This window comes from Papaver somniferum, chromosome 1 (genome assembly GCF_003573695.1).
Source record: "Papaver somniferum cultivar HN1 chromosome 1, ASM357369v1, whole genome shotgun sequence".
NCBI classification, from domain to species: Eukaryota; Viridiplantae; Streptophyta; class Magnoliopsida; order Ranunculales; family Papaveraceae; genus Papaver; species Papaver somniferum.
Window position 1 is genome coordinate 160,738,456 of NC_039358.1, and position 72,089 is coordinate 160,810,544.

At 36.6% G+C, this 72,089-nt stretch overlaps 3 protein-coding genes across 3 annotated transcripts; all 3 read right to left on the reverse strand.

Annotated features, from left to right (window-relative positions):
- Positions 1-14,183: 14,183 nt before the first annotated feature.
- Positions 14,184-15,890, reverse strand: LOC113352971. Its single transcript, XM_026596712.1, has 2 exons — positions 15,663-15,890; positions 14,184-15,218 (listed from the first exon to the last, which is right to left on the reverse strand). The coding sequence occupies exons 1-2, from the start codon at positions 15,888-15,890 to the stop codon at positions 14,184-14,186; spliced, it is 1,263 nt and encodes a 420-aa protein (XP_026452497.1).
- An 18,685-nt stretch (positions 15,891-34,575) lies between these two features.
- Positions 34,576-37,373, reverse strand: LOC113305878 (quinone oxidoreductase PIG3-like). Its single transcript, XM_026554871.1, has 6 exons — positions 36,931-37,373; positions 36,144-36,323; positions 35,666-35,747; positions 35,458-35,565; positions 35,148-35,306; positions 34,576-34,947 (listed from the first exon to the last, which is right to left on the reverse strand). The coding sequence occupies exons 1-6, from the start codon at positions 37,180-37,182 to the stop codon at positions 34,751-34,753; spliced, it is 978 nt and encodes a 325-aa protein (XP_026410656.1). The 5' UTR covers positions 37,183-37,373; the 3' UTR covers positions 34,576-34,750.
- Positions 37,374-55,287: 17,914 nt separating this feature from the next.
- LOC113352983 lies at positions 55,288-55,920 on the reverse strand. The gene has a single exon (XM_026596719.1). It carries the CDS (start codon positions 55,918-55,920, stop codon positions 55,288-55,290), a length of 633 nt encoding a protein of 210 aa, XP_026452504.1.
- Positions 55,921-72,089: the final 16,169 nt, after the last annotated feature.

Genomic DNA, 72,089 nt, shown 5'->3' on the forward strand with positions numbered 1-72,089 from the left:
TTGTCGAGGAATCACAAACAGTGAGACGAATATTTTTGTGACTTCTTTATCTTGCTTATCGGAGAACTCTCACGATATCAAGCCAATCAATCGATTGTACTCGTACGATAGAAGATGCAAGATCAGATCACACAACTACGATAAAGTAGTATCGGTCTGGCTTCACAATCCCAATGAAGTCTTTAAGTCGTTAACCTGATTTTAGAGAAGAAAATCAAAGGTTAATAGAGATCGACTCTAGCGGGCGCACTAGTAGCACACAAACGTGTGGGGATTAGTTTTGCACAATGCTAGATGTCTCCTTTATATAGCCTTCAAATCAGGGTTTTGCATTAGTTACAAAGCAATCCATATTCACCGTTAGATGAAAACCTGATTTAGATTCAAGCTAATATTTCTCAACCGTTAGATCGAAAACTTAGCTTATCACACACACTTGGGTAGACGTTTACTGGGTTCGTGAAAACCATGCCCAAACGTGTACGTGTATGTTGGTTTAACATAGTAACCCAAAAGGTTAACCATATGAGCATTTCATATTAACCTTGTTCATCTTCACCATGACTAGTTCAATTGACTCAAATGAACTAGTTACAGAGTTGTTCAATTGCTATGAGATCTTATGTAACTACACAAGACATAATTGAAGCAAAGATGATTCGATTCGATTGAATCGGCTCATGAACATTATAGCCACTATTTTCATAAAGCATTCCTTAGTAATTTAATGTTTCATGTTTAGAGAACATCTTTAGATCATAACCTCTTAAGTTCACAAACAAGTTCGCGGACTTAAGTTAATCGGTTGAGTTTTCCAAACTCAGCAGAAATTCTCGGAAAGAGAACTTCCGCCAGTTCACGGACTGGGTTCGCAGAATGAGTTCGCGGACTAAGCACACAAACGAGTATTTGGAAAATCCCAGCAGAAATCCTCGGTCGAGAACTTCCGACAGTTCGCGGACTTGGCAGGCCAATTCCACAATCCTCCCGATTTCTCTTGATCAACAAAGTTCGAAAACTTCGGTTCAAGGAATACTTGGCAGGCCAATTCCACAATCATTGAGATATTCTCAGAGGACGCTTTGTATCCGTTATTCACAGACCGATCACGTCAGAGCAATTCTCAAAGTGATTGAAACTTTTCATGACTTTCGTCACTAGGTGAAGATAAACTTAATCAAAGCGAAACGCCTTACCAATACACGATTTCGAGATAAAAGATAAGCAATAAATGCTCAGCTCGAAATTTCAAATTTGTATGATCTAGTCTATATAGCATGCGACTTTTGTCTCATAAGAAGTAGGAGATAGAAGAGATAGACTTTTGAGTGATAGATAAGTTCAAGTCTCGACATACCTTTTTGTTGATGAAGTTCCACGGTTCCTTGTATAGATCTTCGTCATTGTATGATGAATCGCCATGAAGTCCTTGAGCTAAACTACACTTTTATATCCTAGTCCGGGACTTAGCTGTGTAGGCTAGAAATCAAGACTTATAGTTTTGATCACTAACATTGACAAACATGCTTGAGATAGCAACGCATGCGAGGTTCACCGAGCTATGCTCTAACACTCTTATGTGAGGATTTCCGATTAAATTAATCATAGGTTCTCTCATGGTTAATTTAATTGAGTTTTTTGGATACAAATTCATGTTTCATGTGATTTTTTTTAATATATCCAAATAAATCCTTCTTTTCTTGTGAAAGTAAGGTCGCTCTTGTTTTTCTTTCGGGAATGACATTTTATGGGGGAGAGTTCATAATTGAACTTGTGCTTAATTGTCAAATCTTTGTGGGGAGTGCGGCTGTGGAATATTATAGGGGTTATCTTGTATCTTCATAAACTCCTTGATGAATGCATTTAGTTTCGGCTACATGATTGCATCTAAAAAGTTGATATGTGCTTTCTTTTTTTCATGAAGTGTCTCTATGAAATTTCATTAGGATCCCACTAGTTTTCGTACCTTTGCCAATTTTATTGAAAAAGGAGGGGGGGGGGGGGGGGGAATTAATGTTGTGTAGTTCACACTACAAATACATATGGTTTTCGATCATTATGTAAGGGGGAGTGGTTTTCATGTGAGAAGAAGTATTGACTAAGGGGGAGTGATACATATCACCATAGTATTGTTGTCGAAGTTGTGGTACAATTGAACTTTGATGATGTGTAATAATACTATGGTACTGTGTAACAATGATTGAGAGCTATTGTTTTCTCATTGTTATGACTACGGATCTTCAACAACGATGATACTTAATTGAATATCTTTGGAATCATTGGAGTACTTGGAAGTGACGAAGATTCCGAGTAATGTTGAAGAACCAAGCAGATTAAGCATGTGGATGAGAAGCTGCAAAGTCTATTTATTTTGTATTCCATATGTATTGATAGTTTTGTCACTAAAATTGACAAAGGGGGAGATTGTTAGAGCACTGCTCGTTCGAACTCGCAAACGTTGCTATCTCAAGCTTGTTTATCAAGTTTAGTTGTCAAAACTATAAGTCTTTATTTATTGTTTACTTATAGCTAAGTCTCGGAATAGGATAGTAAGTGTAGTTGAGTTCTAGACTCCACGACGTTCATCATGCAAAGACGAAGAACTACTCAAGCAACTGGTGGAACTTCATCGACAAAAAGGTATGTGGAGACTTGAACTTATCTATCATTCAAAATTTATCTATTCTATCTCCTATCTTGAGACAAAAGTCGTATTGATATATAGACTTCGATTATACACATTTTCTATTTTGAGACGAGTTTATCTCGCTTATCTATTTCTCGAAATATGTGTTGGTAAGCTTTCGCTTTGGCCAAGTTCATCTTTACTCGTGACGAAAGTCATCCTGAATATTTCAATAACTTGAAAATCGCTTTGATGAAAAATAGTTTGTGAATAACAAATATATAACACCCTCTAAGAAAGTTTCAGTGATTGAAATGAGAGTTTAGAACATGTAACCATCTTTGGATATAAGCATAGTGTGTTTTCACATTTGTGTAAAAGTCCAAAACCGGGAACCCAAAGAATGCGTACCCTTACGCGTACTGGCGGTTGTTGGAAATCCTGAAAAGTATGCGTACCCGTATGCGTACTGGCGGAAAGTTCAATTCCGTGAATTTCTTCTAGAGTTTGGAAGTGAAAACAAACTCAATCCGGTTACTTAAGTACGTGTACCTGTTCGCATACTTAGGTAGGTTACTTTCTAAAATCGGTTTGTTCATGAACTAAAACATTTATATATATTAAGGAATGCAATCTTTGCAAACCGTGGCTATAATGTTCATGATTCGATTCGAGTGAATCAAAACCGGTTTTGATTCGATTGTGTCATGTATACTTCTATGAGATCTAAGCAATTGAAAAACTCTCTAACTAGTTCATTTGAGTCATTTGAACTAGTTATGGAGAAGATGAATAAGGTTGATATGAAAGTGCTCATATGACTAACCATTGGTTAACTATTGTTGAACCAACTAGGTGTACACGTTTAGGTACGGTTACTCAAACCTAAACGAAGTTACATTTCGTTTGTGTATAACAAGCAAAGTTCGATCTAATGGTTGAAAGATATTAGCTTGAATCTAATCATGTATAAATGAAAAAGTATGGGTCTAACAACCTCACCCAATATTTCTGTTAGCAATCTGTATGGACTAACTCCAATATACTTTTAAGAGAATCAACTAGACAGTCAGACTCAATATTAAAAAGTATATCAAAGAGTTATATCTCAATTTCTCGATTCAATCCTTACTCAAGCAAATAGAAACCAACGATCCTAATTGAATACAAGAGAAAATAACTTGAACGGTACTAAAGACCAATGTTCGAGGATCAATCAATTTCAATCAACAACCAAAGGTTGGATTTACCAATTGATCGATACAATGCACAACATGTGATATTTCAATTATATAACAAAATATAATGCGGAAAAAAAATAACACAGACACCAGAATTTTTGTTAACGAGGAAACCGCAAATGCAGAGGAATCCTGGGACCTAGTCCAGATTGAACACACAATGTATTAAGCCGCTACAGACACTAGCCTATTACAAACTAACTTCGGCCTGGACTGTAGTTGAACCCAAATCAATCTCACACTGATCCAAGGTACATTTGCGCTCATTACGTCTCTGATCCCAACAGAATACTACGCACTTGATTCCCTTAGCTGATCTCACCCACAACTAAGAGTTTCTACGACCCAAATTCGAAGACTTTAATAAACAAATCTGTATCACACAGAAAAGTCTACAGGAATAGATAAATCTGTCACTCACAGAAATACCTACGAGTTTTGTTCCGTTTTTTGATAAATCAAGGTGAACAAGAACCAATTGATATATCGGACTTATATTCCCGAAGAACAACCTAGAAATATCAATCACCTCACAATAATCTTAATCGACTAGTGAAAGAAGATATTGTGGAATCAAAAACGGTAAGACGAAGATGTTTGTGACTACTTTTCTATCTTGCCTATCGGAGAAATCAATCTCAAGCCAATCTTTCGATTGTACTAAAATACGATAGAAACAGCAAGATCAGGTCACACAACTACAGAGAAAATAACTGGGTCTGGCTTCACAATCCCAATGAAGTCTTCAAGTCGTTAACCTATAGGGTCTCGGTAGAAACCTAAGGTTAAAGGAGAATAGACTCTATCTTATACAACTAGTATCACACATGAGGTGTGGGGATTAGATTTCTCAGTTGCTAGAGTTCTCCTTTATATAGTCTCCAAATCAGGGTTTGCAATCTAAGTTACCTTGGTAACAAAGCATTCGATATTCACCGTTAGATGAAAACCTGATTAGATTCAAGCTAATATCTTTCAACCGTTAGATATAACTTAGCTTATTATACACAAATGAAATGTAACTTCATTTAGGTTTGAGTAACCGTACCTAAACGTGTAAACTTAGTTGGTTCAACAACAGTTAACCAATGGTTAGCCATATAACCACTTTCATATCAACCTTATTCATCTTCACCATAAGTAGGTCAAATGACTCAAAAGAACTAGTTAGAGAGTTGTTAAATTGCTTAGTCTCATAGAAGTATATAAGACACAATTGAAGCAAAAATGATTTTGATTCACTCGAATCGCTTCATGAACATTATAGCCACGGTTTGCATAGATTGCATTCCTTAATTCATAAATGTTTTAGTTCACGAATAAACCGTTTTTAGAAAATAACCCACTCAAGTATGCATACTGGTACGCATACTTAAGTACCCGGACTGAGCTTGTTTTCAGTTCACAAACTCCAGCAGAAATTCACGGGATGTGAACTTCCGGCACTACGCGTACGGGTATGCGGACTTAGCTTCCGGACATCCTAAACCAGTAAAGTACGCATACTTTGGATCAAGGATTTTGGACTTACACAAGTATGAGTTCACATACAATGTTTATACCCATTCAAGATTATATATTCTAAATGATGTAGTTTTTACAGTGGAAGTAAGGATTCGATTCTCGGACTCTCTTTTTTTAGGATTCGGTTTTAAGACTAATTAAAAAAAATTACTAGACAAAAATTGCTAAAAATGATTCTTATTTTCAATTAAAAGAGTTTAGGATATCAAGATTCCATCACTACTACACATACTAAATGTTTGTAACTATTTCCTATAACACTCTCCCAAAATTACACGAGACGATTTAGGACAAATAATACGTCTCGAAATATAAATCTTTTCAAACAATTGTTTTTCTCAAAGAGTTAACAATATCTTCACTATATAATGATAGCCTCTAACAAAGAATATATAAGACACTATTTAAGCATTATAGGACACATGAAAAAAATCATTATCGTGACAAATCAAGAAATAAGGACCAAGAAGAATAGTTATAGAAAATAGTCACACCATATATTAGCATGCACAGTAAGACTTCCTCTCTAATCCTAGATAAAAATTTAGCTACTCATAACCAAAAGAAAAGACACACAAAAAATCATGAAATTCATTTTTATTCAACTCAAAAGGACTTACAGAGTTTGCGGATTTGTTCACAATTTCTTGTTTCTTCCCTTTCGATTACACCAAACAATAAACTGAAGAGCCAAAATTAATAAAACGGAATGCAAAGTTCTCTGGACCAATAATAAAAATCCAAGCTCCCCCAAATTAATATCGGCTCCCCCATTTATATCCAACTGCCTCCAATACTTTCCATGCATAAAAAATATGCATTAATCCTCGAAATATCGCATGCAAGGTAAGTATCTGCCAAGTTAGTTAATGATTTCCTTCCAAACGGGGACAACATGCACTAGACACACGAAGAAGGAGATTACCGATCACTATCTTCATTCTCACCATGCAAGCACGTTTCTTCCACTCTCTTGACTATGGTGTTGACACCCACCAACTCCATTTCCCACTTAACTTTTCATTTCTACTCCAAGATGCCATAATAACTAGGTATGCCCACGTTGCTTGCTGCAAAACAAGGAAATAAATATTCCTTCCATTTAGATTTATTTATTTATTTATTTACTAGAAAGTAACCCGTGCTACACACCGGGTTCCACACTATGTGGTATGCTCTGCTTTTTAGTAATATGTAATTTCTTTAATGAATGTGTATCCATGTTTTTCATTCCGTGAGTGTCTAATGTTGCCTTCCTCTTTGCTACAAATCAGAGAAAATTGATGCAAAACTATTACAACAACATATTGACCGTTGAAAAAGAAATTAGTTTAAGAATAACGGAGCAAGAGTAATGGATTAGAAATATTTTGGTATTAATATACTCATTTCCACCCTTTGTTGCACCATTTAATCAACTTACATTGGAAGAAAAATCTAAAAAATTGAGGGTCATACTGGGAGAGATAAACCCAGCTGAAATGAACTGATTTATTCACATAAGCGGCATTGTACCTCCCTTTCAGCAACAGTATTAAAACTCTTTTAACCCTTCAAAGTCCTTTGCAGGTTTAGCATCGGCGATCTTTTTGTTGGCCAATATTTAAGTTGTAAGCATAGTCATGCTAAATCAAACAACAACAGTCAAATCATAGTATCTTAATTTGGAGCAAATTATAACAGCCTAATCAATACCGAGAAAAGTACATTAGCTCAGCACAATGATCAATGTCACTGGCTTGTTTGAGTTTAGCTGCAGTATCCTTCTCCACCCGTGCAATATTTAATGTCTTGTGTCTATGAAAGCGTTAATTATGAAAACAATCCCGCACATAATGGAATGTTATCAAACCACTAACTTCAAGTCTTCACAACATCAGGCATACAAAAAAAAAATTCACAACATCATTAAGTGTCTCAAAACGGGAGCATCATAATGCTTAATGTAGGAGACTTACATAATATACAACCAAACATGTAGTGTGACCATTTCTAAAGTTCTCGTTGTCTAACAGTCACTCAAGTAAAAACTCTATAGTCAATGATCACTGTTAGTATGCTAATACTTCCATAGCAATCTAAACTGAAACAGCACAAACCATACACACTGAATCTTTAAGTCATTATCTCAAGTACAGTGCATGTATAAAGATTTTTTATTTTCATTAACAAGAAGGAACATCCATTTTAGTTCACAATCTTAACAACACGCATTCATAAAAACCATTCCTAAGAAACGAATTCCTTCTATAAGCAACTGCTAGTGGTAGAATTTTAATAAGTTACAGGGATCTCGTTTCTACCTTGGTTTGGTGGTGGAAGAGTCCAGTTATGAGTAGGAATGTAGGTGGCTGGAGTTGATTTCTGAAGTAAGGCAACAAATTTTAGAATTAAAGATACTAATGCAGTAACAACACAACAACTTTCTTAAGGAAAGGATATTAAATCCTACCTTGGTTATAAGAAACTGCTGGTAGTATAATCAATAAGTTATAGGGATCCCGTTATAAGCAACTGTTGGTAGGATATTAAATCCTAATAAATCCTAACGAAATAAGAAAATTGGTCACCATGAAAAAACAAAAAAAATAAAAATAAACATGCATAAATTAAGCTGAAAATTCATAGCTCCTTAGGGCGTTAAATCCATACGGGAAATGAAAAGTAATATGCTTATGAATTTTCCATCACTACCAATAAAATTGCAAAAAATGCATTAATAAATTCTGTGCAAAGCACAGTTCCATCACTACCTGTTATTCATGTAAACTAAAACCCATTCAAAAATTTTAAAGTATGAGTTCTTATAGGATGCACCTGAGTGAATATATTAGAGATTTAAATGCAAAAGTAACCTGGTGTAAAGATTGATTTTTCCTTAATATTGCAAGCATTTCTTCAAATGGATCAATCTCTGCATTTAGCAACCACAATGTTAGTACCAAAGCAGCATGAAGGTTGTCAACTACAGCATGGAAGAGAGTGAGGTAGAAGACTACCTTCTGTTGTACTGTAGTTGACAACCTTCATGCAACTTTGTAATTTTCAGCAATAATTCATCTAGGTGGGTACATCCAATTCATCACTGAAACATCCATAACTTTTTCCACCTTGCAAAGCGAAAAAAAGAAAAATTTGAATTACCCGAATCTTAGCCTCAAGGTTATTGCAAAACATTGGAATTTATAATGGAATTTTGCTTGGAATTTTAACAAACAGCTAAAGTGCGTTAGGTTTGCTCTTTGAAAATTACCAACAATTGGTAATGCTCCGAGTGCTCAACTTGAAATCAAAATTTTGATAGATTAATCTCTATAAGTTTTTTGGAGCCAAATTAAACTTGGAAAAGAAAGAGTGAATGAACACACACAGTACTACCGGAAGTATATCAAATGTTGTAAGAAGCACAGTGCTTTTGATTCAGTTTAACAATACTTTTGGAGCTCCCTTCGAAACTCTGATAGATGTAATCCCTTTTCTAATACCTGCAGTAGAAGGTGTCAATTGAACTATCCATATCAGTTGAAAATTTGTGAAAAAACGCACAATAACATTAATAGAATGGAACAGAAAATCTAAATCTAAACTAAAATTGTAAAAATCAAACCAACCTCAGTACGAACTGAAATTCTACTTTCATGTGTGAACTGATTCAGAAACATCTGGAGGATGAAGATGCAAAAGAATTATTTTTTCCTCTTTACGATAATAAGGAAGTGGTGGAGAAGTGGGATTCGTGACTATAGACGGTTAATTTTGATGGAAGGTCGTAGTGGATTAGGTTGAAGGTGTAAGTGTGGTGTAAGATTATGTTAAGAGTTAATTGGTGTGGGCCAGAGTTAATAAGAGAGCTGTATTTTGCAATACTCTCACCATATTTGTCCATATCAGATTTTTATGGGGTCAGAATGAATGAGAATTGAGATTTTAGATTCAATTATCATCTAGTTAGATTTATGTTGCAAATCTATGTTTAACCCCAAAATGCTAGTGGGCCGACGAACCATTCTTCACGCCATGTACACGAACTGCAAACTACGAAATTGTAGCACCTTGACTGATTTTGACTTGATTGTCTGCCCACTCAAAATGTTGGAGATTTTTGAGATAGCGACGGAGAGTTGTTTCCGATATTCTTCTATTTCACACACAACGTTCCATATTTAGTCCATCTTTGGTCCAACCGATCTTATTTATTAAAAACTGCAAAACCGAATAAAATTATCAAATTTGTACAAAATAAAGAACTAATAAATATAACTTTTAGAAGTAAAAATGAAGTGTTTACACACTCATCAAATACCTCCAAACCTACATTTTTCTAGTCCTCGAGAAAAAATAAGCATTTCTCGGGAGGGTTTACCAGAGGTGTACCCACAAAATCTTTACTCCAACTCTGATTAGTCACAAGTATCCAAAGAGCTATGAGGACATAACGTTTCTCAACCTATCTCCAAGTAACTAGAATGCCAGAGATATTAAATTTATCCTCTCTAAAGCTGAATAGGAAAAGGGGATACACATCCGCAATACTGCTAGATAAAGAGATATCCGCTATACAGCTAGATAAACATTGTAAGATGCATCCGCTTTACAGCTGAATAATATTAGGAGAGAGATAAAGATGAGAGGGACATCTGCTATACAGCTGGACAAATCACGTGTGATGAGTTGAACCAGTGCTAGAAAGATCTTGTGCCAGATGGAAAGCGGACTAACAGAGCAACCAATATGCATCTCTGTTTGACTCTCTCATAGTGATGAGTAGAAATTCTCGGCTTCAACTGTTGATGTAAACTCTTGAACTTTGTAGAACCTTGACAATTAACTCCTCTCTTCGATTTCTTGCTTGAAACTTCCTTATGGATTTCAAATTCCCTATGGCCTTATTGAATAAACCAACAACAAAATTTAAATGTAATTTTATGTATATATATATATATATATATATATATATATATATATATATATATTTTCATTTTCATTTTTTTTAATATACAGTAATAGCAAGACTAATATTTACATGGCCATGAGACAGGGACTTTAGCACTTGGATCTTCGTAACTTGAAATATCTTGGTATCATGAACTTCAACAACTTACATCGTTTTATTTTCTTTGCTCTAAGTCTTCAACTTTGATTTTGAATTATGCTTTTTTTATTGTTTCTTATAAACCTTAAACGTCTTCAGCTTACTTCATAGATTTTGATGTCGCTCCGCTTGTTGATGATGATAAGTTCTACTGAAAGAGAGTCGTAATCCAGTAACCAAGACTACATGGGAGGTTGCTTTGTCTTTCTGGCATTTCCTTCTGACCTAATTGTCTTCCCATCATGGATGGTTAGGTCCATCACGGTTACCCTCTAAAAGGAACATGCTCTCTCCTGAATGTCAAAGATCTCAATGTCTTTTTCTCTAATGTCTCAATAGAATGTTATCCCTAGCAATTCCAATTTCTATCTTTTCGGTGAGAAACAGTATGTAAACTTAGCTAAAAGAATACTATGTGTCTCTAAATGTTGGAGATTCTTGGTACAACTCAAAATTTTCTCCCTTACCCCCAAACCTAAATTGAACATAGCCCTCGATGTTCCAAATATAAAAATATGAATTCATGAACAAAGAGAAATGCTGATCAAAAGAAAAGAGATAGGGAAAGATGTTACCAGGACCATGTACCACAAAGATGGGTTGCCTCCCATAAAGAGCTAAATTTAATGTCTTCATCCAGACTTGACTGTACCTGCAGAAAATTAGTCGTGATAAACGGGATCCTATAAATTTGTATTTTCCACTTCAGGGTTGGTCAATTCAATAAATGGTCTCAACCGCTGACCGTTGACTTTAAAAGTCTCTCCAATATCATGGTGCGTAACCTCAACAGCTCCGTGTGGATACACGATCTTGACATAGAATGGGCCAGTCCAACGAGATCTAAGCTTACCAGGAAAAAGGTGAAGGCGAGAATTATACAAGAGAACTTTCTGTACTGGTGTAAACGAATTTTGAAGAAACGATTTGTCGTGAAAAACTTTGGTTTTCTCCTTGTAAATTTTCGCATTTTGGTAAGAATCATTGCGAATTTCTTCTAACTCATTGAGTTGAAGTCTACGGTTATCACCAGCAGTAGGTAGGTCAAAGTTTAGCCGTTTAATGTCTCAATAAGCTCGGTGTTCTAATTCTACAGGCAAGTGGCAGGCTTTACCGAAGACAAGTCTATATGGAGACATCCATAGTGGAGTCTTAAAAGCGGTTCGGTAAGCCCACAAGGCTTCTACTAAGCGCAGAGACCAATCTTTTCGGGTAGGGTTTATGGTCATTTCTAAAATTTGTTTGATCTGCCTATTAGACACTTCTACTTCGCCACAAGTTTGTGGGTGGTAAGGTGTAGACACCTTATGGGTAATGGAGTATTTCTTCATGAGCGTCTCGAAAGACCGGTTACAAAAATGGGATCCTCCATCACTAATGATTGCTCTAGGCATACCAAATCGACAGAAAATATTGTCTCTAACAAACTTGATCACAACATGGCGATCGTTTGTCTTGGTAGCTGTTGCTTCAACCCACTTAGACACATAGTCAACAGCTAATAAGATGTAAAAGTTTCCATTGGAATTGACAAAAGGACCCATAAAATCTATACCCCACACATCAAATATTTCTATTATAAGTATAGGACTAAGTGGCATCATATTACGTCGGGTCAACTTCCCTAATTTCTGACATCTTTCACAACTTTGAAAAAATATGTGGGAGTCCTTAAACAGAGTTGGCCAATAAAGACCAGATTGCAAAACCTTCGCAGCTGTTTTCTTAGAACTAAAGTGACCCTCACAAGCTCCAGAGTGACAAAAAGTCAGGACACTGGAGATTTCGTTGTCAGGAATACAACGACGGATGATCTGATCAGGGAAGTACTTGAATAAGTATGAATCATCCCAGAAAAAGTATTTAACCTCAGACAAGAACTTAACACTATCCTGTTTAGACCAATGGTCAGGCATTTGACCAGTTACAAAATAATTAACAATGTCAGCAAACCAGGGTAACTCAGAGATGGAAAGTAGTTATTCGTCGAGGAACACATCATGGATTGGTCTCTCATCATCTCTAGTCTCATCGAGTATACGGGATAAATGGTCAGCTACTACATTTTCAGACCCTTTCTTATCACGAATATTAGAGTAAATTCTTGGAAAAGTAATACCCATATGATAAGCCTAGGTTTTGAGTCCTTCTTTGAAAGAATATATTTAAGAGCGGCATGATCAGAATATACTATGACCTTAGACCCTAGGAGATATGATCTAAATTTCTCCAAGGCAAAAACGATGGCTAAAATTTCTTTCTCAGTGGTAGTGTAATTCAACTGGGCATCGTTTAGGGTCCTACTGGCATAATAAATCACACTAGGTGCTTTATCACGTCGTTGGCCAAGGACAGCACCAACCGCATAATCGGACGCATCACACATGAGTTCAAATGGGAGTTCCAATCGGGTGGTTGGATGATAGGGGCAGAAGTCAACAAATATTTTAGCTTCTCAAAAGCTGCAACACAAGCTTCATCAAATACAAAAGATGTATCTTTAGCAAGTAGGTTCGATAGGGGTAAAGAAATCTTTCTAAAGTCTTTGATGAAACAGCGATAAAATCCAGCATGACCAAGGAAAGATCTAACATCTGTTACATTCTTAGGTGGTCTTAATTTTGAAATTAGTTCAACCTTGGCTTTACCAACTTCTATTCCCTTAGAGGACACCACATGTACTAACACTATTCCAGATTTTACCATAAAATGACACTTTTCCCAATTAAGGACTAAGTTCTTTTCTTTACAACGTTCTAGAACTAGTGTAAGGTGGTGCAAACATTCATCGAAGGAGGATCCAAAAACCGAAAAATCATCCATAAAGAGCTCCAGAAATCGCTCAACCATGTCCGAAAAGATACTTAGCATGCAACGTTGGAATGTTGCGGGTGCATTACACAACCCAAAAGGCATACGCTTGTAAGCAAAAGTACCAAATGGACATGTGAAGGTTGTTTTCTCTTGGTCCTCCAAGGCTATAGGGATTTGGTTATAACCGGAATATCCATCTAGAAAAAAATAATGGTTATGGCCAGGTAATCTTTCTAACATCTGGTCGATGAATGGTAAAGGAAAGTAGTCTTGCCTAGAGGCTGATTTCAGCTTACGGTAGGCTATACAAACTCTCCACCCGGTGGTAACACGGGTGGGGATCAATTTATTGTTTTCATTTGCAACTAATGTAATCCCAGACTTCTTTTGGACAACCTGGACAGGACTGACCCATTTACTATCAGATATTGGGTATATAATACCCGCATCTAAAAACTTCAGCACCTCAGTGCGAACAACTTCCTTCATATTAGGATTCAAACGTCTCTGCATTTCTCTTGAGGTTTTGGCACCTTCTTCTAGGTAGATGTCGTGCATACAATCAGCATGACTAATTCCTTTCAAATCTGCTATAGTCCACCCTATTGCAGTCTTGTGCTCACAGAGAACACTAACTAGTCTACTTTCCTGATCGGGCTCTAAGTCCGAGGCAATTATGGAAGGAAGAGTATTATCATTACTAAGGAATACATATTTCAGTGTATCTGGTAGCGACTTTAATTTAAGGGTGGGTGCCTTAACTGATGATGGGAGGGGTTTATCTATGGTCGGTGGAAGAGGTTCTGTTTTACGCTGCCATTTTCCATAATTCATTACTGGCGCAAAATCTAACAACGCATTAACTTCTTCAAAATGACTATCCTCATCATAGTAGGTGGGCCAAGCACGCCTCTAAAGGATCGCTAACACTATTGGTGGTAAAGGTATTCTCAACTAGAGAATCAATCATGCATATAGACTCGTAGTGTTCGGGGTCCGGTGGGGCTTGTAACGCCTTAAAAACGTTCACTGAGATTTTCTGATTCCCAAAGGAAAATTCTACTAGGACAATTTGACAATGTATGACAACATTTGCAGTGGCTAGAAACGGACGACCTAGGATGATTGGGATATTGAGATCTTGACTAGAGACAGGTTGAGTGTCTAAAATTACAAAGTCAACTGGATAGATAAAGTTTTCTACCTGAACCAAAAATACTTCAATAATTCCACGTGGTATTTTGACTGACCTATCGGCTAACTGTAGTGTTATCCTAGTTGGTTTCATCTTACCTAGTCCAAGTTGTTCATATACCGAGAAAGGTAAAAGATTCACACTAGCCCCAAGATCTAATAGAGCATTGTCTATCGTTTGTTTACCTATGACACATGTGACAGTAGGACAACCAGGATCTTTAAATTTTACTGGGTACTTTTGTGAGATTATGGAACTAATATATTGGGTCAAAAAGGCCTTCTTATGGACACTCGCGTCTCTCTTTACGGTGCACATCTCTTTTAGGAACTTGGCCATAGCCGGTACATGTTTAATTGCATCTAACAAGGGCAGGTTGACCTTAACTTTCTTAAAGATGTCTAGGATTTCAGCATATGTATTAGGCTTTTTCTTAGCGAGTCTCTGAGGAAATGGTGCAGGTGGTATGTACACTCTCTCAGGGATATCTTCCTCACTTGGACTCTTAGAACTTTCAGGCCCATTAGGGTCCTTAGACGAAGTTTGGTCAACCTCTGTCTCATTTTCAGCCAGACTACTATCCTTGGGTGGTTCTACTGAGTTCTCTAGAGTTTTACCACTCCTAAGGGTGATAACTGCTTTGGTATGCTCATTGTGGTTAGAACTACCTGATCTATTACCCTGGTTAACTCCTTTAGGGTTTGGAGTCGTTTGGATAGGAAATGTCTAGTCCTCCCTATCATTTAACCGGTTCTATAGTTGAATTATTTGAGTCTCTAAGTTGGCAATAGCTCGATCACTGTTTTGTTGGTTACGTTGACTCGTCGAGACAAAGTCATCGAACTTCTGACCAAGGTTATCAAACCTCTGAATTAAAAGGTTAATATGTTGGGTAGACTCGGCATGGTTTATTACACTACGGTCAATAAAGAGCTTTAGACTTTCCTCTATGGATGACACCTTTTTATCAACTGGGCTCGCTTCTTGAACTTGAGATTGGTTCCTAGAGAAACCTGGTGGTGGGTTGCTAGATGGACCATCTTGATGGTTACCTTTAGACCACGAGAAATTAGGGTTATGTCTCCAGCCAGGGTTATAGGTATTAGAGTATGGGTCAAACTTGGGCCGAACCTCATATTTGGAGTTCATACCACCATGTAGGACACTAACCTGGTCACGGGTAGTTTCACTTGGGTAAAACAAGGGACAATGAGGTCCAATATGACTTTGATCACCACAAATGGTAGATGGATAGGTTCTGGGCTCACTATTACAGCTCATAGTCTGGTTGGACCCATGGTTCATCTCTAAGGCCTCTAGACGTCTAAGGATATCAGACCCATTATCAACTCTATTGACCTTATGGATAGGGTTCCTAGTTATTTCAGGCTCCCTCATTGAATCCCATTTATGAGTCTTCTCAGCTAACTCTACCAACTCGTCAAAACATTCATCCGGGTCTTGATGGGTAAATTCTCCACCACTCATTGTTTTTACATGCATTCTGGTTTCACTACCAAGGCCCTCATATAAGATTTGGGCCATGTGGTCTTTATCAAAGCCATGATGCGGGCATTGGTATAACAATTCAATAAACCTTTCTATATAATCATGTAAGCTCTCACCTATTTTCTGCTTAAAGGTTTGGATTGACCGTCGAACAACAACAGTCTTATGGTGTGGGTAGAATTTCTTAATGAAACCCTCTACAAGGCCATCCCAGATGGTGATTATTTTAGAGGGAATGATATGATACCACTCATTGGCCCTCTCTTCAAGAGAAAAAGGAAACAGACGTAACCTAAGAACGTCTTTGGTGACATTCGGATAACTCATGGTGTCACAAATCATCTCAAAGTCTCTGACGTGGGTATACGGGTTCTCATTCTCTACCCCCATAAACTTACGTAGCATGCCAAATGTCACAGGTTTAATATAAAACTTAACGGTAGTGGCCGACAAAACAACCCTAGGTTCACGTATCACTCTAGACGGGTTCAAACGGTCCCTAAGGGTTTTGGTTGGCGGGACTTCACCCTCATCATTTTCATTTACCATTTCGATAAAAATAGAATTACCACCTAAATCCGTGTAACGGGTCGGACTCAAATTAAAAAGATCGTTTTTCTCAAGTCTATCTCCTACCCGTTTCCAACATCGCATACACAAGCAAGAATACTAGTGAAGCAAGAAAATCGTGCACATGCAAATGCAGGGTTTACTAAATTATGCAAGCTTGGGTTACCTTAGCAAAATATGCCTAAAGGTACAAGGCTGAGGCTTGTGGAATTTCGGCTGGTAACTCCCATAAGGCCCAAGGCATGGGTTCAACGTACTTTTCCACAGGTTTCCTAAATTCGGTAATTCTGACGATGCAATATGGTGTGTGCAACGTGTATTTTTTTTAAATTTTTTTATAAAGAAAATATATACAAAATAAAATAAAAAAGAATAAATAAAAATTGGGTTTTATAACTTACCTCTTTTGGTAGGCAATTCCACAATAAATGTTGAATATTACCTGCACAATAAAAACAAGAAAATACCCAAGTAAAATCAAATAAAATAAAGTTAAACTAAACTAAAAAATGAGAATAAAAATAAAAATCTAAACCTAGTCTAAAGGAAAGTCCGCGTCGGCGGCGCCAAAAACTGATGTAGTTTTTACACTGAAAGTAAGGATTCGATTCTCGGACTCTTTTTTTTAGGGTTCGGTTTTAAGACTAATTAAGAAAAAAAATTACTAGACAAAAATTGCTAAAAATGATTCTTTTATTCAATTAAAAGAGTCTAGGATATCAAGATTCCATCACTACTACGCATACTAAATGTTTGTAACTATTTCCCATAACACTCTCCCAAAATTACACGAGACGATTTAGGACAAATAATACGTCTCAGAATATAAATCTTTTCAAACAATTGTTTTTCTTAAAGAGTTAACAATATCTTCACTATAGAATCCTAGTCTCTAACAAAGAATATATAAGACACTATTTAAGCATTATAGGACACATGAAGAAAATCATTATCATGACAAATCAAGAAACAAGGACCAAAAAGAATAGTTATAGAAAATAGTCACAACATATTAGCATGCACAGTAGGACTTCCTCTCTAATCCTAGATAAAAATTTATCTACTCATAACCAAAAGAAAAGACACACAAAAAATTATGAAATTCATTTTTATTTAACTCAAAAGGACTTATAGAGTTTACAGATTTGTTCACAATTTCTTGTTTCTTCCCTTTCGATTACACCAAACAATAAACTGAAGAGCCAAAATTAATAAAACGGAATACAAAGTTCTCTGGACCAATAATAAAAATCCAAGCTCCCCCAAATGAATACCGGCTCCCCCATTTATATATAAATGCCTCCAATACTTTCCATGCATAAAAAATGTAGGATCAGAATCTCGCAACAATTATGTCTCAGCGAAGTTATCAATGTTATTGCACAATAGTGTCGCAGAACAATTTCAGAAACGACGTCAGCAAGGATCATGAGAAAGATATGATAGTCTTGCGAAAATTAGAGAGCTCGCGAAGTTAACATTTGTAAGGTTGCGAGAATGTCGCAAACCATATCCGAAAATAAAGGACAGATTAGCTGTCATCCCCTATGTATTTCCTTATAAATAGTCATTCGAGTTGTAAAGGTGGGATGGATCTTTTTTGAGTAAGAAACAAGTAAATAGGAGAGAGAAATTCCAGAGCAAAGTTCATTCTTGATTTCTTTATCTTTCTTGTAAGAACATTCAAAAATTAATCAATAAAATTAAGAGAGTAAACCTAAAAATGAGGTTATCAACAATGAAATCATATCAGGGGTGTAGTGTAGGATTTCCTGCAACTACATAATGGCGCTAGAAACAGGGAGATTGAAGATCGAAAGTTGAAGATTGTTGATTGAGAAGATTCAAATCAAGAAAGTGATTAAACAAATCAGTGAATCAGTTATAGGAAAGATGAATAGATCTAATGAAAATGGCAAAAAATTGGAGTGTAATATGATAACAAAAAGCTTGGTTAATGAATTCCATGAAAACATCAAAGGAAGAATACATAAACGAAATTTTGAAGGAAAGAAAATTATGGCGGTAGAAAAAACTCCACCCTTGAAAGATTGGGAAAAGCAAAGAATTGCGTTCATGGCGGAAGAAATACCAAAAGAAAATGTGAACCATACATCTCCGTTGGTCATCACAGTGCCTATTCCACGAAAAGAGAAGGAGACAGCAATAAAATCCACAGGAGAATGGATGTTGAACAAAACTTTAATTGATACAGGAAGTTCAATTGATATAATATTTTATCATGCATTCCGGGGAATGGGATTTAAAGACGAAGAAATGTCCAGTTCAACATATTTTGTTCACGGCTTTGGAAAATCCACAACAAAACCTAAAGGAGAAATAGTGGTACGAATTCCACTTGGAGAAATCGAAACACATGTGACATTGTGCGTGGTGGATATGGAATCGCCATATAATATGTTATTAGGAAGATCATGGATACATGCGATAAAAGATGTGGTATCAACGTTACATCAATGTATTAAATTCCCCACTCCAAGTAGAATAGGTGAAATCAGAGGAGATGTTGACGATGCGAAATTATGTCATCAAATTGAAGTAAGGCGTTATGAAGGACAAGCAAAAAAGAAACAATTTCGCAGAAAATTAGTAAAGGAAGCAAAGAAGGAAGAAGAATTTAGAATATATATGATAAGGGCAAAAGAAGGCAAAGGAATACCCAGCGAAATTTCGGAAGAAGGGAAAGGACCCATAAAAGCAATTAAAGAACCCACACCAATGGGAGAACCTAAACCCAGTTACACTGCCACAGAACCAACAAAAGAAATAAATGTTGGGACTGTAGAGGAGCCTCTAATGTTGAGAATTGGAACCAAAATGGATATAGAAGAAGAAGAAAGAACTGTCAACTTACTGCGAGAATATAAAGATATTTTCGAAGGAAACATGGATGAGATACCAGGAATAGATCCAACAATTGCTTGCCACAGATTGGAGATTAACAAAAATGTGAGACAATTTAAACAGAGAATAAGAAAAATCACAACAACTTACCGCTCCCAAATAGAAGAAGAATTACAGAAAATGCTGGAGGCAGGAATTATAAGAGAAGCTAAATACCCAGAATGGATAGCGAATATGGTCATTGTCCCAAAGAAAAACAAAGGAATCAGGATTTGCATATATTTCACTGATTTAAACAAAGCTTGCCCCAAAGATAGTTTTTCATTACAAGATATTCCTCAAATGGTGGAATCCGCAGCGGGAAATGATAGGGTATCATCTTTAGATGGGTACAAAGGTTATAACCAAATCCCTCTCGCTGAAGAAGATCAAGAACATACTGCTTTCTTTGCCCCTAGAGGTTTATATTGTTACACGAAAATGCCATTTGGTTTGCGAAATGCGGGAGCAACATATCAAAGAATGGTAGAGAAGGTATTCGAAAAATAGATACACAAAACATTAGAAGTATACGTGGACGACATGTTAGTAAAGAGTAAATAGGCTAAAGACCATGTACAAGACTTGAGGGAGATTTTTGAACAAATGCGGCAGTATAACATTAAATTGAATCCCGAGAAGTGTACTATTGGAGTTGCATCGGGAAATTTTTTAGGCTACATTGTATCAAAGGAAGGAATACAGGTTGATCCAGAAAAGGTGCAAGCAGTTCGTGACATGCCAACACCAGCAACAATAAAAGATGTACAGAAGTTGAATGGGCTTCTAGCTTCGCTGAGGAGATTCATTTCGCGATCATCAGACAAATGCAAATATTTTTTCGATATACTCAAGAAGGGTGCAAAATTTAAATGGAGTGATGAATGTGAAAAGGCTTTTCAAGGAATCAAACAACATCTTATGAATACAACTATTTTGCAAAAGGCAGAACCAGAAGAAGAATTATTGATTTACCTTGCGACAACGTCGCATGCATTAAGTGTTGTGTTACTGCGAGTAGACGCAGGAGTGGAGAAACCCATTTATTACATTAGCAAAACTTTTAATACCGCAGAGAAGAATTACTCAAAGATTGAAAAGTTAATCTTAGCATTAGTTTATGCATCATTTAAGCTCCGCATATACTTTCAAGCACACAAGATAAAGGTATTAAAAAAAGTACCAATTGAATCAGTGATGAAGAATTCTAAAAGATCAGTAAGGGTGGAGAGATGGAATGCACAAGTAGGCCATTTTGATATTAAATATGAAGGTTTGTCTTCACCAAAATCACAAGTTGTTGCGGATTTCTTGGCAGAATTCCTTTAGAAGAAGATGAAGCGATAGAAGAAATGATGGATGTAGAAGAAGAACATGGAGATCCAAAAGATTTATTAACAGAACCAACTAGATGGGAAATACTGGTAGATGGATCATCAAATGGAGAAGGAAATGGAGTTGGAATTGTTTTAATTTCGCCAGAAGGAATAAAGATGGCTTTTTCATTCAGATTGGAATTTGCATCCACTAATAATGAAACAGAATATGAAGCTGTGATACATGCATTAAAATTCGCAATAGAAATGAAACTAGAAAATGCCAGGATCACTAGTGATTCGCAGCTAGTTATTCGCCAAATAAAAGGAGAGTATACTACAAATGAACCATCCTGAAGAAATACAAGAAGCTGGTTGAAGAATTGTCAGCGAAAATCCCAAAATAAAATGGAGGCACATTTCAAGAAAGGATAATAGACTCGCAGACGCTTTTGCTTTCATCTCAAGTATGATGACAGATCCAACTGCGAGATGCATAAAAATACAAACACTTCTGTCACCATCAATCAATAAAGAAGAGGAAGATGTGGATGTGATGGTCATAGATAATGAAAAAGAAGAACAAATAAATAATGTCGCAGACTGGAGAATGGAACTTCATGCATATTTGGCGAAAGGAGAAACACCAAGAAATAGATTGGAAACACACAAGTTAAAAAGCCGAGCAACGAATTATGAATTAAGAGATGGGTTGCTATACCGAAAATCCTTTAGTGGACCATCACTCAGATGTTTGACACGAGAGGAAGGAGAAAAGGTGCTGAAAATGTTACATAGTGGAGATGCTGGCAATCATAGTGGAGGAAGATCTTTGGCACATAGAGCAAAAATGCAAGGTTATTACTGGCCATACATGCATGAAGATGCAAAACAAATATCAAGACGTTGCGAAGATTGTCAGCGGCATGGAGAAAGATACATGCACCAGGAGCACCATTGTCATCTTCAACCAGTGTGTGGCCCTTTGGAAAATGGGGCTTAGACATTGTGGGGCCATTTTTACCAGGAACTGGACAAAGAAGATACTTAATAGTCGCAACAGATTATTTCACAAAATGGACAGAAGTGAAGGCAGTACAACATATTCGCGACAAAGATATCTTTACATTCATATTCGAAAATATCATTTGCAGATTTGGAATTCCTGCACAGTTGGTATCTGATAATGGGAAACAGTTTGAGGGGCAGAACATAGAAATGTTACTTAATGCATTCAAGATAAAGTGTGGAAAGTAAACTCCTTTGTATCCACAAGCTAATGGGCAAGTAGAAGCAACAAATAAAACAATTGAAGATATATTAAAGAAGAAATTGGAAGGACATCATAGATCATGGTGCGAACAAGTACATAATGCAGTATGGGCTTATAATACAACTAGAAGAGAAGCTACTGGAATGTCACCTTTTTGTTTAACATACGGAGTTGAAGCGGTGTTACCAACAGAAGCTGTTATTCCGACAACAAAAAGAGAATATTGGGAGAAAAATCTTAGTGCGGGTTTAATTTTAAACAAACTTGATGAATTAGAAGAAAAATATAAAAAGCTTTACAACATATGGAGAATTATCAGCGAAGATTAGCTCGAGAATATAATAAACGTGTCAAAATACGTGAATTTCAACCAGGAGATTTAGTTCTGCGAGAAACACCAATATATCAGCGAGAAAATGGTGGAAAATTAGCGAAAAATGGGATGGACCTTACATCATTAAGGAGATAGTTGGATCAGGAGCTTATAGATTAATGGACCCAGAAGGAAGAGATGTTGGTCATAGATTAGACAGACCATGGAACAGATTGTACTTAAAAAGATATTATCCGTAAGAAGCTTTGAGAAGTTATGAATTCTGAAAGAATAATTGCAGGATTATTCATGACAAAACAAGATCATGATGTGCGAAATTTTCGCAGAGAACAGTGACATAAAAGAAAGGGGCGAACATTTATGGCGTACACCCTAGTTCGCGAATAAAATTTTGCAAGAGGCAAATGTAAGACCTAAAGTACATCATATTAGGGGGTACCTGTTACATGGCTTAGGGAAAGGCTATAACGCCACCGGAACCTGAGTCATGGAGATTTGGGGTCAATAAAACCCATCTGGGAGAGGCACCTTGGATTCTCAACTTGAAAATATGACTTGGGTTGGGCGACTAAGGTAATAAGGACTCTCCCAAGGAGTGCAGATCTGATCAAGGCGCCGAGGTACACGGTTGAGTCAAGAGTGCCGAGGGAGTTTGAAGCGTCCTTGCCATTCTTGACAAGTCTTAGCTTATACTGCACTCGTCCTGAAGAAAACCCCACTTAGGGTGCAGTCTCGTAACCATAAGCCCTATAGGTAAAAGGGATAAGAGGCTGCGAAAACAACTGGTTGTTGTTAATACTGGATGGGAGGAGCTAACCTTATATGGTAGAAGTACGCCTCCTTGAAGGGGCAACCAGGGGGAAGATAAGGGTGTCACCCTCCATTAGGGAGCTGATAAGTGTCTTAAGACGCAAATGTCACGAGGCTTATTATTCGCAAGGATAATTAAGGCTTGTTATATTTGTGCAACAATCCTGAAGAGGCAATACTACAAAAGAAAAAGATAAGATGAGATCAATGGGTTTTCGCATGAAAGTGCGAAGACGTCCTGCGATTTCATCGCAAGACGGCAATTTCATGGGGCTTTATTTTCGCAAGAATATTTAGGCCTGTCATATTGTCGCAACATTCCTGAAGAGGCCATAATACAAAAGAAAAAGTTAAGACAAGATCAATGGGTTTTTGTATGAAAGTGCAAGGACGTCCTGCGATTTTGTCGCAATGACAAGAGATGGCATAATAAGACCTTTAATTAGGAAGGCAAAATAAGACCATATAATAAAACAAACTAATTATAAGCATTCATAAAAGATTATTTTTTGCAAGAAAGATAATGAGAGGCAAGTATGGGAATCGATATACAAGAAGCATTATCTTTCTTATCAACAAAATATTAAAAGAAAAAGTTGACTCCAAAGTCGATTGAAAAATGTAGCTCTCAAAAGTGATAAAAATAAGACAGCTCAAGAAAACAAAGCTAGAAAAGAAGCTCAAGCTTCAATATCAATATCAGTAGCAGGAGATGACAGAAATTCTTCGCCAACATTCTCGCAAGCTTCTCCTTCATTTCGGCTTTGATCTTCGCCATGACTAGCATTTTGATTATCGCCAACAATTACTTGACTAGCATCTTGATTATCGCCAGCAACTACTTCTTCAGGAGAAATTTCTTTCTCATTCTGATTAACACCAGCAGATACTTCTTTAGAAGGAACTTCTTCTTCATCTTCCAGGAAATTATCCTCTGCACCGCTTTCATAATCATAATCACTATCAGCGGGACGGGGAACTTCATCATCATCTACTTCTAAAGGATCAATTGATGTAGGAGGAAGAGAGTTGGACAATAAAATGTCATTTACAAGGACTTCAGCTCGGAGATGAACTTGGAGAAGAAGTGCTCTTTGATGATTCCTATCTTGAATATCCTTAAAATAAGCAAGATAATCAAGTCTTCTTTCTGCACGGTCGCGAGAACCAGTAAGGGTAAAGACGAGTAATGCATTCTCTTTGCGAATTTTAGCATATTTAGCATCCAGATCAGAAATAGAAGAATGAAGATTCTTCTCAGACTCTGCGAAAAATAGAATACAAAATTTTATTAAGATAAGGAATTCAGAGAGATATGACAAAGGAAAGATAATTAAGGCAGTCAAACTATTATGACTACCTTCCTTTTGCGAAATAAGGTGTTGAATTAAGGATAGACAACTATTCTCCCAATGATCCATTGCGTCATGAAATTTATCTCCAACTAAACCTTTAAGTCGAAACTGAAGATTTTTCTCTTTAGAAACAAGGAAGGCATTTTTCTTCGCAAGAGAAGAATAAGATTCTTCTAATTTGGAGTATTGTTCTTTAAGCTGATTTGCCTTCACACTTAAAGCTATTCTACCTTGAATGAGTGTATCTCTTTCAGCGATGGATGATTCTGTTACTTCTTTAAGTTCATTTCTTAAAGAGCGAAGAGATTTCTCTTGGTCAGCACATACTTTTTTGAAAAATATTAAGTTGTTGCGAAGATATTGCCATCTTGTTTAAACAAACTCGCTTCTCTTGAGATAAGGTTTTATTTTCATCTGATAAAGTTTCCATCCCTAAATTAGCTTTGGTTAAAGAATAAGAAAGACGAGATACTTCATTACTTAATAGATCTTTTCTTTGAACTAATTGGGTATTTTCATTGGTAAGATTATTTATTTGATCAAGAGAATATGAATAGAGATTATCTAATTGGTTATATTGATCCATTAAGACTTCTTTATCAACACGGGCTTCTTCAACAGCAGATTCAAATTGATATCTCTTCATTACTCGTTTCTGATTTAATGCTTAACATACGAAAGGGGGATTTAAAGGATAATTAAACATGGGAAGGATAAAACCATCGAAAAGGCAAATTAAAGACATAGATGAGGAAATCATACCTCTTAATTCATCATTCTTCCTGCGAAGATTGTCACGATCCAGCAAAACATTCTGAAGTTTCTGATTTTCAAGAAGAAGAGCATTACATTCTTTTTCTAAAGCTGTCTGCGAAGCAGCTTTGTCAGAACCCAAATGCTTCCTCAGAATTTCGCAAACATTAGACTTGATGGGATCAGTAGAAGACTTCTTGCCATCATCCAGAATCTCAGATAAAACCTTGAAAGCAATATTTATCCCTTCCACGGTCTCTTTCGACAAAGGAAGAGACTTAGGTAGAGAACTAGTAGAGATAGAAGGTTGAGGAATATTCTCAATGGGAAGAGAAGAGGTTTCATTCGCAGAAGGAACCACAAGGGGAATTTCAGTCATAGAAAGATCAACTGGAGAAATGAAATCAGAGATAACATTTTCGCGAGTTGGAGATAAAGGTTTATCTTGCGAATATGTCGCAGGAGATTTGGAAGAAATGAAGTCAGAGGCAGCGTCTTCACGAATTGGAGATAAAGATTTATCTTGCAAAGATGTCGCAGAAGATTTGGAAGAAATGAGTAGGTGGAAGGGAACAGAAGTTGGAACATCCTTGAGGTGGCGAGATTTCTTGTGAGGTTTATGAAGATCTTTATCACCCTGCGATTACAATTTAGATAAGAAACAGAGGCAATAATATTGTTATTAGAAAAAGATAGTGTTTCTTACTACCTTCTCATTCGCAGACTTTCTCTTATGTACGAAAACTTTATGCTATGATTTGGGATTGTTAGGATTCTGAACTGTAAATTTAGTGTTGGAGCTGCTTTTGCTGAAATAACAAGAGTATGGTAATCACATAAACAACATCACATAAGGCAATAAACAAGATTAATTTCAAACATATCAATTTCAGCAAAACTCATAAGGAAGAAAAGAGAAGACTAACCTTGATGAATCCATGAAAAATGATAGCAGGGAAATTATCTCGAAGAAGATCACGAACTATGAAGATCTAGTTTGAAGATGAAGAAGAATTTAAAAATATTGAAGAGGAAAGAAGAAAAGTTGCAACAATGAAATTTGCAAAAGAACGATGAAGTTGCAGAGAGAATAAAAATAAAGAAGAAGAGGGTGAAAAGAAATATATATAGAGGGAATTTTTCCTCGAGAAAATAAACATGGTTAATACGGAAAGATTTAAGTGGTTAAAAAGTAATGGTTACAAAAGATGTGTCGAGAAATAAATGGAAGAAAGAATACGTGTGATAAATGCAGAATATGAGAAGGTAAGCGGTTGCGGCATTTCTCACATCATTCTCTACTTTGCAGAGAAGATATGAGAAGAGGCAAGATGTAGGATCAGAATCTCGCAACAATTATGTCTCAGCGAAGTTATCAATGGTATTGCACAATAGTGTCGCAGAACAATTTCAGAAACGACGTCAGCAAGGATCATGAGAAAGATGTGATAGTCTTGCGAAAATTAGAGAGCTCGCGAAGTTAATATTTGTAAAGTTGCGAGAATGTCGCAAACCATATCCGAAAATAAAGGACAGATTAGCTGTCATCCACTATGTATTTCCTTATATATAGTCATTCGAGTTGTAAATGAGGGAGAGATGTTTTTTGAGTAAGAAACAAGTAAATAAGAGAGAGAAAGTCCAAAGCATAGTTCATTCTTGATTTCTTTATCTTTCTTGTAAGAGCATTCAAAAATTAATCAATAAAATTAAGAGAATAAATCTAAAAATGAGTTGATCAACAATGAAATCATATGAGGGGTGTAGTGTAGGATTTCCTGCAACTACAAAAAAAAAAATGCATTAATCCTCAAAATATCGCATGCAAGGTAAGTATCTTCCAAGTTAGTTCATGATTTCCTTCCAAACGGGGACAACATGTACTAGACACACGAAGAAGGAGATTACCGACCACTATCTTCATTCTCACCATGCAAGCACGTTTCTTCCACTCTCTTGACTAAGGTGCTGACACCCACCAACTCCATTTTCCACTTAACTTTTCATTTCTACTCCAAGATGCCATAATAACTAGGTATGCCCACGTTGCTTGTTGCAGAACAAGGAAATAAATATTCTTTCCATTTATATATATATATATATATATTATTTATTTATTTATTTATGTTGCAAATCTGTGTTTATCCCTAAAATGCTAGTGGGCCGACGAACCATTCTTCACGCCATGTACACGAACTGCAAACTACGAAATTGTAGCACCTTGACTGATTTTGACTTGATTGTCTGCCCACTCAAAATGTTGGAGATTTTTGAGATAGCGACGGAGAGTTGTTTCCGATATTCTTCTATTTCGTGCACCGTTTCATATTTAGTCCATCTTTGGTCCAAACGATCTTATTTATTAAAAACTACAAAACTGAATAAAATTATCAAATTTGTACAATATAAAGAACTAATAAAAATAAATTTTAGAAGTAAAAATGTAGTGCTTACACACTCATCACTAAATTCTCATTTCAATCATTGAAACATTCTTAGAGGATGTTAAATAGAGGTTATTCACACACTATTTTTCATCAAAGCGATTTTCAAGATATTGAAATGATCAACATGACTTTCGTCACTCGTAAAGATGAACTTGGCCAAATCGAAAGCTTACCAACACATATTTCAAGAAATAGATAAGCGAGATAAACTCTGCTCGAAATAGCAAATGTGTATAATCGAAGTCTATATAGTAATACGACTTTTGTCTCAAGATAGGAGATAGAGTAGATAGACTTTTGAGTGATAGATAAGTTCAAGTCTCCACATACCTTTTTGTCGATGAAGATCCACCAATTCCTTGAGTAGTTCTTCTTCTTTGCATGATGAACGTCGTGGAGTCTAGAGCTCAACTACACTTACTATCCTAGTTCGAGACTTGGCTATAAGTAGAGTAGAAATCAAGACTTATAGTTTTGGCAACTAAACTTGACAAACAAGCTTGAGATAGCAATGCTTGCGAGTTCGACCGAGCAGTGCTCTAACAATGAAACTCCGTTTTAATATGTATGAAACTTTTATATTTCTTTGTTAAAATAGATTTTAAATTTTCATGTGCAGTGACATATCTTTTCAAATCTATAGTATCCATGAATAAGGACTTCTAACACTATTTGTTCGTAGCTTTAACATTGATTTTAGTTTGCTTTAAAAAAGGATGGCTCATACTTATCCATAACGACCTTTACACTACGTAGAATCCTTTAAAAGACTGGGTAGCCTCTAAATAATTCACACCCAAAAAATGTTTTTTGTTCTATCTTCCTTCGACATATCCCTCCCTTGAAAAATCTTTTTTGAAAATGGTTGCTTTTGATTCATCTGAAGATTTTTTAATCATGAAATCTTGGGTGAAAATCAGCTCCCGTCGTGAAGTTGTGCTTGGTTTCTTACCAACTGAAACCTTTGGGAGATAATGTGGGAGAATTATAAGCTAGAGTTTGGAAATTCCCGCCACAGAACCATGGATAACATAAAGGACAGATATGGAGTAATTCAAGAGGAAATGCAATTATATTATGCCTACCAAGTCGAAGCTGTCGTGAGTTTCCGCGATCCCCAATCCATAACAACTCAAATTATGTTAAATATAAAAATTTCTTAATGTTTTGTTCCAATAGATAAACAATGATATTAATGTTTTGTTTTGTTTTTTTTGCAGGAAATACTGACAGATTTGAAGTACCAACAAGTTAAAGGCGTTGAATTTCCCCACCGGGAAGTTTTTATATTTCTAAAGACCAAGTTCCCAGATTTCCTAACAGAGATTAAGAGAACTTCTGGTGATGCATGAATTCAGATGTATACACTGGTTAGCGATAGGTTTTGTGGGCACACCTCTCTATAAACCCTCACGAGATAGCACTCGTCCTTTAGGGTCACCTAAAGGTTTAAAGGCTTGGTACTTATGCTATAATTGTAACCGCGATGACTGAGAAATTGATCCACGGTTTAATAAAACTATATAATGTGTTGTGTTATATTATTTATTCCTACACTTATTTTATTGGCATTCCATCAGTCTGGATCATCTTGGCGAAGACAATACCATTCCATCACTTATTTTATTTACTTTTAAAATAATATTTTTTTCAGTGACTTACAAGTCACTTTATCTCCGCTAGGTCATTCAGTCAATTGAAAGACATGACGATCATTTAACAGTGTATTCAAACCCTATAAATTCAGTTGTCCATACGCCAATCAACACACACCAAACAATATATTTTCTTCTTCTACAAATTGCATCTCCTCAACAAATATCTTCATCCTCTTGTATTAGCGTTTCTGTAAGTATTTCAAAAGAATCCATAATGCCTTTGTATACCACAGAGAAGACATTGCTATAATAAATACTTGGATAGATGTTGTTACTCTCCCGGAGGTTCGTCGTCATTTGGTGCGGGCTACTAGAATTTGGAGCCAGGTTTTCGATAACTATAGAGATGTATTTATAAACGTTCATCGAAGAACAGAAGCAAATATAAAGAGTAGGGTTGGTGTAATAAAAAAAAGGAGTGAGCCAAGACATACGCATCCAAAAAAATATTTATGAGCAACATACTAGATCTCCTTTATTGACCGTTGAAAGACTTGTAAGTGTATCTTATCCATCTACCCACTTCATATCCTTTTTGGTTTCTTTACTTACCTAATTTTTTTTTTGATTATAGGAAACTCTTGCGACTACTATGTACGCTATAAATACCAGGAGAGAGTTCAAGTATTACGAATGCTACGTCATCTTCAGAATTGTGCGTGGTACAGCCATCACAGAATCCGCCTCAAAATGGTGATAAAGATTAGCCGTTCTACAAGTGTATTATAGGTTTTGTGGGTACATCTCTAGCAAACCCTTCCGAGACTACACTCGTCCGCTAGGGACACCGACCGGTTTAAAGGCTTGATGCACCGGCTAAGTGCAGTCGCGTTGCCTGCGACAGTGAGTTAGGTTTAGTTTTATGTAATTATGATGTATTGTACTACGTCATAAATGTATTTTAATAAAATGATTTTATTTATGCATATTTTTCACTTATCGACAAAACCTTTACACCGCCGATTTTATGTGGCCTCACAACATAAAGAAAAAACACTCAACACAAGATTGAGAAAGTACAGTGTGTAACAGGAGTATCTGGCGTATGCACTTTTCAATAAACATCAATGACCGATGACAGTGAGTTTTCAATATCGTCCCAGTGAGTTGTCCACCAATAGCAGTGATACTTCAAATCACTTATATGACATTGAATAGTCTATAAATGCTTTTTCTTTATAATCAATCACGTTGAGTGAAATACAAAAAAAAAAAACTTAGTTTTTAATTAATTTTAAAATGTGGATGCTTGGCTATAAATACATTGAATATTCTATAGATGCTTTTGCTTTATAATCAATCACGTGGAGTGAAGTACAAAACTTTGTTTTTAATTAATTTTAAAGTGTGGATGCTTGGCTATAAATAGGCATAAAATTGGAACACTTCTACAACCAATCTTTTTCTTCTTTTTTTTTATTATTATCTTTCCTATTTTTTTTTGGTTCAAACATGGTTAGGTTCTTTGCGGAGGAAGATGAGGCTCTTATTAGGACTTGCTGTTCTGTTTCAAATCGTCCAATTCAACAAAGAAACCAGCATGCTGGCTTGTTTCGGGAGCTGGTGCTGCGAGAGTTTACCGACATGATAGGAAATATTAATGAACAGTCTAAGAAAACAACATCTTTTCGTGTGTCCATAATTAAAAATGAGGTTAAGATATTCATAGCACCACAAATACCACTACATTGTAATTTTGCTACTGGATGGAATGAAGCGAGAATTGTAAGTTAAACCAATGTAAAAGTATATATCATATTTATAATAGAAATATCTGTTAAAAAACTATTTGTTGATATGTGTGTATTTATTGCAGGAGGGTCGTGCGAGGGAGTTATACTTGCAACAAAAAGGAATGGAATTTAAGTTCTATAATTGCTACCTTAGTTTGAGGCAACAATTTACTCATCTGAACCCACAGTTGTTAGCACTTGAGAACCATGATGTCAGTGAAGTCCGGGAAGACTAATTCTGACAATTATTTGGTTTTGTGGGGCACACCTCTCTGACAAACCCTCACAAGGCTATAACTCGTCCGTCCACTTAACGATTTAAAGGCTTGCTGCACATGCTACTCACCTTCGATTTTTTTATATTTCCAGACATATTAATCATCCACATATGACCGACGCTGACCCATGGGAAGGTTTTGATGAAGACGAGAGCTTGCAGCGGTGTTAGATAGTTACTCGGAGGTCAGCCAACAAAGTTCAATCGAGTTCTCAACAAACACACATGTTGTGGCTAACACATCAAACCCATATGATAACCGCAATAAATCGGTTGTCGTTGACCTCACCCCATGTCCAATAGTAAAACAATCAGAGCGTTTAATCCCTAACTCCTGTGGTGCCTCAAGTAGCCGAAAAAAAATTCCTGGACCGGCCGGAGAGCACAGAGAGTTAGAAGATCTCAGACATAGAAAGAGAGTAATGGGAGAGGAAGATGTATCTACACAAGTCCTCCAACAATTAGTGAGGTATGAAACTGGAGGTGTTAACGATATCCATTTCCAAAGTAACCCTTGGTTCTTTGCACAACAATTCTACGCAGAGGGGAGAACCGTATTGGGATCTATAAAACCGATAAACCAAAGAATCGAAAGGTTGGTTGTACTGGTCGAGGAGCAAAGACAGTATCTTGATGGCTATGTTTTGAAAGTGAAGGTGATTCTTCACTTATGTTGGGTTATCCACTTAGTAAATCATTTAAATTTCGTGATCAATTATTCAAACTCGTTACTCATTGTTGGATTTTTTTTCTTTATTATTGCAGGATCCTAGTGGTAAAACGCCAGCAAACGTCCATCGCGAACATCCTGAGTATGGAAAGCATATAAGGGTGGGAGCGGTATTAGTTTTGAAGAAAGTGGTAATATTTTCTCCCGGCAGGAAAAACTTTTACATAAACATAATGCTCCCCAATATCGAAAAGGTTTGTTTCAAATATATGATCAAATGTGATTTCATAAACATATATGAAATAAAATTATTAACTTGATTTTTGTTCTACAGGTGATCCCTTCGAATTCTGGTGTTGTTGTGATGGGTCATCGACAACTCTAGCAACGTTGTTAGATACCAAATCCGTTTTATGGCTTCACCGTTGTTAAAGGTGTTATAATTGTACTACGTTGTTTAAGTATCTGAATAAAATGAACTTATTTAAGCATCATTGTTACTTATATTTACTGCTAATTGATTTTAATGTGAGCTATCAACTGAAATATACATATCCTTCCAAATTTAAGCGTTATAATCGGTTTATATACTTTTTAAAAATCAAACCCTTCCACACATACCAAAGTAATTCTGATCAAGATAAGATGCTAGTGTCAATCCTTACAAACTTAACTATTTTGGTTGATGTGTGAAAAGGCAATGACACACACACATCACTCTAAAAAATATCTTGAATTAAAGTTTTTTCATTATTACTTTAAGGGAAAAATCTGTCACCGAAAACCTTCAAGTTTTTTAAAAAAAGATCTGGAATCTCGAAAAAGAATAGGATGAAACAATTTTCAAATAGACGTTAACTTTTCACAGTCATCCTTACTTTTTTATGAAATTGGTTTCATGTTCAAAATCGTCCTTACATTTTTACGAAAGCCACTAACTGTTTAAAGAGACACCTACTATTTGGATCACATCAATGACATTGAATTATCAAGAGATAGTCATTGATTCATTTAATAGTTGGGCAATGTACCTTTAAACGAAACGGGTTGTGAATTAAGCTTTGACAGAAACCCAAGCCTACCCAAACAGCATCTAATATCATAATCATAACTTCGGATCTTTAATTTAAACTAAAACATACAACCTCACATGAAACCTTACACCATAAACATAAACATCATAAACAGTACATAGACATAAAACATAAACATTACATCATAAACTAGTATTGACCAAACTAAAACACAGGATTAAACATTACATCATAAACACAAAATAACTTCCCAGAGAAATTATTGAGCAACATAAAATAGACTTACTCAGCCCATTACACCGACTGACACCCAGGACATTTCCAGAAATGTTCACCGAAGGTGTTCGTATCTTTAGAACGATGCAGTTTCATAACAAAATTACAATCAGGGATTGGGCATGTCGACACCTTTTCGTGTTCAACCTTAATCATCCCTTTGTCTTTGAAGTTTTTGCAGAGTTCATTTACCTTTCTATCATCTTTGGCCTTGATTGCATCTTTCAACCACTGTGCTTTTTCACGACAATTATCTAATTGGAAACGCAAGAACTCAGTTCCGTTTCGAGTAGCATTTTGATGCTCGTACAACGTCTCTGTGGGCACTTGGAATACATCCAAGGGCACTGCATGGCGGAATGGTCATCAAGAAAACATAGTGGACAAATATGGTTTGCTTCAACGCATACTATCTGTTTTCCTTTGCGGCTAGAATTCATTTGTGACTAGGTATATTTCAAGAATGGTTTTATGCTTCAAGGTAGGTGTTTCTTTGAATGGTTAATGGATTGTATTTGTAGAAACAATTATTTTTATTTATAAGAGAATTCCCCGTTGTTGATAAGGATAAAGAGATACCTATCTGAATGAGATATCAATAACAGTGCGTTGATGATGATAAGAATCCGAGGCTAACAGTGCGTCTGACTGTAAACAAGTTGTAGGTTTACAATTTTTAAAAACAATATGATTCATCTGTGAGTAAAATGCACCTTTAGACATGTACATCCAACACAATAAAAAATAAAAGTAACTCCAAGAAATCTCGAAACAATTTATCCCTTGAATGTAAATAGAGTGTAAACAATATTGGTAAAACAACACTAAAGCTATAAATGAGTGTACATGGAGTGTAAACGAAAAAAGGTCAAGGAACAGGTATCCGTTAACCGTTCTAAGAAAGGAAAAACGGGCAACGAGTAGCCATTCATATGGAACGGGCAATGATTGTCCGTTATTTTGAAATAGAACGGTTAATGATTTACCGTTTCTACTTTCTCAAAACGGCTAATGGATAGCCGTATTCGGAGTCTTCCCGCTGGGATTTCCGCACACTAGGGAAGCCTTGCAGGAAGAGGGGCTTTAGGTGACGGTTTTTTTGTTTGGGAAGAGGCTGGGCATGCCCATAAGACCCAGTCTAATAGAACAATTGGACAAGGAATGTAATATAGCACAATTTTTCTTGATGATGAAGCCTTCTCCTGTTCCGTACATAAGGGGGAAAGGTAACACTTTTACATAGACTGTATAGGTCTGCAGGGTCTGCTTAATTAATACAATTTTATTAAGTTCAGAGATATGCCAACTATCGGAAGATTATAAACACTCATATCGCAGTTCATGGTATGAGTAGTATCTTTCCAATATGAGCGCTGCTTTCCATCAACTTGTGTGCTGCTACAACTTCAGACAAGGGTAAGGATTTGTAGATCACAGGCTTTACCTTACCTGAAGCAATTGCTGGCCAAACATTCTTCTCAACCTCACTAACAATCGATGTTTTGTTCTCAGAACTTCTGGACCGCAGCCCAGCGCCTGAATAATCATACAACTGCTATTAGAAAAGAGTATACAGTCTTTACAAGAAATATAAGAATTTTAACAATACCAGGTGAGACTATATAGAACATGTAGATTAATTAATTTCCCCATTTTATGGTTTTTTTCTACAAACCATTACCCATCAGATGAAAAAATGAGGTTCAACCAAGAGGATGAGGTGACGTGCTTAATACCTTGCACTGTAAGACGCCTTTGAAGAAATGGAGCCAGATTTACTTGTGTAGCTGTACCACCCTGGAATCCGATAATAAAGAGTCGTCCATCAACGTTTAAGCTGGCGAGATTCCGTTGGAAATAGGAACCACCAACATTGTCCAATATAACATCAACCCCTACATTTGAGCATTTTCAGGTTTGAGAAAAGAGTGAGAAGAAACACGAAATTGGATCAAAGAATAAAAATACAGAAAGTATGTTCCCACAAGACCTTGATAACGACTTTTAGAACAATCGAAGTTGTATGAAAGTATTAAAAATAATAACCTTTTCCGTCAGTTTCTTCCTTCACCCGAGACACAAAGTCTTCAGTCTTATAATTAATGCAAACATCAGCTCCAAGATTCTTGCAGACAGCTAATTTTTCCGTATTTCCTGCAAAATGAAGTATTAACTATCAAGGTAGAAAAAAAAAGAATCCTGGCACAAGTCGTAAATAAACGTGTCAAGTATCCAGCAAAGGTGCTTATCAGACCTGCTGTGACAAATACTTTGGCTCCGCAGTATTTAGCTATCTGTATAGCAAATGTGCCAATTCCACTAGACCCACCATGAACCTGCAACCAGAGACTGGTTAATTCACATACTTCAGATTTCTCCAGCACTGTTATATGTAATCCCATAAGATGTGATTCATAGGGGAAACAACACACATGCTCGACCCATATATTTTAGCAATTGTATCATAATTTGGCGTTGATAAGTATCCCATGCTCTTCAGAACATACCAGAAAGTTGTAAGTTTATAAGATTATCAACACAAACTAGACCACAGAAGCATTTTAACCGTTTCGGAAGAAACTTGACTTTGAAGCACAGCCTTCAAAAATTAATAAGGCAACTAGTATAACAAGCATATAGAGAGGGCTACCATTAGTCATAAATGTAACAATTGTTTTGATCATTCATGTTTCTTTTAAGTGGTTAAATTGGAGATGTGGGGTGAGGTTTACCAGGAAAGTTTCCCCTGAAGTTAGCCTGCTAGTCATGAAAACAGTCGACCAGACAGTACAAGCCACCTCAGGAAAACCAGCTGCATCCTTAAGAGAAACACCAGATGGAATAGGAAGAACTTGGCCAGCTGGTACTGCTACCTTTTCCGCATACCCTCCTCCTCTTAGAAGAGCACACACCTTGCAAAATTAATAAAGTGAATTTGAACCACATCAACATCTTCTCTCTGAACTGCAAAATCATTCCTAATCAGTACAATAGACATTCATAACCTACGATCGAGTTGTTTCTGAACTTCAAATAGTTCCCCCTAGATATCTACGGAGAGGTGAATGTCTGAAAATATAGATGACACGCAAGAAAATTACCAAAACAATTACACGAACTCGTCTAAGATTTTGCTCTAAATTAATGTTCTTAAAAATGGTAAGGTAAATATAAACTTTGAAGCTTTTCTATGTTGTTTCTAGACATTGATTTTGAGTATGTGTACCCTAAGTTGCAGAATTTGAATTCATATCCATTTCATATCCATCTTAGCGTTTGAAGAGGTTGTACTGGAACAAAATATGTATGCAGTATTCTTTGGGTTTTCTTCAAATGTGTCATCCATATTTCGACACACTAGCCTGTGCACATAGTCACATAGAATGCTATAACTAAAGCAAATACCCAGTTAGGACTGTTAAAATTAACAGCTGAAAAGAAAATAGTTGAACCATGAACATTGCCCTCTGAACCCAAAACCCTAAAATGCAAAAAATAATAAAGTCAGAAATTGCAGACCTGATCACCGATTTTCCATCGAGTAACGTCATTTCCAACAGCTTCGATGATTCCAGAACATTCAAGACCAGGATAAGTACTAGCACCAGGTGGTGGTGGATAAGATCCTTTTCTTTGTACAGTATCAGCTCTGTTTAATGCAGTAGCTTCAATTTTAATCAAAACTTCATCATCTTTGATTTTAGGGTTTTCTACTTCTTGTATTTCTAGTACTTCCGGACCTCCTGGAGTAGTGATAACAACTGCTTTCATTTTGGTGGAGATGAGATTCAAATTCAGTTTCTAGAGTGTAAAAGTATCACTGATGAAATGGGCCACAATTTGATTCTTATAGAAGAAGTCTACTTTCTGCAAGTAGATTTTTGTTTTGCCCTGTGAACCGGACATCCCATAAAACACCCAAAAAGATGCCAAGAGCACCTACTCCCCCGTTGGGGCTCCCCTAAAATGGCAATGGTGATTATGTGGATTCATCACTCGTCCAAGTGTGTGTTCTTTTAATATATTTTTTTTATTATAAGAAAACAGAGATAATAGCTCGAGAGAGCAACTATCTCACTGGTACAATAGATGGCTATTTGGGCTACATCTAGCTCCATGAGTAGCCCCAAAGTCTTGATTAATGTTATTACAGTTATCCATAATAATAGGAATTTGAATAGACTGCAAGGCATCAAAAAACATTTGAAGATTTGGACCCTTCCAGCTCAGGTTTTGGAGAAGAGTAGATTGACTGGATAAGAGAGCTAGTCTAATAGCATTAGTATTTTGCTGGGGAGTTAACTTGATTAGATTGCCTAACACAAAATCAATAGCTTCAAAGTTTCCACCTGTGTTGTGAGTGTAGCTTCCTTGAAATCGTTCTTGAACTTCCATTTGGTAACCTTTCTTTATGGCTTGGAGAATTTCTTCATCTTCTGCAGCAAAGTCGATGTTGGACTTCTGCATCTCCATGCCCCAATCCAAAGCTAGTTGAGCTCCTCTGTTTGGTTTATCTGTTCTGCTGAGTCCAATTGCAGGGTCTTTGTAATTTCTTGCTCCCACGCATTGACCTGAGAAGGATAGAGCAACGAGAGCAAAGTTAGTGAAAGTTTGCAGATCACCTTTAATCATGATATTATTGGCTTCCATAATGTTCATGCTAATAATGATGCCAAATTTCTCTTTGTGGTTTCTGACTAATCTCTCAATTCTCAAATGTTGTTCATATGCATTGTCAATGTAATAAGGATTATTGAGGATATGCCCAGGATTGTTTATCACTCTGTTAAAAGTGCACAGATGTTGAGTAATCTTTAAAGTAGTGTGCTCAGCAGTTGATATAGAATTCCTGAAGACTGTGTCACATCTGGCTTTCCAGATAAACCAGCAGATAGTAGCAAATGTAGCATTCCATCTTGAGTCTGGGTTTCCCATTCAAAGCCAGCTATTGACCCACTCATGAAAGTTGTTGAAAGCAGTGAATAGTTAGTGAGAATGCCCAAAGAGTTTTTCCCAGACTTTGGAGGCTGCGGGACAAGCCAGAAGAACATGAGTAATGTCTTCTTGAGCATTGTTGCAAAGAGTGCATATGGGATCAATATAGCTCAGGATATTAGCAGACTTGGCATTAGTTGGGAGAATGCCATGAGCACATTTCCACATGAATAGCTGAATAGCTGGGGTAGTGTCCAACTTCCAAATTTCCCCCATTGAGCTCTAAAGATATTATTAGCATATTTGTCATTAATTTGCTCATCATATAAGGATTTCACAGTGAAATTCCCTGTATGAGTAAGGTTCCAGCTGATAGTGTCTTCATCATTGGAATTGTGTTGGATGAGGATAATAAGGTTTTGAACTTCTTGAGTGAACCAGAGAGCTAACAGATCCAGATCCCAGTCTCCAAATGTATTGAAAAGTTGATTTACAGTAATAAGGGTGGAGGGGAAGTTAGGGTTTTTTTGAACAATGTTAGGATAGTTTTTGATCCATCTGTCTTCCCATATATGAATGCAGGTGCCTTTTACAATCTTCCATAAGTATTAACTTTGTATTTGATCTATGCCTTCCAAAATTCCTTTCCAAATCCAAGAATCATTGTGTTTTTGGTTTGATGTTCATTCTGATGACTTCATTGTTTGGAAAGTGTGAGGCCTTCATTGTGTTGCTCCAGAGAGAGTGGGGTTCAACAATTAGTCTCCAAGCGATCTTTGTGATCATATCAATGTTGAAGAATTCCATATTCTTGAAGCCTAGACCTCCAAGTTCTTTGGGTTTGTTGACAACATCCCAGACTATGTAGAAGAGACCTTTAGGTTTATCAGGGTCTTTATTCCAGAAGAAGTTTCTTTGGATTGCATTTATCTTCTTGCAGGTAGCCTTTGGAATCTTGAAGCAGTTCATTTGATAGACACTGGAAGTGGAGGTGACAGTTTGGATATTATGACTTTTTCAGCAGTTGACAGATTGGTTTTCCAACCTGCTAGCCTGAACTTTAACTTGTCCATACAAGGCTTGAATGCTTGCACTTTTTTTCTGTTGGTGAAGAGAGGAGATCCCAAGTAATTGTCCTTAGGATTGATTCTTTGAACTTGCAGAGATTGGATTATACTACCAGCAATAGCAGGGTCAGTATTTTTGCTGAAGAAAATGCCTGACTTAGCAAAATTTATCAATTGCCTAGATGATTGACAAAAGTCTTGGAATATCTTCATTAAGTTGTTGCTGAAAAAGTGGGGGTACAACAACCACACCCAATATTTCGCTTAGCAATCTGTATGGACAAACTCCAATATACTTTTTAGAGAATCAACTAGACGGTCGGACTCAATCTAGATAAAAAGTATATCAAAGAGTTTATATCTCAATCTCTCGATTTGATATATACTCAAGCAAATAGAAATATGCGAGTCTTTATCAAATATTAGAGAGATAACTTGGATGGTACCAAAGACCAATATCCAAGTGTCAATCAATTTAAATCAACAACCAAAAGGTCGGATATTCTAATTGATTGAACAACGCACTACCTGTGATATTTCAATTATATAACAAAATATAATGCGGAAAATAAATAACACAGACACCAGAATTTTGTTAACGAGGAAACCGCAAATGCAGAAAAATCTCGGGACCTAGTCCAGATTGAACACACACTGTATTAAGACGCTACAGACACTAGCCTACTCCAAAACAACTTCGGTCTGGACTGTAGTTGAACCCCAATCAATCTCACACTGATCCAAGGTACAGTTATGCTCCTACGTCTCTGATCCCAACATGATGCTACGTACTTGATTCCTTTAGCTGATATCACCCACAACTAAGAGTTGCTACGACCCAAAGTCGAAGACTTTAATAAACAAATCTGTATCACACAGAAAAGTCTATGGTAATAGATTAATCCGTCTCCCACGAATATACCTACGAGTTTTGTTCCATCTTTAGATAAATCAAGGTGAACAGGAACCAATTAATAAACCGGACTTATATTCCCGAAGAACATCCTAGTATTATCAATCACCTCACAATAATCCTAATCGACGCAGCGAAAAAAGATATTGTGGAATCACAAACGATGAGACGAAGTGTTTGTGATTACTTTTCTATCTTGCCTATCAGAGATATAAATCTCGAGACAATTATTACAATTGTACTCGTAACGATAGAAGATACAAGATCAGATCACATAACTACAAGAAAAGTAGTATCGGTCTGGCTTCACAATTCCAATGAAGTCTTTAAGTCGATAACCTGGTTTTAGAAGAAGAAACCAAAGGTTAAATGAGAATCGACTCTAGCTATGCAACTAGTATCACACATAAGGTGTGAGGATTAGGTTTCCCAGTTGCTAGAGTTCTCCTTTATATAGTCTTTCAAATCAGGGTTTGCAATCAATGTTAGCTTGGTAACAAAGCATCCAATATTCACCGTTAGATGAAAACCTGATTAGATTCAAGCTAATATTTCCAACTGTTGGATCGAAAACTTAGCTTCTTACACACAAATGAAATATCGAATTTTGGGTTTATGTAGCCGTTCCAAGCATTAACATTTGTTGGTTCAACAATAGTTAACCAAATGGTTAGCCATATGATCACTTTCATATCCACCATATTCTTCTTCACCATAACTAGTTCAAATGACTCAAATGAACTAGTTAGAGAGTTGTTCAATTGCTTAGATCTTATGTAACTACACAAGACACACTCGAAGCAAAAAAGGTTTGATTCACTCGAATCGGTTCATGAACTTTATAGCCACGGTTTGCAAAAGCATTCCTTAGTTTATATAAACATGAGTTCAAGAACAACCGATTTTAGATATAACCTTCTCAAGTTCGCGGACTGGGTTCGCGGACTTAATCTCACGGAAGGAGTTCACAAACTCCAGCAGAAATTCTCGGGTCGAGAACTTCCGCCAGTTCGCGGACTGAGTTCGCTGACTTGGCTCAGCCACGTTCTGTTTCTCTTGATCAACAAAGTTCGCAAACTTTGGTTCAAGGAATAAGGAATTATACATATATGTGTTTCCACAATAATTCTTATATCCTACCAATGGTTATGTAATCTAAACTCTCATTTCAATCATTGAAACATTCTCAGAGACGTTATATAGCCGTTATTCACAGACCATTTTTCGTCAGAGCAATTTCCAAAGTGATTGAAACATAACACGACTTCGTCATTAGGTAAAGATGAATTTGGAAAAAGTGAAAGCTTACCAACACATATTTCGAGAAATGGATAAGCGAGTTACACTCGGCTCGAAATAAGAAATGTGTATAATGAAAGTCTATATATCAAAACGACTTTTGTCTCAAGAGTAGAAGATAAAGTAGATGGACTTTTGAGTGACAGATAAGTTCAAGTCTCCACATACCTTTTAGTCGATGAAGATCCACCAATTCCTTGAGTAGTCCTTCGTCTTGTATGATGATTGCCATGGAGTCTTGAGTTCAACTACACTTTCTATCCTAGTCCGAGATCTTTAGCTATATAGACTAGAAATCAAGACATATATTTTTATCACTAACATTGACAAACATGCTTGAGATAGCAAATCATGCGAGTTAGACCGAGCAATGCTCTAACAATCTCCCCCTTTGTCAATTTTAGTGACAAAACTATTAATACATATGGAATACAAAAAACAAATAAATTAACTTTTGTATCTCCTATTCCACATGCCTAATCTTCAACATTACTCGAAATCTTCGTCACTTCCAAGTACTCCAATGATCCCAAAGGTTGTAAGTTTAGTATCATCGTTGTTGAAAATTCGTAGCTATAACAACAAGAAAACAATAGTCCTCAATCTTTGTTATACAGTGTCATAGTATCATTACACAACGTCAAAGTCCAATTGTATCACAACTTCAACAACAATACTATGGTGATATGTATCACTCCCCCTTAGTCAATACTCCATCTCACATGGAAACCACTCCCCCTTACATAATGATCCGAAAACCATATGTATTTGTAGTTTGAACTACATATTAATTCTCCCTCTTTTTGTCAATAAAATTGGCAAAGGTACAAGAACGGGATCCTAATGAAATTTCCGAAAGAGATATTTCTTGACCAAAAGAAATCAAAGGTATATCATCTAATTTAGATGCAATCATAAAGCCGAAGCTAAATGCATTCATCAAGGAGTTTGTAAAGATACAAGATAACCCCTATAATATTCCACAGCCACACTCCCCACAAAGATTTAGCAATTAAGCACAAGTTCAAAAGAACTCTCCCCCATAAAATGTCATTCCCGAAAGAACAACAAAAGTGACCTTAATTTCGTAGGAAAAGAAGGATTTATTTGGACATAACAAATCACATACAAGTATGAATTTGAATCCAAAATATTCAATTAAACTAACCACAAGAGAACCCATGATTAATTTAATCGACAAATGCTCAACATAAGTGAACTTATGGAGACTCAAAATATACAATTAGATTAATCACAAGAGAACCCATAATTAATCTAATCGAAATACACAACCAAACTAATCAGAAAAGTAATCAATTTAATTGGTCGTGCTCGACATAAGAAAACTTATGGAGCAACAACTAAATAACCAAACAAGATGATTAATTTAGTTGAACATGCTCGACATAAAGTACCTTACGGAACAACAACATAGCTAATCATGAAAATAATCAACTTGGTCGTTCAATGCTCAATATAAGACACTTTACGGAGTCTCACAGTAATACATAAAATATGGATCAGGGAAGATCGATTACTCCGGAATACACAAGGATTCATTATATTTTCCATCACTATTTGCATAACGATATTTAATAGACATAATCCTTGCAAACAAAAGATTTTAACCTATATTCCATCAACAATTGACATAATAGGCTTAACTTTTGTATTTGTCAAAAGTCTATTCATTCTTTTGTCAATATATGAATATCGACATACGAAAGACTTTACTTTTGACAAGGTATGGGATAGTCATAGTTCACGGACGCAAACACACATATCCCATAAAAAAATTGCAATATATAAAACCATAAAGATTAATACTGCAAATATCATCTTCCAAACAAATTTAGAATTTAAACCAATAAATCTAAAAACATGAAGATGAAAAGATTGGACATAGCTATGTGTAATCACAATAATGGCTATTCCAAACTCTAGTTATTCTTCTAAACAAAACAAAAAATAGAAGATTTACCAGGGAATAAGACCTTTGAAGAATTCTTTATCATCCCCGAACTCCTTGTCGTCAACATCCATTGGGATATAAGGTTCATTAAGGTAGGAGTTTATATCAATAAACCTTCTCGGATGATGTTGTCGAACCAGAGCCTTCTGAATCTCATGAGTCTTAAACACAAAAGCATTTATTTGTTGAATCTCCTTTCGCATCTCCTTCAACTCTTCAAGAACACCAGAAAACTTCTGAGAGTTTGAAGGAACGACTCTTGGCTTCCTCACATTCCTTCTTTTTCTTTTCAAGGTAGGAGATAACGGAGATTTTTCTTTTCCCTTCATGATTGATGGCTTAACAATCATATTAACATCTTTTCCATAGGAAGAAATCATGCTTGGAGTATCCATAACGAATGGGTTTGTGAGAGGAAATCACAAATTGAACTCAACAAGTAGTCTTGATATAAAAAGAGGTTTTGAGGAAGGAAAAGGAATGTAGGGTTTCGAAACCTTTAAACAGGTTCGCACACGTCCAACTCACAACCCTATAAAGAGTGGAATTATCGATAATAACCCTCCTTTGATAGACAGGAAGAACAAAAACTAAGAAAAGAAGAAAGAAATTTTTTTCTAAAGCCTGAGAGGTACAAAATCATTGTCTCTTTTGATAAGGCACATGAGACAAGATTTCCAAATCAACACAATCAAGTTGCATTGTGGTGAACAACAATTTGTCCACCATTTTCTTCTTGAGAGGAATCCACAGACCTTTGTCTATCAAAACGATTTGACCATATTCTCTTCTCTAATGGTCTTGGTTTATCCTTGGAAACTAACTTCTTAGACGAAGATAACATCCTACATATCGCACCGGTCTTCTGAGCAAGTTTAAGCTTCCTTGCTAAATGATTTGCTCTTCGTTGAAGTTTGTTGACGTGCCTCAATTGGTGTTTGTACTTGTAACACCTTGAAAGTTCATGACCCTTCAGAGAACAATACGAGCAAGTCAAACTAGGATAAAAGTCAGGCTTCTGAGATGTGCACGCAGCTAGACACATGGTGGAACCTGAAACATTACAAACAGAGTTTCCAAGTAATGGGTCAATTTTTTCTTCCAGATTAGTTGGATTATCTTCTGAAAGAATATTGAGATTGATGTATGTATTGCTACAGTTATCAAAATCAATATTTTCACCAAGAAGTGCAACACTTGATTTCTCGTCTTCATTTGAATCATAGTTGTCAGACATTTCATCAAGAGTTGCATCAAGACCTTTGTTCCCGGTGTATTTTCTAAGATTTGGGAACTCGTTTGCAAAATGACCAAATCCCTTACACTTAAAGCACTAAGCTATATCCTCATCATTAGTTTAGTATGTTTCCCTGTTTTTAGTAGGAATACGATTATGAGGTTTAACTGATGCTTTAGGCTTATCTCTGGAGAACCGTTTACTTCTCTTCAACAGAAGATCCCTAAAATGTCTTGTGATCATCAAGACTGACTTGTCGAGATCTTCATCTGATGAATCTGTCTCAGATTGATCATCTTCAGAGATATATACTTTTTTACTCTTATCAAGTAATTTAGTGTCCTTTTGTGCTTTGAACGCAACATCCTTAGTTTTGGATGAATGTTCGTGATCAAAGATCTTAAGCTTCCCAACCAGCATATTTCTGGAGAGATTATCAAGGTTATTTCCCTTAACGATGGCATGCTTCTTAGAATCGTATCTGGATGGCAGCGATCTGCGAATTTTCATCACAATGTCCTTTTCAGGAATAGTCTTACCCAATGCAAAGGATGCATTAACAATTTCAGACACTTTGTGATTAAACTCATCAAATGTTTCTTCATCTTCCATACGAATATTTTCCCAATAGGAATTAAGTTTTTCAAGCCTATCTTCCTTTTCACTGGCATTACCTTCAAACACAGTTTCTAAGATATCCCAAGCTTCTTGTGACTTAGTGCAGTTTGACACATGGTGCTGAAGATTTGGGGTAATGGCATGTATAATGGCATTCAAACCGTCGGAATTTTTCTTTGCAACATTTATCTCGGCAGGGGTGTATTCACCAATAGTCTTGGGAACGTTTACATCTCCAATTGCCACGACGGGAGCATTATACCCATTAAAAACATATACCCATGATTGAAAATCACATGCTTAAGGAAAAGCTCGCATAGAAATTTTCCACCATAAGTAATTAGAGCCATCGAAGACTGGTGGTACGTTAATTGAGATAGCACCTCTGTCCATAGAGTCAGATCGCTACAAACACAGACTTGTAAGGTCTTAAACGTGTTTGCCTGCTCTGATACCAATTGAAAAAGTGGGGGTACAACAACCACACCCAATATTTCGCTTAGCAATCTGTATGGACAAACTCCAATATACTTTTTAGAGAATCAACTAGACATTCAGACTCAATCTAGATAAAAAGTATATCAAAGAGTTTATATCTCAATCTATCGATTTGATATATACTCAAGCAAATAGAAATCTGCGAGTCTTTATCAAATACTAGAGAGATAACTTGGATGGTACCAAAGACCAATATCCAAGTGTCAATCAATTTAAATCAACAACCAAAAGGTTGGATATTCTAATTGATTGAACAACGCACAACCTGTGATATTTAAATTATATAACAAAATATAATTCGGAAAAGAAATAACATAGACACCAGAATTTTGTTAACGAGGAAACCGCAAATGCAGAAAAACCTCGGGACTTAGTCCAGATTGAACACACAATGTATTAAGATGCTACAGACACTAGCCTACTCCAAACTAACTTCGGTATGGACTGTAGTTGAACCCCAATCAATCTCACACTGATCCAAGGTACAGATATGCTCCTACGTCTCTGATCCCAACAGGATGCTACGTACTTGATTCCCTTAGCTGATCTCACCCACAACTAAGAGTTGCTACGACCCAAAGTCGAAGACTTTAATAAACAAATCTGTATCACACAATAATGTCTACGGTAATAGATAAATCCGTCTCCCATGAATATACCTACGAGTTTTGTTCCGTCTTTTGATAAATCAAGGTGAACAAGAACCAATTAATAATGCAGACCTATATTCCCAAAGAACAACCTATTATTATCAATCACCTCACAATAATCCTAATCGACGCAGCGAAAAAAGATATTGTGGAATCACAAACGATGAGACGAAGTGTTTGTGATTACTTTTCTATCTTGCTTATCGGAGATATAAATCTCGAGCCAATTATTACAATTGTACTCGTAACAATAGAAGATGCAAGATCAGATCACACAACTACAAGAAAAGTAGTATCGGTCTTGCTTCAAAATCCCAATGAAGTCTTTAAGTCATTAACCTAGTTTTAGAAGAAGAAACCAAAGGTTAAAGGAGAATCGACTCTATCTATGTAACTAGTATCACACTTAAGGTGTGGGGATTAGGTTTCCCAGTTGCTAGAGTTCTCCTTTATATATTCTTTCAAATCAGGGTTTGCAATCAATGTTAGCTTGGTAACAAAGCATTCAATATTCACCGTTAGATGAAAACCTGATTAGATTCAAGCTAATATTTCTCAACCGTTGGATCGAAAACTTAGCTTGTTACACACAAATGAAATGTCCAATTTTAGGTTTATGTAGCCGTTCCCAAACATTAACATTTGTTGGTTCAACAATAGTTAACCAAATGGTTAGCCATATGATCACTCTCATATCAACCATATTCTTCTTCACCATAACTAGTTCAAATGACTCAAATGAACTAGTTAGAGATTTGTTCTATTGCTTTGATCTTATGTAACTACACAAGACACAATCGAAGCAAAAATGGTTTGATTCACTCAAATCGGTTCATGAACTTTATAGCCACGATTTGCAAAAGCATTCCTTAGTTTATAAAAACATGAGTTCAAGAACAACCGATTTTAGATATAACCTGCTCAAGTTCGCCGACTGGGTTCGCGGACTTAAGCTCACGGAAGGAGTTCATAAACTCCAGCAGAAATTCTCGGGGCGAGAACTTCCGCCAGTCGCAGACTGAGTTCGCGGACTTGGCTCACGCCACATTCCGTTTCTCTTGATCAACAAATTTCGCAAACTTTGGTTCAAGGAATAAGGACTTATACATATATGTGTTTCCACAATAATGCTTATATCCTACCAATGGTTATGTAATCTAAACTCTCATTTAAATCATTGAAACATTCTCAGAGGACGTTATATAGCCGTTATTCACAGACCATTTTTCGTTAGAGCAATTTCCAAAGTGATTGAAACATAACATGACATTCGTCACTAGGTAAAGATGAATTTGGCAAAAGTGAAAGCTTACCAACACATATTTCGATAAATAGATAGGAGAGTTACACTCGGATCGAAATAAGAAATGTGTATAATGAAAGTCTATATATCAAAACGAATTTTGTCTCAAGAGTAGGAGATAGAGTAGATAGACTTTTGAGTGACAGATAAGTTCAAGTCTCCACATACCTTTTAGTCGATGAAGATCCACTAGTTCCTTGAGTAGTCCTTCGTCTTGTATGATGATTGCCATCGAGTCTTGAGCTCAACTACACTTTCTATCCTAATCCGAGACCTTTAGCTATATAGTCTAGAAACCAAGACTTATAGTTTTGATCACTAACATTGACAAACATGCTTGAGATAGCAACGCATACGAGTTCGACCGAGAAATGCTCTAACAGTTGCATTCATCCTTATTGGCTTTGCAGAATTGATAGCTGGAGCATCATTGCGGAGTTCAGTTCCATGAATAAGACCTTGGGATTCTGCAAATAAAAGATATCTTGAGAGATCTTCCATGCAGAATAGAAATAGGTATAGGGATAAGGGGTCTCCTTGTTTGAGACCTCTAGCAGGATTGAAAAAGGTGCCAGGGGAGCCATTGACCAAAACAACAAGGTTGGTGGTGGAGATACATTGTTGTATTAAGTTGCACCATTGAATGCTAAAGCTCACTTGAAGCATAATTTTGTTGAGAAATTCCTAGTTGACCCTATCAAAGGCTTTGTCCATATCAATCTTGATGCCCATAGTTCCATTAACTCCTTTTTTCCCTTTCCTGGTGTTCACATGATGTATAAGCTCATGGGCTATGGCAATATTGTCAGAGATTTGCCTGCCATGGATAAAAGCAGATTGAAATGGGGAGATGAGTTTGGGAAGAAAGGGTTTAAGTCTTTGGCCTAGAATATTATTTTGTAGGTAGTATTGCATGGAGATATGGGTCTGAATTGAGAGGGTATAATGGGATTCTCAGTTTTTGGGATGAGGGATATAAAGGTGGAGTTCATCTCTTTTAGGAGGAACCCAGAAGTGAATAAGTTCTGAACCATGTTAATTAGGTCCTCACCAACTATCTCCCAATTGGCCTGGAAAAAGTTTGGTGGAAAACTATTTGGTCCTGGAGCTTTGTCCCCTGTCATGCCAAAGAGGATAAACTTTATCTCAGTAGCATCAGGAGTCTTTAGGAGATTAGTATTCTCAACGTTAGTGACAGAAGTAGGGATGAGGTTGATGATGAGAATTGGTTCAGCAGTGGCCATATGAGCAAAGTGGTTGGTAAAGCATGTAGCAATCTCCTTACTATTATGAAGCCAGGTGCCATCTTCTTATTGAATGGAGACAATCTTGTTTCTTCTGTAACTTTTCTTGGTAGAAACATGAAAAAAGCTGGTGTTTCTGTCCCCTAACTTTATGAGTTGATCTCTGGTTTTGGTTTTCCAGAAACATTCTTGCACATTCTGCCAGTGCTCAACTGCTTTCTTGGCTTCTATGATGTCATGCCCTTTGGAATTTTCATACTGATTTTTGGTGATCCATTCCAAATGTTGGAGACATTTCTCAAGATTAGTCTTAATATTACCATAAACTTCTTTGTTCCAAATCTTGAGTTTAACTTTGATGTCTCTTAGTTTTCTTGCAATCTTGATAGCAAGTGGGCCTTTATGTTTTGTCTTCCAGCATTCAGTTATGATGTCTTTGCAATGTTTATGTTACAACCAAGGACCAAAGAATTTGAATGGGATATGGCCATGTTTCCAATTAGGATTGGTATTGAGAATGATTGGGTTATGATCTGAGCCAATAACAGGAAGATTAGAAACTGTTGAGTTTTGAAATAAGTCTAACCAGTCTTTAGTAGCTAAGCCCTATCTAGTCTCTGTTCTGTAAGTTGAGTTCTCAGTCTTCTGTTAGTCCAAGTGAATGGACACTCAGTGTAACCCAAGTCAGTAAGATTGGATTCTTCCACTTTTTCCAAAAAAATGTTAGCTTCACATGAATTGATAGCATGTTGACTAAATTTTTCATGATCATGCAAAATAAATTTTAATTCTCCCATTACCAGCCAAGGAAGGTTATTGTGTTTACTAGTGTTTTCAATCATTTTCCAAGAATGGAGTTTATCTAGAGTAGTGTAGGGATTGCCATAGTAACCTGTGAAAAGCCAAGGGTCTCCTGTACTAGAGTAAAAAGTAGCACTAATATGGTTATTAGTGAAAAAGCGGGGGTCTGACAACACCACCCAATATTTCGCTTAGCAATCTGTATGGACTAACTCCGAAATACTTTGCTAGAGAATCAACTAGACAGTCAGACTCAATCTAGATGAAAGTATCTCAAGGAGTTAATATCTCTCTCTTGATTTGATTTTTACTCAAGCTAAAAACAATAGCGAGTCTTTATCAAATACAAGGAATAAATTGGACGGTATCAAAGACCAATGTCCAAGTGTTAATCAATGAAATCAACAACCACAAGGTCGTATCTCTAATCGATTAAACTTTAACACACAACCTGTATTATATCAATTATAAAGATAAACAATATAATGCGGAAAATGAAATAACACAGACACCAGAAATTTTGTTAACGAGGAAACCACAAATGCAGAAAAACCCCGGGACCTAGTCCATATTGAATACATACTGTATTAAGCCGCTACAGACACTAGCCTACTCCAAGCTAACTTCGGACTGGACTATAGTTGAACCCCAATCAGTCTCCCACTAATTCAAGGTACAGTTGTACTCCTACGCCTCTGATACCAGCAGGATACTGCGCACTTGATTCCCTTAGCTGATCTCACCCACAACCAAGAGTTGCTGCAACCCAAAATCGCAGACTTGATAATAAACAAATCTGTCTCACACAGAAAAGTCTATCAAAGGATAAATCTGTCTCCCACAGAAAAACCCTAGGTTTTTGTTCCGTCTTAAGATATGAAATCAAGGTGAACAAGAACCAATTGATAATCCGATCTTATATTCCCGAAGTACAGCCTAGATTAATCAATCACCTTTCAACAGTCTTACTTGAATACACAAGAGGACGTCGTGGAATCGTAAACAGTGAGATGGAGATGTTTGTGACTTCTTTATCTTGCCTATCGGAGAACTCTCACGATATCAAGCCAATCAAAGATTGTACTCGTACGATAGAAGATGCAAGATCAGATCACACAACTACGATAAAAGTAGTACCGTTCTGGCTTCACAATCCCAATGAAGTCTTTAAGTCGTTAACCTGGTTTTAAAGAAGAAAACCAAAGGTTAGAGGAGAATCGACTCTAGCGAGCGCACTAGTATCACACAGACGTGTGGGAATTAGTTTTTCCCAATGCTAGATGTCTCATATATATAGTCTTCAAATCAGGGTTTTGCCTTAGTTACAAAGCAATCAATATTCACCGTTAGATGAAAACCTGATTTAGATTCAAGCTAATATTTATCAACCATTAGATCGAAAACTTAGCTTGTCACACACACTTGAGATATACGTTTACTGGGTTTGTGAAACCCGTGCCCAAATGTATACGTGTATGTCGGTTCAACATAGTAACCCAAAAGATCAACCATATGAGCATTTCATATTAACCTTGTTCTTCTTCACCATAACTAGTTCAATTGACTCAAATGAACTAGTTAGAGAGTTGTTCGATTGCTATGAGATCTTATGTAACTACACAAGACACAATTGAAACAAAGATGATTCGATTCAATTCGATTGAATCGGCTCATGAACTTTATAGCCACGGTTTGCATACTGCATTCCTTAGTAATTTAAGTTTCATGTTCAGAGCACATCTTTAGATCATAACCCACTCAAGTACGGAAACAAGTTCTAGGACTTAAGACAACCGGCAGAGTTTTCCAAATTCAGTAGAAAATATCCGCAAGGAGACTTCCGCCAGTTCGCGGACTAGGTTAGCGGACTGAGTTCGAGGACTAAACACGCAAACGATTTTTTTGGTTCTCTCAATCAACAAAGCCAATTCCTTCGGTTCTCTCAATCAACAAAGTTCGCAAACTTCGGATTAAGGAATAAGACTTATGCACATATGTGTTTCCACACAATGCTTATATCCATCATTGATTATATAGACTTAAACTCTCATTCTAACCATTGAAACATTCTTAGAGGACGTTATATAGTTGTTACACTATTTCTCGTCAAAGCGATTTTCAAAGTGATTGAAACATTATGACTTTCGTCATTAGGTGAAGATAAACCAGATCAAAGCGAAACGCTTTACCAACACATTATTTCGAGATATAGATAGGCGAGATATACTCGGCTCGAAATATCAAATGTGTATGATCCAGTATATATAGCATACGACTTTTGTCTCATAAGAAGTAGGAGATAGAAGAGATAGACTTTTGAGTGATAGATAAGTTTAAGTTTCCACATACCTGTTTGTTGATGAAGTTTCACGGTTCCTTGAGTAGATCTTCGTCGTTGTATGATGAATCTCCATGAAGTCCTTGAGCTCAACTACAATTTTCTATCCTAGTCCGAGACTTAGTTATGTAGAGTAGAAATCAAGACTCACAGTTTTGATCACTAACATTGACAAACATGCTTGAGATAGCAACGCATGGGAGGTCGACCGAGCTATGATCTAACAATATCCCCCTTTGTCAATTTTAGTGACAAAACTATTAATACATACGGAATACAAAAAAGATAAACTTTAGTGGCTCCTATTCCATAGTCTAATCTTCAACGTTCCTTGAAATCTTCGTCCTTCCAAGTACTCCAATGATCCCAAAGGTTGTAAATTTAGCATCACCGTTGTTGAAGATCCGTAGCTATAACAATGAGAGAAATCAAGACTCTCGATCATCATTATACAGTGACATAGTATTATTATGTAACATCAAAGTCCAATTGCATAAGGACTTTAACAATAATACTATGGTGATATGTACCACTCCCCCTTAGTCAATACTCCATCTCACATGGAAACCACTCCCCCTTACAAAATGATCCGAAAACCATATGTATATGTAGTAGAACTACACATTAATTCTCCCCCTTTTTGTCAATAAAATTGGCAAAGGTACAAGAACGGGTTCCTAATGAAATTTCCGAGAAGAGATGTTTCATAGACTAAAAGAAGAAATACATACCAACTTAATTTAGATGCAATCATAAAGCCGAAGCTAAATGCATTCATCAAGGAGTTTTGAGATAAAGATAACCCCTATAAAATTCCACATCCGCCAGCCCGCAAGATATTACCATTAAGCACAAGTTCAAAAGAACTCTCTCGCATTTGATGTCATTCCCGAGAGAACAACAAGAGCGACCTTAATTTCGAAAGAAAAGAAGGATTTGGAAACACAAAAGAGATACTAAAAATATAACAACAATCCTATAGAAACTGAACTGGAAAGTACCTACTGGAGTTTCAGACTCAATTGCCCAAAGTATAAGGATAAGCATAGGGGCAAGGGTCAATGAAACGGTTTAATGATCCAAAATAACACCAATAGACTGCCGCAAGTGTTGAAAAGTTGCAGTGTCTAAGGGTTTGGTGAGAATATCATCCAATTGTTGTTCGGAAGGCACAAATTCCATACCAATGATACCATTTCATAAAGATCACGAATAAACCCGATCAAAGCGAAAGGCTTTACTAACACATGATTTCGAGATATAGATAGGCGAGATATACTCGGCTCGAAATATCAAATGTGTATGATCCAGTCTATATAGCATACGACTTTTGTCTCATAAGAAGTAGGAGATAGAAGAGATAGAATTTTGAGTGATAGATAAGTTCAAGTCTCCACATACCTTTTTATTGATGAAGTTCCACGGTTCCTTGAGTAGATCTTCGTTGTTGTATGATGAATCGCTATGAAGTCCTTGAGCTCAACTACACTTTTCTATCCTAGTTCGAGACTTAGCTATGTAGACTAGAAATCAAGACCCATAGTTTTGATCACTAACATTGACAAACATGCTTGAGATAGCAACGCATGCGAGGTCGACCGAGCTATGCTCTAACAATTAGAGAAATCTTGGATAGTAACATTTAAATTTATTTTCCAAGCTAAAACAAGTCCTCCAGCAGTTTTATTTTTTCCTTTAGGTTCAATAAACCAGAAGTTAGTGACTCCTACGTTGCTAAGAATAGCTTTTAAGTTATTGGTTTGTTGTTTAGTTTCAGATAGGAAAAAAATGTCAGGATTATGTTTGTGCAACATATTATTCAGATGTCTACTTGTATTTGGTTTTCCTAGACCTTGACAGTTCCATGTCATGATAGAAAAGAATTGCCAGAAGTAAGAAACACTAGGATAAAAGAAAATAAGAATGATGTATCATATGTACTGATGTTTATGTATCTTGTTGATTCTATAAGAAGAATATTTAAGTATAACAAAGTTTATTATAATTAAACCATGTATGCTGAAATAAATTTGCAGGATAATTATCATTTTAATATGAGTGTAGATCTGTACCTTGAGACTTTGGAATGGGTTAGCTCCCCCAAGGTTGCTAGTAGTCAAGTTGGTCAGATGATCTTCTTCCATATGCATGACTTGAGTGTTGTTCCTCTTAGAGGGGTGGATATGGTCCCATTGGAGAGGAGGGTTTTCATGAGTGGAAGACAGAGCATGAAGTTTCCTTTTTGGTTCAATTTGTTGAGGTTGACTAGCAGTGTCAACAACCTTGAGTTTGGATTCTTTCTTTCTTTTTTCCCAAAGGAGTTTTTTCTGGTTGTTGAATTCAGTGTTGATTTGGTCTTGGATGTCAGATAAAGAAGGTATGGTATCAAAGAAGCTGGGAATAAAAGGTTTGATTTTTGGAAAGATGCTGTCAGGATTGATATTGTTCCCTTGTCCATTATCTGGAGTAGAGTGATTTTTCCTACCAACATCCTTGATGTTAATACCTTTTTTCCTCATCATATTATCCTTAGCTCTGTTTTTGTCAAGAATTTTCCTATGCTTCTTTTGACAAGCAATGGCTTCAGTATTTGTGGTTGGGATATCCTCACTGATGGGTTATTGCAAACTGTACTATTCTTAGTAAGATCGAGTGTGAGTTTTAATGGAAGCGAACTGTAATTGGTCGGAATTTAAACGATAATTGAAAGGATAATAGAAACTACTGCCACAACAACCCAAACTTCATCAATTCAGTCTTAGTTCTTTCCTAGGGTTTCATTACCACTTAAATACAAAAATGAGTGAAAGACAAAACCCTAATGTTGACTAATATAAAGCAAACGCGTGTCCTATCCCTGACCGACAACAACCACCAAATAAGTAGTAGACACGTCACTGATTATTAAGGGCGGACAAGTAATTATTCGGGGCAGCCACTAAGTAAGCTAGAGAAGTAAAAGGTATATGACAACACCCTTCCCATCAGCAGATCCTTGTCCTCAAGGATTGAACTTAGGGAAATGGTGAGCAATGTGTTTAGCATCCTCCCATGTAGCATCTGCGGGTGAAGTGTTGGTCCACTGAATTAGTAGTTGAGGCACAGAGAGCCCATTACTGAAAATTATCCTGGAAGCAAGAGCAGCTGCAGGAATGACAAGAAACTGGCCATCTGTATCCAAGGTGGGCAGGGAAGGAGAAGGAATGTGAGTGGTACCAATGTGCTGCTTCAGTTGTGATACATGGAAGACAGGATGAATTCTTGCTTCTGCTGGCAGTTGTACTTTGTAAGCAGCTAGACCAACTTTCTTAATGATCTCAAATAGGCCATAATATTTTGCAGCATGCTTTAAATTTCTTCTGAGAGCCACAAATGCCTGTCTATATGGTTGTAGTTTCAGATAAACCTTGTCCCCTACAGAGAATACCCTATCAGTCCTCTTTTGGTCAGCATAAAACTTCAACCATAAAACTTCAAATATGGTTGTAGATTTATGTAGAGCATCCTTGAGTAAGGCAAGCACTTCATCTCTTTGCTTCAAATAAGACTCAACTTCAGTAACAGAAGCGGTAGCAGTGGAAGGAAAAGCTAAATGTGGTGGAAGATAGCCATATAACGCTTGAAATGGAGACATCTTCAAGCTGGTGTGGTAATTGGTGTTATACCACCATTCTGCAAGTGGAAGCCATGTGTGCCATTTTTTGGGATGGTGACCACACATGCATCTCAAGTACTTTCAAGACAAGAATTTACCCTCTCAGTTTGACCATCAGTCCGTGGATGGTAAGCTGTACTGAGATGTAGTTGAGTGCCAAGAGCTTGAAAAAGGTCTTGCCAAAAGTTGCTAGTGAATATCTTGTCTCTGTCAGATACAATTGAAGATGGCAGACCATGAAGCTTAAAAATCTGGGAAATGAATTCCCAGGCAACAGAAGAAGCAGTGAATGGGTGGTGGAGGCCAATGAAGTGTCTATACTTTGTTAATATGTCAACAACCACCAGAATGACTGATTTCCTTTCACTCATTGGTAAGCCCTCAATGAAATCCATTGAAATGTGTTGCCAAGCATGATCTGGAATGGGAAGTGGCTGAAGTAAGCCATCTGGAAATGTGTTTTCCGCTTTATTCCTTTGACACACATCACAAGTTGAAACATATAGAAGGATATCCTTCTTCATGGCAGGCCAAAAAAAAAAGATTTAGCTCTAATATAAGTATATTGCATACCAGAATGGCCACCAACAGCTGAGCAGTGTAGAGAGTGAAGAATGTTGGATTTTGTTGTAGAAGAGCTGCCAACATAAAGCCTGTTTTTGTACCCCCAATACTCCATTTTCATAGGAATAGGGAGTGGTAGTTTGAGGAGTAATAGAGAGCTGAGTAATAAGATTTTGGGCTTGACGATCATCAGCATAGCTAGCAATGAGTTCTTTTTCCCAAGCAAGTTTTGATAGTGAGATGGAATTGCATGAGACAGCCAGATGAGGTCTTCTAGAGAGGGCATCAACTACTTTGTTCTCTGAACCCTTTTTATACTTTACTTCATAATCAAAACCTAAAAGTTTCATAAGCCATTTCTTCTGCAATGTTGTAGAAATCTTTTGCTCTAGGAAGTAATGTATTCTTTGAGGATTAGTGTTTATAATGAAATGGTGACCTTGTAAGTAGTGCTTCCATTTAGTTACTGCTTGAACAATTGCTAATAACTCTTTCTCATAAGTGGATAAGGCAGCAGATCTGAGACCAAGTGGCTTACTGTAAAAAGCTATAGCTCTACCCTCTTGCATAAGTACAACACCAATGCCTAAGTCACAAGCATCAGTTTCAAAGATGGACTGTTTAGTAAAATCAGGCAAAGCCAAAACAGGAGTAGTTGTCATTGCTTTCTTGAGATGAAGAAAAGTTGTAGTTGCTGCAGGAAACCAACTGAAAGCATCCTTCTTCAAGAGTTCAGTAAGTGGTCTGCTAATGAGACCATAATTCTGCACAAATTTCCTATAGTACCCTGTAAGGCCCAAAAATCCTCTCAAAGCTTTTAAGTTAGTAGGAATGGGACAATCTACCATGGCATATATCTTATCAGGATCAGCCATAACCCCATTGCCTGTAATAATGTGTCCCAAATACTCAATACTAGATTGGCCAAAGGAGCATTTTGAGAAGTTTGTTGTCAGCTGATGTAGTCTTAAATGCTCCAATGTTGTTTTTAAGTGTAACAAGTGATGTTATAATGAAGGACTATAAACCAGAATGTCATCAAAGAAGACAAGAATGAACTTCCTAAGATGTTCTTGAAAGATGTTATTCATTAGTGCTTGAAAAGTAGCTGGTGCATTAGTAAGAACAAATGCCATCACCTTGAATTCAAAATGCCCATGATGTGTCCTGAAAGCTATTTTGTGGATGTCAGAAGGAAAGACTCTGATTTGGTGGTAACCAGACTTTAAGTCAATCTTAGTAAAGAACTTAGAGCCATGCAATTCATCCAAAAACTCATCAATAATTGGTATGGGAAATTTATCCTTAATAGTGATGTTGTTTAACTTCCTATAATCAACACAAAATCTCAAAGTGTTGTCCTTTTTCTTGACAAGTGAAATGAGGAAGCAAATGGACTGTGAATTGGTTGTATGATGCCAGAATGGAGCATTTCTTTGACCAAATTCTCAACAATGGACTTTTGGATATAAGGGCATCTATAAGGTCTGAGATTCACTGGTTCAGAATTAGGCTTGAGAGGTATTCTGACCACACATTAGAGAACTCATTGAGTAAGTTTGTAATTGGTGGTGGGGTGGTGAGGGGAATAGTGGAGCCAGAAATGGAGAATAATTGACCCACAATGCCATTACTATGTTTCTGAAGAAAAAAATGACTGCAGAGCCACTCATCATACTTAGGGAAGACTTCTCCTGAATACCGGTTAATGTGATTTTCTTACCCTTGTATTTGAAAGTAATGCAGAGTTTTGATAGGTTGAATAGAACATCTCCCAAAACAATGTCACACCCACCCAGAGGAAGGAGTCTCAAATCACCACAAAACTTGTGGCCTTGCATAGTCCATTCTAACTGAGAGAAAATACCATAACTCACAGTTTTATCACCATTTGCTACTGTAACTAATAAATTACCAGTTTGAGCAATGGAACAATGTAAACTTGCAGCTAAGGCAGAATCTATAAAACTGTGTGTGCTACCAGTATCAATCAATATGGAGATAACTTTTACTTAATAAAACCAGGAATTCTGATGGTGTCCCCTGAGAGATTTCCAGTCAAGGCATGTAAGGAGATTTCCATATCACTCTCAAGTGGAGGTTCTTCATCAGTTTCATGTGTAGTTTCTCCTCCAGTGTCATAAATTTCGTCAGCTTCCTCCCCTATAATTACACATAAATACTATTGTTTACAAATATGACCCCTCTTGTAAGCTTCATCACAGTTGAAGCATAACCCTTGAGCTTTCCTAGCATGTACCTGTTCTGGAGTAAGTCTCTTGAGAGGTAAATTTTGGATGATTTCAGGTGTAGGGTTTGAAGTGGAACCAGTAGGTGGAATAAAATGAGATTTCTGTGAAGTAATGGTGGGAGAATATGATTTAGTGGTAGATAATGAAGAAGAGAAAAATTTGGGTGCAGGTTTGGTGGCTTTTTGTTGCATGACAAGAGTTTTTTCTTGCATTCTTGCAAGTGAAAAGGCATGGAGTAGGGTTTTTGGATCAAACATAAGTACTGAGATTCTGAGCTCCTCCTTTAAACCTCCAATAAAGCTAGCAATGAAGTAAGACTCAGGAAAGTCATGGTGAACACCCAGTAATAAAGCCTTGTAATACTCAAATTCTTCAAAATAAGCATCAACAGTAGTAAGTTGGGCCAATTTATTGAATAAGCCAACTATATTATAATGTGCAGGATTTTCAAATCTTGCGCACACATTATCACATAAATATTGCCAAGGAATATCAACTTTGTTAAGACAAAAGTTATCATACCATTTATTAGCCTTACCGCCTAGATGAATAGCTGCCATTATGGTTTTGTGTAGCTCATGGGTGTTGTGCATCTGGAAGTAGTACTCACATTTTTGGATCCAGCTCTTTGGATTCTCACCATCAAATCTAGGAAAATCGATCTTAGGCATTCGATGAAATTGATTAGAATCTCGACCCCCAGTGTGAAAATTAGGATGAAATCCACAAGTATTTGAACATGAAGCATCGTTCTGATGTTTGTTGAGATCTCGATTAGAAAAAAAATATTCCAACTAAGATTGAAAACCTTTTTCAGTATCTTCTTTCATCGACTGTAGATCCTCTTTGGTAGACATAGTACTGAGTTGCAGAGCTAGATTGTTTACCTTAGAATATAAGGTATCGATCTCATGTTGTTGTCTATTGTTAGTTTCTTGTAGCTCCTTGCAAGTTTGAGCCATTATGATTCTAGGACTGAACGGATCTGATGCCAGTTATATTGTTCTTAGTAATATCGAGTGTGAGTTTTAATGGAAGCGAACTGTAATTGGCAGGAATTTAAACGGTAATTGAACGGATAATAGAAACTACTGCCGTAACATCCCAAACTTCATTAATTTTTTTTTAGTTCTTCCATAGGGTTTCATTACCACTTAAATACAAAAATGATTGGAAGATAAAACCCTAATGTTGACTAATCTAAAACAGACGCGTGTCTTAGCCCTGACCGACAACAACCACCAAATAAGTAGTAGACACGTCACTGATTATTAAGGGCGGACAAACAATTATTCGGGGCAGCCACTAAGTAAGCTAGAGAAGTAAAAGGTATATGATACAAACCAGCTTAAAAAATGACATAATCCTCAGGACCATCCAACTCTTCAGAACTATTCTTGATAGCAATTTGTTTTTGTGCTAGTCTCATCTTGATAGAAAATTCCTCAGCAACATCTTAGTCAGACTAAGATCTTCTCTTGATATTGGGTTGATGACTACTTATTGGCAGATGAATTAGGTGATGAGGAAATAGAGGGATAAGAGTTGTTAAGATTAGATGGGTGAGTCTTCTAGATGGTATTATTTGGAGTTTCTTCTTTTTCCTCACAAAGAGGTCCAGTATGATCAATGATTCTACACACTTTGCAGAAGGAAATACCATTTAAAGTGAAAATGCGGGGGTCTAACAACCTCACCCAATATTTCGATTAGCAATCTGTATGGACTAACTCTAATATACTTTTAAGAGAATCAACTAGACAGTCAGACTCAATCTTAATAAAAAAAGTATATCAAGGAGTTAATATCTCTATCTCTTGATTTAAATCTTACTCAAGCAATCTGCGAGTCTCGATTAAATACAAGAGAGATAAACTTGGATGGTACCAAAGACCAATATCCAAGGATCAATCAATATCCAATCAACAACCAAAGGTTGGATTTCACTATTGATCGATACAATGCATAACCTGTGATATTTCAATTATATAACTAAATATAATGCGGAATAGAAATAACACAGACACCAGAAATTTTGTTAACGAGGAAACCGCAAATGCAGAAAAACCCCGGGACCTAGTCCAGATTGAACACACACTGTATTAAGCCGCTACAGACACTAGCCTACTCCAAATTAACTTTCGTCTGGACTGTAGTTGAACCCCAATCAATCTCAAAGTGATCCAAGGTACAGTTATGCTCCTACGTCTCTGATCCCAGCAAGATGCTACGTACTTGATTCCCTTAGCTGATCTCACCCACAACTAAGAGTTGATACGACCCAAAGTCGAAGACTTTAATAAACAAATTTGTATCACATAGAAAAGTCTACGGTAATAGATAAATCCGTCTCCCACGAATATACCTGCTAGTTTTATTACGTCTTTTGATAAATTAAGGTGAACAGGAACCAATTGATAACCCGGACTTATATTCCCGAAGAACAACCTAGTATTATCAATACCTGACAATAATCTTAATCTACGCAGCGAAAAAAGATATTGCAGAATCATAAACGATGAGACGAAGTGTTTGTGATTACTTTTATATCTTGCCTATCGGATATATCAATCTCAAGCCAATTATTACAATTGTACTCGTACGATAGAAACAACAAGATCAGATCACACAACTACAAGAAAGTAGTATCGGTCTGGCTTCACAATCCCAATGAAGTCTTTAAGTCGTTAACCTAGTTTAGAAGAAGAAACCAAAGGTTAAAGGAGAATTGACTCTAGCTTAGCATAACTAGTATCACACATAAGGTGGGGGGATAAGGTTTCCCAGTTGCTAGAGTTCTCTCTTATATAATCTTTCAAATCAGGATTTGCAATCAATGTTAGCTTGGTAACAAAGCATTCAATATTCACCGTTAGATGAAAACCTGATTAGATTCAAGCTAATATATTTCAACTGTTAGATCGAAAACTAGCTTGTTACACACAAATAAAATGTATGTTTCTAGGCTTGTGTAATCGTACCCAAACTTGTACATTTGTTGGTTCAATAATAGTTAACCAAATGGTTAGCCATATGATCACTTTCATATCAACCATATTCTTCTTCACCATAACTAGTTCAAGTAACTCAAATGAACTAGTTAGAGAGTTGTTCAATTGCAAGGAAATCTTATGTAACTACACAAAACACAATCAAAGCAAAAATGATTTGATTCACTCGAATCGGTTCATGAACTATATAGCCATGGTATGCAATTTTCATTCCTTAGTTTATATAAGAATAAGTTCACAAACATCGTTTTTAGATATAACCTACTCAAGTTCGCGGACTGGGTTCGCGGACTTCATTTCCCGTACGGAGTTCACAAACTCCAGCATAATTTCTCGGGTCGAGAACTTCCGCCAGTTCGCGGACTGGGTTCTTGGACTTAGCTCACGCAACTATTCCGGTTCTCTTGATCAACAAAGTTCGCAAACTTCGGTTCAAGGAATAAGGACTTATACATATATGTGTTTCCACAATAATGCTTATATCCTCCAATGGTTATATTATCTAAACTCTCATTTCAATCATTGAAACATTCTTAGAGGATGTTGATATTCTATAGTTGTTATTCACAAACTATTTTTCGTCAAAGTAAGCAATTTTTAAAGTGATTGAAACTTGGCATGACTTTTGTCACTAGGTAAAGATGAACTTGGCTAAAGAGAAAGCTTACCAACACATATTTCGAGAAATAGATAGGCGAGATAAACTCGGCTCGAAATAGCAAATGTGTATAACCTAAGTCTATATAGCAAAACGACTTTTATCTCAAGATATGAGATAAATAGACTTTTGAGTGATAGATAAGTTCAAGTATACACATACCTTTTAGTCGATGAAGTTCCACCGGTTCCTTGAGTAGTCCTTCGTCTTGTATGATGATTGCCATGGAGTTCTTGAGCTCAACTACACTTTCTATCCTAGTCCGAGACCTTAGCTATAATAGACTAGAAATCAAGACTTATAGTTTTGATCACTAACATTGACAAACATGCTTGAGATGGCAATGCATGCGAGTTCGACCGAGCAATACTCTAACAATCTTCCCCTTTGTCAATTTTAGTGACAAAACTATCAATACATATGGAATACAAAAAATAAATAAATTAACTTTTGTAGCTCCTATTCCACACGCCTAATCTTCAACATTACTTGAAATATTCGTCAGTTCCAAGTACTCCAATGATCCCAAAGGTTGTAAGTTCAGCATCATCGTTGTTGAAAATCCGTAGCTATAACAACAAGAAAATAAGAGTTCTCAATCATTGTTATACAGTGTCATAGTATCATTACACAACGTCAAAGTTCAATTGTATCACAACTTCAACAACAATACTATGGTGATATGTATCACTCCCCCTTAGTCAATACTCCATATCACATGGAAACCACTCCCCCTTACATAATGATCCGAAAACCATATGTACTTGTAGTGTGAACTGCATATTAATTCTCCCCCTTTTTGTCAATAAAATTGGCAAAAGTACAAGAACGAGATCCTAATGAAATTTCCTAAAGAGACATTTCTTGACCAAAAGAAAGCCAAAATATATCATCTTATTTAGATGCAATCATAAAGCCAAATCTAAATGCATTCATCAAGGAGTTTATAAAGATACAAGATAACCCCTATAATATTCCACAGCCGCACTCCCCACAAAGATTTGGCAATTAAGCACAAGTTCAATTAAGAAATCTCCCCCATATGATGTCATTCCCAAGAGAACAACAAAAGCGACCTTACTTTTACAAGAAAAGAAGGATTTTATTGGACACCAAAAACCATAAATAAATGATTTTCTATATCCAAAATTCTCGATTAAACTAATCACAAGAGAACCCATGATTAATTTAATCGGAATACACAACCAAAATAACCACAAACGAATCTATGATTAATCTAGTTGGAAATGCTCGACATAAGAGAGCTTACGGAGCTACGACTAAGTTCACCATAAAAGAATGATTAACTCAATCGTCTTATGCTCAACACAAGAAAAACTTATGGAGAATTGCAGTATGTACATAAGATATGGATCAGGGAATGATCAATACTGCGGCATATACAAGGATTCATTCTATTTTCCATCACTATTTGCAGAATGACATACAATAGACATAATCCTTGTAAACAAAAGATTTTAACCCATCTTCCATCAATAATTAACATAATAGGCTTAACTTTTGTATTTGTCAAAAGTCCATTCATTGTTTTATCAATACATGCATATCGACTTACGAAAGACTTTACTTTTGATAAAGTATGGGGCAATCAAAGTTCACGGACGCAAACACAGAAATCCCATAACAAATTGCAATATATGAAACCATAAAGATTAATACTGCAAAAACAATCTTTGTCCTTCAAAGGTAGAATCAATCTTTTTCGCACAGAATTACACCAAGAATGGTTACCAAAGGCGTATAAAAATATTTTCTTAACAAAGAAGAACATATAAAGTCATTAAAGACCATGCATCATAGTTCACATAAGATGATTGTGAACATTAAGGAATCCCACAACAATGCGTACTAATGCCCATTCTTGAATTTCCTTCTTTTTGATTCACCAACATCATTCTTATAAAATCTACAAATGAGCTTAGAAGAGAATTACTCCAAGAATCCAAGTGCCCATGTCCAGTAGAACAAGTGCGACGAAACGGAGCAAAACATTCAAAAACAATATACGGGACAAATACCAACCTCAACTCATTCACATTTAGTATTTCTCATCACCATTTTGAATATAATTCAAAAAGGAAGAGAATGCAAAAAGAATGAGGTCATTCCGAGTTCGGATGAAGAAGTTACGACCAAAACAAATTTACCGAATATTGACGTCAAGTATGCATACGGGTTCGCAAACGAATTTTCGTATCCTGAAGCAGTATGCAAACGGTTATGCGTACCTAAACCCCTGGATTTTGATTTTAAATGATGTTATGCATACCTGGTATGTGTACCATGTAGTCCAAACATCCCGAACTATTATTTTCAAACCTAAACATTTAAGAACCTTAAACACTGATCAAGTTAGGTAGAAAAGAACGATAAGAAAGGTACGTGAATCATTATAATTTCTCTAAGCAAACAAAAGCACAAATCTTGCTCAAGTTTATAGACATACTGAAAAGTGTGGGTACAACAACCACACCCAATATTTCGCTTAGCAATATGTATGGCCAAACTCCAATGTACATTTTAGAGAATCAACTAGACAGTCTGACTCAATCTAGATAAAAAGTATATCAAAGAGTTAAAATCTCAATCTCTCGATTTGATATATACTCAAGCAAATAAAAATATGCGAGTCTTTATCAAATACTAGAGAGATAACTTGGATGGTACGAAAGACCAATATCCAAGTGTCAATCAATTTAAATCAACAACCAAAAGGTCGGATATTCTAATTGATTGAACAACGCACAACCTGTGATATTTAAATTATATAACAAAATATAATGCGGAAAAAAAATAACACAGACACCAGAATTTTGTTAACGAGGAAACCGCAAATGCAGAAAAACCCCGGGACCTAGTCCAGATTGAACACACACTGTATTAAGCCGCTACAGACACTAGCCTACTCCAAAATAACTTCGGTCTGGACTGTAGTTGAACACCAATCAATCTTACACTGATACAAGGTACAGTTATGCTCCTACGTCTCTGATCCCAACAAGATTCTACGTACTTGATTCCCTTAGCTGATCTCACCCACAACTAAGAGTTGCTACGACCCAAATTCGAAGACTTTAATAAACAAATCTGTATCATACAGAAAAGTCTATGGTAATAGATAAATCCGTCTCCCACGAATATACCTACGAGTTTTGTTCCGTCTTTTGATAAATCAAGGTGAACAATAACCAATTATATTCCCGAAGAATAGCCTAGTATTATCAATCACCTCACACTAATCCTAATCGACGCAGCGAAAAAAGATATTGTGGAATCACAAACGATGAGACGAAGTGTTTGTGATTACTTTTCTATCTTGCTTATCGGAGATATAAATCTCGAGTCAATTATTACAATTGTACTCGTAACGATAGAAGATGCAATATCAGATCACACAACTACAAGAAAAGTAGTATCGTTCTGGCTTCACAATCCCAATGAAGTCTTTAAGTCGTTAACTTGGTTTTAGAAGAAGAAACCAAAGGTTAAAGGAGAATCAACTCTAGCTATGCAACTAGTATCACACGTAAGGTGTGGGGATTAGGTTTCCCAGGTGCTAGAGTTCTCCTTTATATATTCTTTCAAATCAGGGTTTGCAATCAATGTTAGCTTGGTAACAAAGCATTCAATATTCACCGTTAGATGAAAACCTGATTAGATTCAAGCTAATATTTCTCAACCGTTGGATCGAAAACTTAGCTTGTTACACACAAATGATATGTCCAATTTTGGGTTTATGTAGCCGTTCCCAAACATTAACATTTTTTGGTTCAACAATAGTTAACCAAATGGTTATCCATATGATTACTTTCATATCCTCCATATTATTCTTCACCATAACTAGTTCAAATGACTCAAATGAACTAGTTAGGGATTTGTTCAATTGCTTAGATCTTATGTAACTACACATGACACAATTGAAGCAAAAACGGTTTGATTCACTCGAATCGGTTCATGAACTTTATAGCCACGGTTTGCAAAAGCATTCCTTAGTTTATATAAACATGATTTCAAGAACAACCTATTTTAGATATAACCTGATCAAGTTCGCGGACTGGGTTCGCGGACTTAAGCTCACGGAAGGAGTTCACAAACTCCAACAGAAAATCTCGGGTCGAGAACTTCTGCCAGTTCGCAGACTGAGTTCGCGGACTTGGCTCACGCCACATTCCGTTTCTCTTGATCAACAAAGTTCGCAAACTTTGGTTCAAGGAATAAGGACTTATACATATATGTGTTTCCACAACAATGCTTATATCCTACCAATGGTTATGTAATCTAAACTCTCATTTGAATCATTGAAACATTCTCAGATGAAGTTATATAGCCGTTCTTCACAGACCATTTTTTGTCAGAGCAATTTCCAAAGTGATTGAAACATAACATGACATTCGTCACTAGGTAAAGATGAATTTGGCTAAAGCGAAAGCTTACCAACACATATTTCAAGAAATAGATATGCGAGTTACACTCGGCTCGAAATAGAAAATGTGTATAATGAAAGTCTATATATCAAAACGACTTTTGTCTCAAGAATAGGAGATAGAGTAAATAGACTTTTGAGTGACAGATAAGTTCAAGTCTCCACATACCTTTTAGTCGATGAAGATCCACCATTTCCTTGAGTAGTCCTTCGTCTTGTATGATGATTGACATGGAGTCTTGAGCTCAACTACACTTTTTATCCTAGTCTGGGACCTTTAGATATATAGGCTAGAAATCAAGACTTATAGTTTTGATCACTAACATTGACAAACATGCGAGTTCGACCGAGCAATGCTCTAACACATACCTTTTTAGATGAATCCAATTGAATTCTACAGCCTTACCAAACATAATCTGTGCGCCCCAATTTTCGTGCTTCCCTCACCGTATACATAACAGGGCATTCCTTGGTGAGGATGCACTTAAAACACACTCAAGTTGTGTTGAGGTGAACAATGTATTGCTCACCAGAAGTGACTTTTGGATTATCATGAAAGAGATCACTTTAAGAACCTTTCACATCTAAATCCATCTTTCCAAAGAACTCTTTAAGTTCCAACATCATGGATACTGCCTTCTCCATTGTCATGGAATTTTCTGGGATTCCTTTTCACACTCAAAGTGTCATTGAATTTCTTTGGAACCCACTTATGAGTGCGTTTAGAAACAACCGGAACCTTCTTCCCGTTACTCTTTTCAAGATTTCTCGAAAGAGGATTGGATTGACTATTCTTTTGCAAGTTAGTCTTTCTCCAATTGGGAGCATCGGATCTTGTCTTAGTCTTTACGAAGTTATCCTTTTGATAACCATTAAAATTGTGAAAAGACTTCGTATGACGTTTATAGGCAAATCTAGGATTATCACAACACTGATTCCTTTGCCTAAAGGTTGGACATTTACAACCCGTAATATCGAGAGTGTTATCCTTAACATATGATCCCGGTTTAATCACTTCTTTTGACACCGAAACTAGAATATCATGAAGTTTTTCATTTCTTATACGAAAACGAAATCTCATTTCCAGGTGATCTTTGTTTCCACAATAATGACAAATATAAGGAACGTTCTTACCCGGATTCATGTGTGCTAGTTTTGGAGGTTGATATACTTTGCTCTTTTGAACCTTAATTGCCGGTGAAGGTATTTTACTTTTTCCATCAGTGGAAACCTTTTGTTGAGAAGAATCACTAGCCTTGAATTTTTTTACCTCTTTGCTAATATTTGGAGCATCTATTCCCTTATAGCCCAATCCTCGTATATCACGATGATGTTTACTTGCTCCTAGCATAGTGGTTAATTTTCTGTAACTAGTATTGAACATTTTCAAGTCATCTTCCAACAACTTGATTTTATCAAGAGCAGCAGTTAAATCAGCCTCAAGGCGTTTTTCTCGAACGAGACAAGCACTTTCTCTGTCATCAAAACTAATGTGTTGAGAGTTAAACCTTGCTTCAGATTCTGCAAGTTTCTCTTCCAGCAAAAAATACTTTTGATAAAGATTATCACATTCAAGTGACTTCATACGTAGGTTTTCCTCAGAATCCTTGAGGATCGATTCTTTAGAACGATTCGGAAAATAAACACCTGCGTAACATCTTCACAATTTCTTGTTTTCTCGACAGAGAGGAGTCAGAAGAGGTGAGACATGAGAAGTTGTAATCTTCTTCATATTCCACGAATCCAAAAACTTAGCATACTCTGAGACTTTCTCATCAACATCTCTATCAATATATGAATCACCTTCATCAGAAAGTTCATCCAACTGTTCTTCTAGGAGAGTTTCCCAATCAACAATTTTTATATCAAGAGAATGTTCATATATTGACTTAGATATGACAGTTCTCTCAGGTGAATCCAAGATTTAAAATCATCTAGTAATTTCTGAACTGGTACGTTATTAGAGATAGACTCGTCCATAATCAGATCGCTACAAACACAGACTTATAAGGTCTTAAACGTGTTTGCCTGCTCTGATACCAATTGAAAATGCGGGGGGTCTAACAACCTCACCCAATATTTCGATTAGAAATCTGTATGGACTAACTCTAATATAATTTTAAGAGAATCAACTAGACAGTCAAACTCAATATTAATAAAAAGTATATCAAGGAGTTAATATCTCTATCTCTTGATTTAAATCCTACTCAAGCTATCTGCGAGTCTCGATTAAATACAAGAGAGATAAACTTGGATGGTACCAAAGACCAATATCCAAGGATCAATCAATATCCAATCAACAACCAAATGTTAGATTTCACTATTGATCGATACAACGCACAACCTCTGATATTTCAATTATATAACAAAATATAATGCGGAATAGAAATAACACAGACACCAGAAATTTTGTTCACGAGGAAATCGCAAATGCAGAAAAACCTCGGGACTTATTCCAGATTGAATACACACTGTATTAAGCCGCTACAGACACTAGCCTACTCCAAATTAACTTCGGTCTGGACTGTAGTTGAACCCAAATCAATCTCAAACTGATCCAAGGTACAGTTATGCTCCTACGTCTCTGATCCCAACAGGATGCACTAGTACACAGAGACCCTTTTGCCACGCCAAATTGGCGTGTCCATAGGGGTTTTGTCACGCCACTTCGGTTTGGACTAGGCGTGACTTCTGCTTGCATGGTTTTAGGTAACATGACATGGTTTTAGGTAGCTTATAGCCATGCCTGCCATGCGTGTCTATTTCTGCATGAAATAGACATGCCAGAGCCATATAGGCGTTGCTATATAGGGTCCCAAAAACTTAAGTACTGGTACTCTATAGACACACGATTTATTGTTTTGGCGTGGCTATTTAGTTCACTATAGACACGCAAATTTCTTTTGGCGTGGCTATTTGATTCACTATAGACACGCAAATTGGTTTTTGGCGTGGCTATTTGGTTCACTTTAGACACACAAATTGCTTGTTGGCGTGGCTATTTGGTTCACTTTAGACACGCAAATTGCTTTTGGCGTGGCTATTTGATTCACTATAGACACGCAAATTGCGTTTTGGTGTGCCTATTTGGTTCACTTTAGACACGTAAATTGATTTTTGGCGTAGCCATTGGTTATCCGATAAACACGCCATATAGGTTTAACGTGGTTATATGTTATGTTTTAGCCACGCCAATTTCACTTACTTTCATCCACGTGGCTGCATTAGGAACCGTTGAATACCATCCACATGTAACGTTGTGAACCGTTCATTGGATATCCTATAGACACGCCCCATAGAGCGTGGCTATATGTGATATTTAGCCACGCCAATTTCCAATTACCTTGGTCCACGTAGCCGTATTACGAATCTTTGGATCTCATTTAAGATGATGCAATATTGACCGTTGAATTATATGCATCCTTCACCGTCCACATGTAATGTTGTGAGCCGTTGATTGGATATCCTATAGACATGCCCCATATAGCGTGGCTATATGTGTTATTTAGCCACGCCAATTTACAATTACCTTGATCCACGTGGCCGTATTAGGAATCATTGGATCTCATTTAAGATGATGCAATATTGACCGTTCAATTATATGCATCCTTCACCGTCCACATGTAACGTTGTGAGCCGTTCACTGATTTCCTATAGACACGCCCCAAAGAGCGTGGCTATATGTGATATTTAGCCACGCCAATTTAAAATTACCTTGATCCACGTGACCGTATTAGGAATCGTTGGATCTCATTTTAGATGATGCAATATTGACCGTTAAATTATATGCATCCTACGCCATCCACATGTAACGTTGTGAGCATCATTGAAGAACCTATAGACACGCCATATAGCGTGTCTATATGTGATATTTTTCCACGCCAAATTAAAATTACATTCATCCACGTGGCTGTATTAGGTACCATTGGATCTCGTTTAAGATGATGCAATATTGACTGTTCAGATGTAACATTGACCTTCCACATGTAACGTTGGGAGCCGTTCATCGGAGAACCGTATATACACGCCATATAGCGTGGCTTTATATGATATTTAGCCACGCCAATTTATATCTGCTTAATGTGTCTTTATGTTATGTTTAGCCATGCCAATTAATCTCGAAGCGCGTGTGACGCCTCTAAGCCGTTCAGATATGGCGCATCTAAACCATCCACCTGGCACTATCCAAATTCTCTTATATTGTTTATAAATTGTGGTTAAATCTGAAATTCATATATGCCAAAAATTCATATTATTAATAACACAGTAAAAAATGTTGAGCTTTGGTCTAGCAGTTTGCAAAAAAAAATATTAAAGAGCATTTATCCAAAAATCATCAGTTTTTCATCAACTTTTTTGATGGTGGTGTCTCTACATGCAATGGATCAGGTTGTGACATTCTCAACGCGCCAAACCTTGTCTTCCTCTCTTGCCCATCTGAAAGTTGGTATTCCTTCTGCACAGTTGGTACATATAACCTTCTTTGCGCAGTTTTAGATTCAGTTTATCACTGTCCAATTTCTTCTCAAAATCTAAAACTGGTTCTGGTTGCTTATGAGGTTTTCCATGTTCTGGAGTTTCCTGCAGCAAGAGATTAAATGTATTATATATATATATATATATATTCTAAATCCAAGGCAAATTCGTCTGTCATATGAATTATTCGTCTGTCATATGAATTCTCAACAAGAGACAGACAAAAGTCATTTTTCCAACAATGTGATAAAGCCAACTTCACTGAAGGCCACGCCATTTTTCACAGCTGACGCCCATAATAAAATCCATAACCAAATATCAATTTTCTAATTTACACTGGCATTCATGTTCCATTAGGTGTTAATATATTTCTATCCCGTACTTATTCTTTAATCAAACTGAATACACGATTGATTTACGTAAAACAATTTATATACTTGATTAACAAAGCAAAAGAGCTAAGAAACTAACCTTGTCATCAGAGATGGAACAATTATCTTTCGTCCATGCCACAAAATCATCTTTAGCTTCCCCTAATAACTTAAAATCACCACTTGGTTCCGTTAACACGAATGATGGATCTATGACCTCCAGAATATTGACAGCATAACAGTGTTCAGAAAGCTCTTGTCGATGTATTTTCTGGTTAGGCATCTTAGGAAAAATACTGCCTCTAGCAACGACGTTTCCCTTAGATCCATTCCAAAAGTCGTATTTTGCTTTCTGCGGAGATACGGCATATG

Bases quoted from the DNA above. Each gene is read 5' to 3' on its own strand.
- LOC113352983 (XM_026596719.1), bottom strand. From the start codon at position 55,920: ATGTCTCCATTTCAAGCGTTATATGGCTATCTTCCACCACATTTAGCT.
- LOC113352971 (XM_026596712.1), bottom strand. From the start codon at position 15,890: ATGAGGGAGCCTGAAATAACTAGGAACCCTATCCATAAGGTCAATAGA. The intron at 15,219-15,662 runs GTTAGTGTCCTA...AGGGAGGACTAG, and splicing joins GTGAAACTACCCGTGACCAG to ACATTTCCTATCCAAACGAC.
- LOC113305878 (XM_026554871.1), bottom strand. From the start codon at position 37,182: ATGAAAGCAGTTGTTATCACTACTCCAGGAGGTCCGGAAGTACTAGAA. The intron at 35,566-35,665 runs GTCTGATAAGCA...TTCATTTTGCAG, and splicing joins CAAAGTATTTGTCACAGCAG to GAAATACGGAAAAATTAGCT. The intron at 35,307-35,457 runs GTTATTATTTTT...GCTCAAATGTAG, and splicing joins GGAAGAAACTGACGGAAAAG to GGGTTGATGTTATATTGGAC.